Below are 64065 nucleotides of genomic sequence, written 5' to 3' on the forward strand. Positions count from 1 at the left end.
ACACTTACAACACATTTTCTTTTAATCTGATTTTTGCTTTGGTAAGTGAAATCCTCCCATGAAGCCACTTCCAATATGCTGGCCTGGGCTGGAGGTATCAGCTTCAGGCAGAAGAAGGGTGTTCAGTCTTCCTGTCTTTCACTACTATGCTGAAACTGCTCAATAAAAATGCTACTGGCGGCTTTCCTACTCAATGACTGAAACTTCCCAAACAGATTTCACAGTTATTAGATAACTTCTAATCATTACCGCCGTGGGCTGGGCTGAAGCAGCAATATAGAGGCAAATGTCTGGTGCACCTAGCTCGTTCTCTGAACTATCCAGCTGCTTTAGAACATTTCCTCGAAGACAGGCTCCAAGCTTTTCCATGGGCCCTGTTTACCAGCACTCAACGTGGCATTACTCTCCCAAACTCCACTTACAACGCCAAAATGAGACACTGCTCAGATTAAGTTGTCCGGCAATTTATAATATAATTGTCTCTCTTCTTTCTTGAAAGCTTTGCCTAGCAGTGAAGTAGTCAGCAATGTTGACATACCTTACTATCATTGAAGTGCATCTCCATTGCGGTTCAGTAAGGGTAGTTTACACTGTTCAGGCAGACATCATGACACTGATTTACATCTGGTTTGCAATTTGAAGGTTCTCTTTGGAATTTTAAGGGCTGGAGATTCTAAAGCACATGACAGAAGCCCTGGAGAAAATACCAGCCTGATGAGCTGAGATAAGTCAGCCCAATCTGACCAGTGCATAAGATCCCTGTATCTAGTTCCTGTAGTCCGGTTTGTCCTTCTTTAGGAGAGTGGGAATTCATATGGGTCTTTCTCTGCCAGGCTGCCAAATAAGCAGCTCAGAGAATCCATGTAACACACAGCTGGAATATGATACCACCCCCAAAGTAGCATGAATTGATTTTTTGCTGCCCCAAGCGGCGAAGAAAAAAAAAAGAAAAAACCCAATTGAAGTGGAGCAATTGAGCTGGCACCAAAGTGCCGCCGAAGAGGAAGCGAGGCACTGAAGGACCCGTTGCCGAATTCCCGCTGCAGACCCAGACGTGCTGCCCAACAACAGATGAACTGCCGCCCCTTTCTATTGGCTTCCCCAGGCACCTGCTTCCTTTGCTGGTGCCTGGAGCCGGCCCTGCCATGGGGGTTCTTTAATGCCAACAGTTACTCAAGCCTTGGGTTTTATATCTCCGCTGAAAGATGGCACCTCCTGATGCTATGCTGGGTTATTGTCTCACTACTCTTTCATAGGAAAAAGTACCTACTGAATCACCAGCATCTTAGATACTCCTTGGATGTCTCCCACCCAGGGCCGCCGAGAGTGGGTTCGGGCCCCAGTGAAAAAAAATTTTGGGGCCCCCCAGCAAGGGCGGACCAGCTAAACAGGGTCGGGGAAGCCGGGCCTCCTTCCGGACTGCTGGGCTCTGGTAATCTGTACAGCTTCACCCCACCTCTCATCGTGGGGAGGGGAGCGGACACTGGGATCTTGTCCTGTCTGCGCTGGGATCTGTGGCCACCAATGCAGTCCAGACGATCCCCGAGGTAAGCTGCGGGCTAACCCCACACTAGGGGTTTGCTGGGGGCTAACTCCAACACGGCCAGGCCCTGAGCCCGCGTGTGCTGGCCACTGCAAGGTGGGACAAACCCTAGTGGTTGGGACCTGCCAGCTGGTTGATGTGAGGTGGGCGGATAAGGGCAAGGCTGTGCCCTGAGGGCCCCTCCCCCAGCCCAAAGCCAAAGAGGTGCTCAGGGAAACCCTATCGGCCCGGAACCAAAGGGCGGCGGAGCGAGTTCGCAGCCGGAGCGGGACGGGAGGGGACTGCCCACCGGAAGTGCCCGGCGGAGGGTTCTTCTGCTGGATGTGCCAGCCGGCTGGGGGCTGAGGCCGAGGGAGCCGCTGAGGTGCGGGCTCGGCGGGATGGTCCGGAGCCGCTCCAGGTCCCCCCCGCGGAGGGGTGAGTGCCTGGGGAGGGGGCCGGAGACACCGGGGCACCCCCTGCAATGTGGGGGGGGAGGAGGGATGTCTCAGCTGCACCGTCCGCCCTGGGGAGGGACCCGCTGGTCCGCGGCCTACGGCGGGGGTGGGAGGGAAACACGTCTCTGGGGTAGGGGAAGGAGCCCTTGATCTTTGCCCTGGGTGTCAGTGGAAGCTCCTCCCCCTCCCCCCCGAGAGAGAAGGGGGGACTCGTATCCCGGTGGGGGGTGTCACTGGAAGCTCCTCCCCTCCGAGAGAGAAGAGCAGGTGTTCAAATCCTTGCCCAGGGTGTGTGTACATGGGAGATATTACCCGCATCATCCAGAGACCGGATCGCTGTTTGGGGGGGGGAGGAGTATTACACCCACCAAGAAAGGCAGGACTCCTCTGATCTCTGCCCTGGGAGAGAGTCACAGATCGCTCTGCAGCGAGGAGAGGGACCCCGTGAAGCCAGATAACGGGGCAAAGGGGAAACCTACTCGCATATGGGGGGTAACAGGGGAGCTTTGCCTCCTTCCAGTAGAGGGGATTTCTGAGCCCTACCCTGATGCACCACAAAGCAAAGGAAGGGGGCACGGTGTTAAAGGAATGGAAATAAGCCGACCTAGAATCCAATCCACCTGTGGCAGTGGCTCGCCAGGATCTTGTCTGTTAAGAGGGAGGTCCCTATTTCTATTTTAGTAATAGAGCCTCAACTGTTTTTCCTCTCTTTGAAAAGTTCAGCTCAGAATTTTGCAACGAGTACGGTCGTGTGTCCCCCATCTTTCCTTCTCTGCTCTTGTTGCTCTTAGGACAATCCTCTTTACCCCTGAGCAAGTCTTGAGGTTTAGGGGATGGAAGAAATCCCTCCCCCCTTTGTTTAGTTTAGTCGTAGCTGATACTCTCTTATAAACATAGGGGTTTACTGAAACTATAACAAGGATGGTGACAGTTCCAGCTAGCCACCACTAATCAGTACCCCCACTTCTTTCCCCAATCATGGCTTCTTTCAGAACGTAGGCGCTCTCGTTCTGCATCCCGGGAGAGGGAGAGGAGGCGACGGGAGCGTTCGAGGTCCCGGGAGAGGGACAGGAGGAGGAGTCGTTCCCGTTCCCCACACAGGAGGCGATCCAGGTGAGGGGAAAATATCTGAATTCTTTGAAGGCAAAAAGCAGAGCTTCTAGCTGACAGCCCCATTCCCCCACTGTTTCTGTTGGTGTCATTCTTACTGTGATATCAACAGGGTAACGGGATACTAGCTTCCCTTGGTGTGGGAAATGGGGCAGGCTGAAGGGAAGAAAAAACAATTCTAGAGTCCGACATCTTACTATTAGGGGGCTCTCTACTAATATTCAGCATGTGCTGTCCTTTACTTAACTAGGACAAACATGATGAAATTATGCCTTCTTGTATTGATCGTTTGTTTGTTTTGGAGTGCTTTAGCACCTGTGGTCTCTTGTCATGGGTCAGGGCCCCATTGTGCTAGGTGCTGTACAAACTCAGAACAAAAAGATGGTCCCTGCCCTAAAGAGTTTACAGTCTAAGGATAAGATGAGTCAACAGATAGTGTTTCCTTGTGCACTCCCTCTGCCTGTATCTAAGACAATGCCAGCCATTGTAACACCACATAACCATTTTTCTGCTTCCTGGGTGTCGCATGAAAAGCTGTAGGTGGGATTGTAGTTGAGTGTTGTTGCTGGATTGAAATCTGTACTTGTGTGAAATTCTAGGTCCCCAAGACGGCACAGATCCAGCTCTTCTTCCCCGTCCCGGCAGAAGGAAAGGCGAGATGATGAAAAGAAAGAAAACAAAGACACCAAAAGCAAAGAGCATCAGATCACCGGTAACAGACCAGAGTCCTAATCTTGGGAAGCAAAGCTGGCTATTGGGGCTTTGTGTTTATCTTACCTTGATGTATAGAGAACCAGTTAAAATATAGTGGACTTCAATCAAATTGGTAAATGGAGTAGATGCCCGTGAAAGTGAGGGCCTCTGCAACTGCATAAGCCAGGATTACTAAAGGCGGGTGCTAGTCAAATTTTACCTCAATTTTCTTTTCCTATCTGTGAGTGCACCCCAGTCCTGGACCTGTGCAACCCTTTTTAATAATACTTTGGCCTCCTAGGCCCCACTTCATGTGCTCAGTCATAGTTAATGCACAAAAAACATTCTGGAAGAGATATGAAACCTCATGCTTTAGGGCACAATTCAGTCACTAACTAGTAGGAGTTGTGACCTTCTTGTGCAGCAGATCATCTTATGCTGCCTACTGTTGGATTTTTGGCATTTTCCTCTGAAGCATCTGGTGCTGACCACTATCAAAGATAGGATATAGAACTAGATAGACCTTGGGTCTGATTGAATCTGGCAACTCCAGTATTTCTGCAATTGGTTCTTCGGGGGCAGGCATTTGCAGCTTCATGGAGCCCATTAACTGCAAAGGGACTCCATGCAGACCTAAGAGTCAGCCCTTACAGATCTGATCCCAAGATCTAAGGCCTGACAGTGTCTTTAATCTAAGAGGATCTCTAAGCACTTTACAAAGGTTAATGAATTAGGCAGCACGCACACAGGATGAGGTAGTAGTTGTGGTTTGCCTGGTATTGTGCAGCCCATCCAACGTGCCATATTGTGGGTGGGGGGATGACAACAATGACTCTTGTATCTTTCTGTCTTTTCAGAAGAAGATATGGAAGGCAAAACAGAGGAGGAAATTGAGATGATGAAAACGATGGGATTTGCATCCTTTGACACAACAAAAGTGAGTGGACTGTTCCATAGAACTTGAGTAAAATGTCATGGCCTTTTTCTTGATTATATTTACAATTCATTCTTGGGTATAGCCAAGCTATCTTGGTAAGTTTACAAGAGGATGGAGGAAGGTTAGCTGTTTTGCTGTAACATTAAGTTTCTCCATGCTACAGGGCTGTGTCTCAACTTTTGAATTTGTCAGTAAGTAGCAAGAAATAACTCATCGGTGTGTTGAAATGTTGCGTCAGAAGAGTATTGTCGATAGGAACTACAGAAGAGAGCCAGTATTCGTCTTATAATACAGAATTAGCATGGGACTTCAACATACTGGTCATGATTGGCAGCCCTGCCCCCTTGGGCTGTGAGCCCCTGAGCCCTCACAAGACAAGTAAGGTGGGGCCAAGTCAGTGCTGTGCTGGGACAGAGGGAGTGTTGCCCTGGAACTTAAACAGATACCTCAGTGTGGTGCTGTGCTTGTAATGGTACTGGCTTTCAGGGGACATGTTAAACCCTTTGGGTTTCCTAGGGAGCAGGGCTTCTTATATTGGCTTCTATTGTGGAAAAATGCGGCTGTCTTGATTTTATTTTCTCGTTGCTTGCCTCTGCTGCTTTAATCAGCTAGCTCCTGGCTATTAGTTGCAGAGCTTGGATCAGTCCTTTAGCGTGACTCTGTACTTCTCCCTAAGGGTGTGATCCTGCAAACACTTAATACTGATCATAGTGTTTACTACCCTATTGGCGCTAATTGAATCATAATTGTAGTATCTGTCTATACACCACTCACGCTATAGAGTCTGAGCACCTTGTAATCATTATTTGCCCCTCAGAACTCCCCTGGGAGGGAGGGGGTGGTATCATCCCTATCTTACAGATGAGGCACTGTGGCACACAGAGGTTAAGTGACTTGCCCAGGGTCACACAGGAAGCCTGCAGCGGAGCCAGAAACTGAGCCCAGGTCTCCTGAGTCACAGACAAGTGCCCTATCCACTAACCATCCTTCCTATTCCTGATGGATACTAAGGCGCCTTTTACTCAGAGCCCTGGGAGGGCCTGGTTACAATGTATAAAAACATGTTCCAACAGTGTCTCCCATCCATGCTACAGCCTTGGTTAGACAAAGCTGTATCCTGCCACTGTTCTTTATGGAAGCAGATGGGGGAGTTAAAACTGAGCTTTGTGATATGATGTGACCCTAGGCAAGTGATTAGGTCTATAGTTATTGCTTCTGCAAAGGGGGTTTGCTTGGTTAGTTCCATTCATCTGCATTGTAAGACTAACCTGGCAAAGACCTAGAAAGTTGCTACTAACTGGTTCAACTTGCGTGCGGTGTTGTTGTAGGCTTCAGGTCTGTGTAAGTTTGCAAGCGCGTCTCGCTTGGCAACAGAAGTTGGTCCAATAAAAGACAATATCGCACTCACCTTGTCTCTGGTTTCAAGTTGGCTTTCTTAAGAAGGACATACACTCGATTAGATGTGCTGATCCCAGCTGCACAACCTATGCCCTGGGGTTTCTGTGCCTCTTCCTAAACAGTTCTCTGTAAAGCGCACTGAGTTTTGGAGCTCTGTTTCCCATTGTATCTTTCAGGGAAAGAAAGTGGATGGCTCTGTAAATGCCTACGCTATAAACGTGTCACAGAAGAGAAAGTACAGGTTTGTGTTTCTACCACTTGGGCAGACTTGCTTTGATTTGGAGGCTGTAATATTGATGTCTGCATGGGTACGTTGGAGGAGATGTAATTTCTTTTCCAGGACAATCTGATTCAGAGAAGGCTTTGTAGTTCTGGTGAGAAGTGTGGCGGTCTCGAGGTTTATTGACTGAGAGGTCATTCTCAACTGTGTTGAGGAGTGCTTGTTGATTTTACATCTAAGCAGTTGTTATACACTACTCAAAACAGATACGTTTCTATACACTACTCAAAACAGTTATGTTTCTTGCCTCTAGTTTCTGTAAAGCTCCATTGCTAATGGAGAGAGGAGTGACCCAAAGAACAAAGGTGCACTCGCTCCCTGTTTCGATATATGTAACTTTGTACAGCACTCGGATGCTGTGGCAATAAACGCAGTGTAAATACTTGGCTAGAGTGGTACAGAATGTCACTGCACCCCAGGAATCGTCTCCCTCTGCTTCTTGTAACTGCCTAAAAAATGTAGCCAACCTTCTCTTTTGAACACCCTGCATCTCTAAGTTAAACCTAAGCACCTGTGAAACATATTGTATTGATGGCCCTGGGGACTGAAGTCCTTTAGCCATTGAACACGAACAGCCTGGCAACGGCATGGCAAGCTCCCAAACCAATATGCCTCAGCGTGACATAAGCCAAGTTTGCACTAGAATCTTTTGCCAATATAACAGGAGTGTGCTGCCTGTTTTATCGATATTTCTAAACTGGCAAAAGCCCTAGTGCAGATCCAGTTATACAGGCATAAAAGTGCCTTTGTTGGTATAACTTATTGTGCTCACTACATCAGGAAAAGCTGTACTGGCAAAGCGCGGCCCCCTCCCCCCCGCCTTTTGGCCAATATAAACTCAATCTAGACTTGAGGGTTTGCTGGTGTAGACCTGACCATAGTGATTAGCTCCAGTGGTTGGGTGAGTTCTCCATGGCTCATTCAATCATGACTTCTTTGCTGAGACTCCCATCAGACATGCCAGTTAGTGCCAATCCTCTTTGGTATTTCTCGAGAACACCCAGCTCACGTCACACAAGGCACGAACAAGCTGTCATAGAGTGGCAGCAGCGTTCTGTCCCAGCCAACCTGTGCTGGATTTCCACCAGCACTTTAAAAAACACCAATCCTATATGAGTAGGTTGGAGCCGCTAAAGCTCATCACAGGTACAGACAATTAAGTTCTAACTATGCTGATTTCTTTCCTCTCATCACAGGCAGTACATGAACAGAAAAGGCGGATTCAACAGACCGTTGGATTTTATTGCTTGATGTCTAGTCTTGTTACCTGTGAAGAATGCCCTCTGGAGCATGAATGGTTAACATTTTACTGTCTCGCTATGACTTGTGTGTGCTGGGATCTCAGAGACAGGAACTCAGCTTCTCACCGTAAAATGAAATCAGCTTATTTATGAGAGTCCAGAAACACTTGCTTTGCCTCCTAGGAAGAGGGTAAAAATGATGCTTTCTAGAAACGTTGGATTTGAATGTGTTCAGGCCTGTTTTGGTCCCTGTCAGGACTTTCCTGTTAGATGTATTTTTCATTTCTTCTATGAGTTTTTTTTTTAATAACTAAATATTGTCAGTTACAATAAAAAACGGTATATATCTACTCCCACCCCATAATTAAAATATGATGGTGTTGCTCAGGAATAAAGCACCGGAGTGGAGGCTGTTGGAGATATGTCTAGGCAATTATTTGCCCGTCAAACAGAGGGATAAATCACTCTGAAGATAAATCTGGTTTAGGGTTTAAAACAGAAACAGGATTATTTTGAAAGTGTGCTCATGGGAGAATCTCAGGGAGCCATGCTGTCTATAATGTTGAAAGAGAATTGTTTTCCTAATTTAAGATCTCTTCTCCCCTCCCCCCCATCCTTACTTTTCACTTATCCCTTTTCTTACTAGTTAATAATAAAAGTTGTCCAGAACTACCGAGTAGGATAGTATAGCATAGTGTCAAAGGGTTGCAGTGAGTTTACTTACTGTTTTGGCTTGGAAAAATGTACCGTGTTGGAATAGTCTTTAGTTTTCATATTTGTTTACAGATTTCTTACTTAAAATTCTTCTTGAGGCTGATTCTTCTCTGAGCAAAGTTTGGAGGTAAATCTGGGTTATATTAAAGACCCAGAAGTGAAACATTTAATGCCTTCTGCTTTCATTGTTTATTATGCATCTAGATTATTTTTATAAACAACCTTTTCCAAATGCCATGGTTTATTTGCTGTTCCATTTCACACACATACCAGCAGGTGGCAGCACATGCAGTGGCTGATTTCAAGAGGTAGGTTAAAACTTATTCATAGTGTAGACCACATGCCCATTTGACATAAAGTGCCTAATGAACACCTCTGTTCCCATTCACAATCATGTACACCTCTCCCATTCATGATTGCATAACGTCCCTGTGGCAAATACCATTGTTACGTACATGGCAAAGAAACATTTGAAAAGTGCTGCGTGTATTTTAGCTCTTCCTCGTTCAATAAGTAGTTTGTCATTCTTTGAAAAATATTAATCATGTTCTCTATTGTTCTTCATCTCCTCTCTTCAATCTGTCTGTGAGACCAGTGTGCTGTCTCTGAACCACCAGCATCTGATCCTAAACCTCCTGTGGACTGAGGTTTTGGGAACGTCTGATCAGAAGTTTGATAACTCTCACATGATGCAAATAGTTAAAATCTCTTGCATACATGTACCTTTTAACCTCCAAGATGTAGATAGCAAATAGCCTTTGCCTTAGATGACCTGTTTTTTCTTTTTTAATCAAGCTCAGTATTCATGCCTTGGCAATTGAGATCCTTTCCTAAAGCTGCTCCACTACTCCAGCCTTCACATTTTATCACATCTTTTTCTATAGCCTCCATGACCATTGACAAGCAAAACATGATTTTATATTTTCCTTTTCCCCCAACTAATCTGACAGAGGGAACAACCCAGATTAAAGTCACATGTGCAACCCTGCAATGACCTAGAATAGCATTAGGATTTATTCAGCCCACACAAATAAATGTAGGGACCCAACACTAGCAGGATGCTAATACGCCACGCAGGCAGAAAACACTCAGGCCAAGCACAATCTGAACCCTGGCAATGGAGACTGTTGCCATCTGAAATTGGGCAGGCAAAACCCATAAATAAAAGTAGGCCAGAGCCTGTTTAAAACAGTGAATAAAGGTCGTACTGCATATGACAGAAGACTGGGGAAGTTAACAGCCTGCAGTGTAGAACTGCCAATCATTAGATGAGGAGGAAGAAGATTTTCAAAGGCACAAATAAGTTTCAGGTGTTCAGCTAAAGCCTGTAGAAAATCTAAATCTCTAACACAATTTGTGCTGGCTTTTGAAATTTTTTCCCCATTTGGAAGATTCCGTTTTACACAAGGATGATCATATTCCCCCACCCCAAAACACAACCACAGTAGAGATGAAGATGTTCTGTTAAAGCTCATGCCTAATTCTTAATCTCAGGCAGTATTCCAGTTTTCTACTGGTCCTATGACAAACAGAGATTAAAGCAGCCTAGAGTTGAGGGCAGTGTCTTTATTCCAAGGCTTTATCCTACCAAAAGGCTTGATTAGCACAATATAGCAGAAGGCTAGGCAGAGGCCTTTTTTTGCTGACCTCCAATAAATTCCCCCTGGTTGCCTGAGCCATGTCAAGTTAGCAGGATGTGAAATAGAGTATTACTACCTTAAATCCTTAACTGATTGATTGATTGATTAGGGAAGGACTGCTGGAGTTGCTTTAGTCCTAGCCCACACCCCAGTGAGACATGCAGGACAATGATCTCCCAGAGAAGCATCACATGATTCTAATGCACAGAGAAGATAAGTTAGTGCTTGACTAGGAGCATTTGTTTCTGCACTGGTATGGAATCCCTCAGGCAGCAGTCACCTCCCAGGTTTAGCTGAGCGGGTGAAGAATTCATCTTAAAACCAGGACATGTTGTTCCAGGACAACCAGACACTTGCTAATGACTGGTTTTTAATCAATCAATCAATGAAGAGACGGTGGTAACAGGCTGAGATACACAAGGGAAAAGGAAAAAAAAACCTAAGAATAGGTGAGGGGAGAGACGCACAATTAGAAAAGACCATTTTGTGGGGTTAGCAAGAGTCTCAGGGGAAAGCAACTATTTGAAATAGATGAAAAATAGCAAAATGAGTCTGGAGGCAATACAGACACTGAAAAAGACCAAGACACTAAGCTTAAATAGGAGGAAAAGTGGAGGCTTAGCAAGCAGGAAAGAAGGAGAAAAGGCAGGCATAGTGTTTTTGTGCAGATGTGTTTGCTTTAAACAGTATTTAAGTGTGACTTAATGGTAGTTCAGCTGTTTACAGCAACATCCCTGGGGTTTGGGAATAGGAAATTGAGTCTTTGTCTGTTGAAGGTTCCCCCTGCTCTTTGAAAAGAGTAGAGGTAACCTGCCTTTCTCTGGTGCTTCATCTGAATGCTATTTTCTGTGGTTGCTTTTTATGGCTCCATTTACTGATTGCTGCTTTAAAAGTGGATCTGAAATGTAGTTGTCCCTCATTTACATGTGGAGGTTATGGTCAGTGAGGCAAGTGTTAGCCCTCTCGTCTGACTGCTGTAGGCAAGAGAACACCTGCAAGTCACTTCTGATCATGTAAAAGTTGTTTGTGTATTTCCTTTGTACATGAAGCCATGATCTGATAGGACATGGCTTGATTTACAAGAATGGAAACAAAGCATGTACAGCAATCTATGTTTTATTATGTTGTCAGTTAAATGGTTTAACTACTGTTTAGATTTATATGTCAGGGTTCATGCCAGAGGAATCCTTTAGCGCCAAATTGCAAACCCCCAGTAACAGGTGATTTCTTGGGAGGCTGGTCTGACAATATCTGTGTGTGCTAATTGTTTGAATGAATTTACCAAGTTGGAGCCTTCTCCGTGCCTATCATGTCCTGTTCTAGTGTATGCACCTTTACCAGCATAGTTCAGCTTTGCATTCTCACCAATTGTGACAGGAGTGTTTGAAGCAGCCTTTCCCCAGAGTGGGTCTGACTTTGTGCCCATGAGCATGAAGCAGGTAGTATTGGCATATCAGCACAGCACAGGGCAAGGAGAAGCAGCCTAGACAACCAGTTCTAAAAAAACCTGAAGGGCTAGTGCTAGCAATGCACAAGCTGATGGGAGTTCCTGATCTATACCTAGAGAATAACAGAAAGGGAGGGATGCACTAAAGCCTTGCAAAACATCATGCCAAAGCCCTCCCACGGGAGTCCTACGATGCTCTGTTGTAAAAGGATGGCGATAGCTTGTTTTTGTTTGTTTTTTTGGGTGGCCTTTTGTTTTGTCTAATCATCAGTGTTCCACTGCACATGTCTGCAGCTATAGCCCCTACTGCATCCAACCACCTGGGCTGTCCATCTTCCTTCTATACTCCCTATCTCTTATATACTATCGCTACCTTGAATCCCTCTCTGCTCCCCTCAAATCCAGCCCTTTTCACCCCTTTCCTGCATTCCCCCTTTTCTCCCCCCTTGCACCCCTCCCTGCATTCCTCCTTTTCTTCTCTCTTTGCACCCCTTTTTCCCCCTTGGAATTTCCTGGTCCTTGCACCCTCCCTGCATTGTTGGGCTCCAAAGCCTGACACCTGGCCTCAGGGGCCTTGTCCCCGCCTCTTTGGCCTTGCTGCTCGCTGATTGGTTTGTTCCTTTGGAAGCAGCCAGTGGGCGGCTGGACGGACGGTTGAAGCTGCGAAGGGGGAGCCTTACACAATAGAGGGAGGGCCTTTGAGAAGGCGTGACCAATCAGAGGTAAGAAACGGAGGAAGGGGTGGGGCATTGTTGGTTAAGCCTATTGGAGAAGAATAGGTGGGGCGGAACTATGAAAGTTCTAGCCAATCGTAACTTCCGAAGGGGGGAGAGGGGGCGGGGCCGTTAGAGCAGTTGTCCATTTGGACCGCGCAAAGGGCGGTGCTTCCTAAGAATTGGCCGATTAGAAGGTAGCTAAGGGATGGGGCCGGCACCTAGGGCTACTGGGCCAATCAAAGAAAAGAGGTGGGCCTATAATCAGGAGGCGGGCATATGGACAAAAAGACCAATCGTAGGCGAGGATAATAGAAAGAGGCGGGTCTTTATATGAGTCGACCAATGAGAGGCTGGGACTTGTCACCGGGTATCCAGTGAGCGCCGCGCTGGCAGGGGGCAGTGGGTTGGGTTGCGGGGGGGTTGGTTGCCCGGGGTCTGTCAGAGCGGAGCAGGAGGGAGGGGGATAAACATTCGGGCTGTGGAGACCGGCTGTTGCAGCTGCTGCTCCGTGAGGCTCCGCGGCAGGGCGAGCGCAGGGCCCCGGCGGTGGTGTAAGATGGCGGCGGCAGCGACCCGGGTCTGTGTGAACATCCAGATGCTGCTGGAGGCGGCCGAGTACCTGGAGCGGAGAGAGCGAGGTACCGGCCCCCGGAGACGGCAGCCAGCCCGCCCGCCCCCTCCTCTGGGGCCAGGCCTCGGGATCCCGCCTCTTCCTTCGGGATAGCTGCGGGGGGGGGGCTCCCGCTGCGGGAAAGAGCGGGGTACCGACCCCCTCATAGATCCTACCCCCCCCCCCGGGAGAGAGCGGGGTGCTGCCCCCCGGGGCCTAACCCCCCCCCGTAGGAGATACGGGGCACCCCCCCCCGGGGGCCTAACCCCCCCGTAGGAGATACGGGGCACCCCCCCCCCCCGGGGCCTAACCCCCCCGTAGGAGATACGGGGCACCCCCGCCGGGCTGCCCCCATAGGAGAAACCGGGACCTGGTTTCGCTCCCCCCGGGCCCGCTCTCTTGCCCCCGTGCCGCGCCCCGGGAGAGAGGGTCCAGGGACCAGCCCCCAGGAGAAGGGCCTCCCCTGCGGCCGAGCTATCCCCGGCGGGGGGTGCTGACCGAAGACCGCCCCCCCCCCCCCCACGCCGGGGAGCCAGCGGCCTGCGCCGCTGCTTCCCCCACCCGTCGTCGGCAAAAAGCGGAACCGAAAAGAGCCGGGATCCCATCCCGAGCGCGCAGCCCCCTCTCCCGAGCGGTGACCATCGGCGCTGGCTCCCGCGCCCACCCCGAGAACAGCCAGCACCGGCTCCCCCTTCTTTACCCCGGCAGCTGTTCCCCCTGCCCCTCAGAGCCCACCCCAGTCCCCCTCCCCCATCCGCTCTGCTCCCCCAATCGTTCATCTTGGGGTGTGGAAAGATCCTTACTCCCAGGCGCACATTGCAACTCCTGGGGCATAATCCCACCACGCACAAACGCCCTGTCTTTTTGTGTAGATCCTTCCGTGGAGGGGTGTCCCCTCCAAGAAACAAGTGTTCTGGAGATTCCCATGGATGGAATGGGGAGAAAGGGACCCATCTTCCAGATCCCCACTTCAAAATCCATATTGCTTGCCCTCTGTGTGGTTTTCCCCCATGTATGGCGTGGGCTTGTCATCCCCATGCTGGAAACAATGGATTGCCTGGCTCTAGAGGCCTTTATATAAGGCTGTGTGTGTTGTTCATCAGCAGATAACGAATTAATTTTATTGATTTCCACCTTTGGCCTTTCAAATATGTTCTCCTCCCACCCCCAAATACTCCTGGATGTCGGTATGTTTTGGGCTAACTTAGTGATCGATTGAAATCCTGTTTTTTTTTTAGAAGCCGAACATGGCTATGCCTCTATGTTACCCTACAGTAACAAGGACAGAGATGCCTTAAAACGGAGAAGCAAGTCCAAGAAAAATAGCAGTAGTAGCAGGTATTGGCAAATATATGATATTTGCATCTGTGTGTGTGTGTGATCTGACTTATGCAGAAGCCTGTAGTGCAAAATTCTGCCATTTCTAGTATGATTATAGCTGCGTGACAATGTTGGCTATGTGTCTTTTGACTTATACCTCACCATCATACAGTGGTATTTTTAATTAAAGTTGTTTTTATCAGTCATTTTTTTTCTCACTTGACAAAGTCTTTGTGTTAACAACTCTGATTTTTTAAACATTCCATTTAGTAACTTATTTAGGCTTTTTACTTCTATCTTTAACATGGGAAATGAAGGTACTAGTCAGTTTCACTTTTGCTTTCAGTCAACTGTATATTTAGGCTTTTCTGCATTAACACAATGGTTTAATGTTTGGATTGCAAATACTGATGGGGTATGTCCTATTTAGTTTCAGTGCAAACCATTTGAAAAATAAAATGAGGCATGATGTGGTTTATATATAATGCCTTCATCAAATTTGGCCCAAACTTTGGTTTTGGCACTTCAAGAAAACAGAAGTATTTTTTAACACACCCATTCAGATATCTTTTTATGTCAGTGAAATAAAACTTTTCAACTAGAGCATGGACACTCAAAGGTAAAATTTATAATATTTCTTACTGAGATAGGTGTGTATACATTTAGACTATTGTTCTTCATCTGCATGTTTAACTGCAGTAATACATGAACATAGTCAAACGTTTTGACACTAATTACTTTCTAGGAAAACCTCTAAAGAACAGAAACTCTCATTTTTTGCTGTATTTGATTTTTTTTCTCAGAAAACGTGTGGAATTTTGCCATGTGACATGATAGAAGTGTTTTTTCTAAAGCTAATGTGAAAATTGAAGGAGTCTTATCTTGAATTAAAGATAAATGTGCAATGTTATACAAAATTTTAGAAAATTTGAATTTTTCACTTTAAGTGTTTGTGCAGGAATTCTTAACTAAAGCTAAATTATATGACTGAGTGCAGAAAGTGACATGGTTCTAGTTTGACACTTTGTTTAAATCTTGCTTCTAGTGCCACTTTTTATTTGACAGCCTGATTTATTTATTATTCATCTTGAAATCCATCTAGAGATTTGCTACAGATTATTAATCTTTGATTTAATATACATCTTGCTCTTGGGGCAGCTAAAAATGCTAAATCACCCAGTACTGGAGATGTTTTGCTGGGATTTAATCCATCCAAATTCATTTCAGTCCAAGCTGTTGAATTTTAAATTGGATAAGCAACTTCTGCAAGCCTTTTTTTAGTGAAGATTTGTAGGTCCTAAGGACTTGCAGGTTAAAACTGAAGTTCCGGTCTTGTTTTAGGTACTTGCAACTCCCTCCATTTAGTAGTAGTATGTATAAATGCAAACTGCTACCTTTTAGGTAATGCTTGTGCTGTGATGGAGACTCATAAAAGTCAGGAAGTTCACAGTTAAAGCTCTGTCCTTAACTCACCCTGTTTTTACTATGGTTAGTGGCCTAAGCTCAGTACGTGATGTGCACCATATGTGCTGCAATATTTAGGTACAGCATAGCAAAAGGAGGATGGAATTTCAGTGTGAACTTTGGACTTGGGTTTGTGTCCCAACCTCAGTGTTTAGAATCTTTCTTGGGCTGTAGACTGTCATTTCAATACATGTCTAATACGGAAGGTATATTGACCAGTGATAGAGAAAAGTCTAATAGTCCTGATGACTCCTTTGTATCTCTATACTAAGAAGGACATATTCCACAATGCAGATGGAAGGCCTCTCACATTTCAAGAAATTTTAGGGGTTTGATTTATTGAAGTACAGAAAGATGTCTGAAGGATGTTAAAAATGCTTCCCCCCCTCCTTGTTTTTAAACCTTCTGGGCCAAGATTTTGTATGTCATTTTTTTTGTGAGAAGGAGATATTTTTGCAGCTGAGTACCCTAGAAATCCTTTAGAAATGGAGGTTGACAGTACAAGAGCTGATCTACTTCTTAATGTATCTAGTGAAAATTTAATCAGCATTTTTTTCAGCCTGTTTCACAGTATTCTGTAATCACAATTCATTTTAATAGTTAAGATTGTAAAGCTCAACTTTGTAACTGACCTGCAGGAATAGTGTATTGAAAGGTGTGCAGTGTTGCATTGGAGAGTGAGCTCTTTCTTATGTACACATTAAGTGTCCTAAAGATCAAATCATAATGAATGGAGAAATAGTACAATAGAGAGACAGCAGTGTGAGCAAATTCATCTCTAAATATCGTGTGGGTGAACCTGGCCTGTTTTAAGCTGTTCTGTCTAGGGACTAAATATTTCCTGTTTCATTAGGAAATGTGAAATGACTCCTTGTTTTAAACCGTTTGATTCTTTAGTTGGCAGTGTCCCTTTAAACTTTTTAATTAAGACAAAATCTATCTTTTGTTAAAGTAATACCTAATATTACAATAGCTGAAATGTTATTGGGCAGGGGCATAGAGATGGGCAATGACTCTGTTGGACAGCTCTGTCTATAGTCAATTTCAGTCTGTGTACTCTTTTAAGGTCTACCTGACTCTCCCTGACTTCAGTGGAGGGCAGATTAGGTCTTCTATCTCCTGTTTGTGTGAAACTTTCACTGCAGTGGGGAAAAAGGCGTATGTTAAATAGGAACATCTGATTGTAAAACACAGTTTGGCAAGTGGCCCCCAGGGCATGTATAATACCTGAAGCTACTTCTAATTCTCTTTTTTTTAAAGATGGTTAGATTGCACGCTGACAGTTTCCCTTTAACGCTGATTGTGGCGGTGTCTTAGCTTAGCAAGAATAACTTATTTCTGGCCTACATAACAATGGAATGAGTTAATACTGAGTTTATATGGAAAATGGTGCCTCCATTTTCCTGTATCTGTAATGGAACAGGTGTTCATTAAAAGATCAAAGTTCAGAAGTAATCCTAGTTGCATGCTCAAATTCTGCATTTAAATTCTAGAATGTGATCGATATTAACAATAGTATAGTAATAAATAGGTCTGTGTGACCAGTATGATCGTTAGCTGATATTGGACAATAAAATGGTCTGTCTGTTTGTCAGGGAGAGGTGAAGAGAGGCAAGGGTATCTTTTTATATTGAGTTTAAGGTTGGCATTTTATGCTAGGTCTGCAGACCTGTCACTGTGCCATAAGCATGGTTAAGCCTGCATCTTTGGAATGGAAATTCTGCAACACTGCTAGTCACAAAAATGTGGCAGTGACTCCTGTGGCCAATTAGAGACTGTCTCTTTCTTTCCCTTTTGGGTACCATTTAGCTAGTGCAGGTATGGTTACTGTGCCCTTCTCTGTATTAACTTCCCGGAAATGGTCTCTGTTCATTTGGAGTTCTGAACACAGAAATTGATTGCTATCAATGTTGCTTTGAAACTGACAAACAAAACACTGACATCTCTTGAAGTTATTATGCTCAGCCTTTCCACTTCAGATACAAATTATCTGAATACATTCCAAGTACAGGAACCTAATGTTTATCACTAAGAGCTGAGAATCTTGTCTACATGGTAATGTGCAAACTATTCACGTTAGGGTTTATGTTGTAAAAATAGAATTCACTAGCTAATAGAACTATATTTTTGAATACAAAACTTACCATTCGTAAAGTGTTCCTGGACACAGTTGAGTCCAGAGAGGATGTATTCCATTAACAAACTAGTTTTGTAATAGACATCTGTAACTTTTGGAACCAGTATTGAATTGATGTGTCCTATTTATGACACAACAGCCCACTAGTAAACTACAAGTTCATTGTAATGTCTTGGACTCAGGCAGTCATAATTGGGAGGTGAGGAAGGGCTCAAACTTCTTTGTTTCTCTGGTTTTATCCAGAAGAGTCGGGGGGGGGGGAAGAGGGGGGACTGGTAGAACCAAAAATATGTCTGTCCTCTTCTTCAGCCATTTACCAGTGCCCTAGCAGGGGAACTTGTGTCTCCATTACATGTCAGACTAGTGTGCATCCATTTAAATGATCTACTAAGAAATATGGACCTTTCATTCTTAATGGAAATCAAAATATCTTGTGATTTTTTTTTAAATTTGTTTTGAAGCTAAATGTTTGCATTTCAGAACAGATCACTTTAAATAATGCAATCTGAAAGTAAACAAATGGAGCCATGTTAAAATTAATGTCATTAAAAAGGAGAGGGGAGGGGGGAATAACTTACCAAACAGAGATCAAGCTATTTTGAAATATTATGAATGAAGTTTCTATGAGGGATTGCAATCGAGTAAAAATACCAAAAATATAATTTGCAGTGACCTCAAAGTATAAGTTCCTAGCATTGGTTATTTAACAATAAAATCTGCTTAATTTATGTAACAGTACAAAAAACCTTTTTGCTCTCACAAAAAAAAAATATTTTTTAGTGAGCGCAATGTGATTGAATATTCATTATTTCTGAAAATCTTGGCTTAACACTTTGTGATACAGCAATTCGAAGGTCTGGTTTAGGGTTAGGGTGTGGGGGGGCTCAGGGTGGGGTCTGGGAGGGAGTTAGCGTGCAGGAGGGGGCTCAGGGCTGGGGCAGGCAGGAGGTGCAGACAACTTACCTGGGGCAGCTCCTGTTTGGTGCAGGGAGTGTGCAGGTGGCTCTGCGCAGTGTGGCACTGCCCCCATGGCCCCGATTCACGGAACACAGGGGCTGCAACTCTAAAGCCCCTTTTGGAATGAGCCTGGGCCGGAGGACTCAGGAGGAGCAGGGGCAGCCACACAGCCAGCGGCTGGAGAGAAACAGCCGCTTTTCTCCAGCCGGCTTTGAAGGGGAAAGCGCCGCTTCTTTCTGGCCTCTGGCTGTGCGGCTGCCCCTGCTCCTCCAGGGGCCGGAGGACTCAGGGCCACATTCCAAAAGGGGTTTTAGAGCTGCAGGCCAGGGCCCCCTTAGCCCAGGGCCCTACAGCCCCTAAAGCCCCTGCGTTCCGGGTGGCCCTCCCTGCAGGGGGGCAGCTTCCCCACTCGCTGGTTCCCTCCCTCCAGCCGCCCTTTTCCTCCCCTCCCCCCAGCAGTGCTCCTCCTGCTGTACCCCCCAATGGATCATCTTGCATGCACCCCACTTTGGAGACCACTGCTCTAGAAAACACAGTTGGAAAACTGGCTCGGGCACAGGATGGAAGGCTTCAGATATATACATTCCTTTATCATGGTTGTGGTTTTTCCCTCAGGTTTTCTATCACACAGTAATGCTATCCCTGAGTGATAACAGGCATCATTTAAAGCTTTAAAGAGTAGTTGTGGCTGATTTCTGTTATGAGCATGTGTGCATGTATTAGGAGGCCTCATTTCAACATTGTCAACAGTAACTTGAAAACTTTAAATCTCTTTAGTTATTCTGGGTCCTCTTATTTCCCTGCAATAGTTCTTTTTTGTTTTTTCTTATTGTTTCCCTAAAATCTTGCCGGGGGAGAAGGAAAAACTTCTGAATTATTTGCTAACCAATATAATACCAATCTAGACTACAACCTTAAATTTAATATGTCATTCTTCCATTTAAAAATGAAAAGCATTATAGTCTGTCATTAGCTTCTGGAAAAGTTTTCTACAGATATCCTGTGTTCACATACCTGATCTTCAGGATATTATTTCTCTGCAAAGCTGGTGACTTAGTGATTGAATACAGTGTACAAGTCACATGGTTCAGTTGGTATCACTCATTGGTATCCATAGGCCATGGGATCAAATCATTGCTCATTGCTGCACTGTTCAAGGTGCCATCCTTTATGAAAAGCTGGAAGCAGAAGTTAAGAATTCAATAAAAGTTAATGAGGAGTCCAGTGACACCTTAAAGAATTGCAGCTTTATTTGGGCAAAAGCTTTTGTGGGTAGAACATCCCACTTCTTCAGATGCATCTGAATAAAAGTTAAGGCTACTCGACATTAGGTTGTGGTGTCCAGACTGTCTAAGCACTTGTCTGTTAGTGTTTAATTATTGTTGTGTTATGGAACTTACCTCATTATTTTGGGATATCTGATGTTAAAGGTGCTATTTAAAACCACTTTTTATTCTGCAATATCACTCTTAAAGACACAAATCATACAACAGTGTTTTCAGGCAAGAGTTACAAACACCACCTAAGAGTAACAAAATTCAGGCAACTTTTCTCCATTTCTTCAGGGTTTTTTCTTACTTTGCATTTTATAGGAGTTTACATATAAAGTTGGCTTCTCACATGATGTGAATCTCTTGCACAGCAATAGGGAGAGAAATACTTAAAAATCCTCCCCAAATCACCAGTTGGCAATGCACTCAGGGGCATGTCTGAAACTACACTTAATTGATTAGATGTCAAATAGTGTTAAGATGGGGCAATTTGCCTTTCTCTTCCTATGCTAAGATAACCACATTTTTTGTTTGCACCACCATCATGCACTTGGCTTTGCAGCTCTTTCTGGGCTTATATTGCCAGTTTGCTGGCAGAAAACCCATACTGTGGTGCTCCACACTTTTTAACTTTTGTCCTGATTGCTTCCAACCTTTTTGCTGTCCCCATGGGTAGCTAGCAGCTTTCTCTGAAGTGTGTTAGTGGCTTGCAGCTCTTGCAGTGAATGGTTACAAAAACTGTTGCATTGATATTCTTAATCACAGTGCATGTACTTCTGCAGCTGACAACCACTAAATAACTAATTCCTTGTTTATCTTTCAGGTCAACACACAACGAAATGGAAAAGAACAGGTGAGATTGTGGGATTCATTAAGTATTTGCACTAACTTCTATTCCGTTCCCCTGCATGCCCCACTGGGATTGTCCAGATCCTCCTTTCAATGAAGCAGTAATATCAGGGGGACATGCAAGATACATCCGCAGGCAGGACTGATTCTCTGAGCAGTCTCTAAATCTAAGAGTTCAGTTTTATTGAAGTTGTTGGTTTGGTTTTTTGGCGGGAATGGTACCCTTGAGTATCATATAGGCAGGGGTAAGCTAAAATGTCACTTTAAACTGAAAACTGGTGTGGAAATAGATCCTGCTTTCTGACCACAACATCTATCTGCAGTAAGCAAGCATAAACTGGAATGTGGGGGAGAATGGACAGTTCTTTGTGTGCATTACAGCAACTAGAGACTACTGATTCTAGGAATTATGTTTTCATCAATCCCAGATCTTCTGGGCCTCTTACCTGGAATATGTTTTTCATCCTTCAGAGTCTAAGTGCTAATCGGGAACATTTCCTTAACACCCATGTGCAGTTATTCCATAACTGCCTTCAGCAATGTTTCTCGGACCTTTTCTTGAAGCTTCTGGTTCTGGTCACCTTCTGTCAGGGTACATAGGTCTAGATAGACCACTTATCTGATCAACTACTGCACTGTTTGTGTCCTTAGCACTACACAGAATTTAACCTGTTTTTTGTTGGCTGTTTTGACGAGGTTGTGGCATCATTAAGTCTGCCCTTTTACCCCGTATCTTGGTAAATGTACTTTGCAGTCAAGACACAGGAACATGGTTTTTAAGACTATAACACTTGAAAATTGGAGAACTTCATAAGAGGGCTTAAACTTTGTTTTCAGCTCTTTTAGCTCAGTCTGCATACTTCTTGCAGGGAGGAGGGGGGCTGGGAGAAGGGCTATTGTGTATGAACACTTACAGTTGTAAAGTGAGGTATCCTTGTGTTGGTGGTGCTTCTATAAGTAACTTGGTAGTTTGGGAAAAGAAAATGACAAGATGACACTCCCATTAGTGGGAAACCCCAGGCTACAATAGTAGTTATATGGCTTTTTTTATGATCTATTACAAGATGTAAACTGCAGATGTCTCATTAGCTAGCTCTGTCAGAGTTCAGTGTAAGCTTTTGGGTGGTTACTTTCCAGAGTCACAAAATTATCACTTGATAACCTGAGAAACTAAAGAAAAAATGCTTTTAAAAACTACTGAATGCATTGCCTCTCTCCTACTTACTCTGCAGTAGCAGAGTATTGAAATCCTGTTTATATTGTCCAAACAATGAAGTACAGCAAGTGTCATTTATTTTAAGCTATCAAAAAGGTGATTAGGAAAACAACCAGTGTATTTCTGTGCAGTATATTCTCTTTTTAAATAAAATTGTTATTCTGCCATTGTTGTACATGTAGGAATGAAACAAAATATTTTGATATCTAAGACTTTTTAACTGCCAAAAGTTAACCACTTAGATGCCTTATGGAGACTTTAAAGTGGCTCCTCAACATTTCTGTACACAAGGGGTTAATCTCAAGCTGTTAGGACTTTGCAGATGTTCAAAAGTACTAGTTTTGTAGTCAACATTGGTTATCTGTTTGGAACTTGAATAGTGCGGGAACCAGTTTAACTTGATAGTTGGGGCCAAATTCTGGTTAGATACATACCACATCACAACTAAGATGAAAATTAGGCTCGTTGTTAAGCATTATCCTTAATGTAAGGAATCTGATTACCTCCATTACAGTGGACTTGAAAAGTCAATTGTCTCTGACAGCAAACTTTATTAATTGAGGAATTAGGCTTTGCCAATAGGAGAATTTTGTCTAATCTAAAAACTGCAGTTGTATTGTCACTCAGTAAAAATTAGGCTGGAATATGCTTTTAAAAGAAGTTTTAAGCATAAATCTGCTTATGTAAAGTATCAGAGGGGTAGCTTTGTTAGTCTGGTTCTGTAGAAGCAGCAAAGAATCCTGTGGCACCTTATAGAAGCTGGAGCTGGAAAATCAAGGGTCATGCAGAGTGACATGCTAGATTTCTAGGAATCTCACTTGCTGTTGTACAGTGTGTGCAAACTCCCTAATGTTAAGGGTTTGACATCTAACAAGTGATTTTGAAATTAACCTGATGCCCACTACAGTCTCTCACTTAAGTATTGTGGACCATAGTTGTAATACCTCTGTCGGTACTGCTGCCAGTTCTTGTGTAACTCCATTAAGGCAGGTTGGATAAGTCTGTTCTGAAGGTAGGAGATCTTATTTTGGGGTTGCAAACAGTGTTAAGCAGGGATTCATCACTGGGCCCCCTCATTGGATTTACCCTAGGAGTAAAGATTATCCACTCTGTTTGCTTACATAAAATGCTTTCAGAACTACGGTGCAAATGATTGTTTAACCTGTAGTGTGCTTAGAGCAAGATATGCAGATAATTGCAACATCTCAATTTGAACTTCTTATGACAATTAGACATTTCAAAGACAGGTTATGTTGCAACCACTGCCAAATAATGTGACCTAAATGTCAAGATCAACAAAAGCATTTGAATAGTATTGAAACTCACCTGTCTTGAAACTATCCTCACTCCCAATATCCTAATGAAGCCATTTCCTTGAGTATCTAAACAGCTAGCTCTGCATATTGTCATCCACATGCCTGCTGTATGAAAGCAACTGGGCATTTGCCTATGTGCGAGGATCAGACTAAACAGTGTACCATATATATATATATATATATATATATATATATATATAGACTTCCAGCCACTGTCAAAGTGCTAGAGAACTCCTATAGTGGAAGTTGAATACTGTAGCATAGCTTTGATGAGGATGCAGCTTAACTAAATGGATTGTTTATGAATGGAGATGCGTACACCAGAGCAATTGATCTGAAACTGGCTAATGGGAAATAAACAAAGGTAGGCATAGGAAACATTTGTAAAGGTGCATTTAGAGTTTACAGCTGTGTAATATTGACATGCTACATTAGAAGAGCTACAGTTGTCAATGGAATTAAGATGATGGGGTGAAGTTGTTTGAAAATAGTTGGTGCACCCAGGAAGAAGTGTCAGATAAGCCTTCAATTGCAGTTGATGTCACCCTTGACAACACTAGTTTCAAATCTCCTTCTGACCAAATGCATAAGGCATCATTAAGCCTCTGTGGGCTGGAGACTTGGCTCTGGGACCCCACAAAAGGGGAGTGTCCCAGAGATGAGGCTGGAGCCCAAGTCCCAGTGTCCTCACTGCAATTCTACAGCCCTGCAGCCTGGCCCTTTGAGACCTAGTCAGCTGACTAGGGCTCGCTGCAGGTGGCTTATTGCAGTGTAAACATACCCTATGGGTGGGATTTTTCAAAAGCTCTCAGCTTTGGCTTAACTCTGCCTTGGATGTGTGGCGAGACAATAAAGGGCTTGGCTTTTTTTCCCCCCAGAGATGCTGAGTACCCATAACTCCTATGAAAAACAGTGGGACCTGTGGGTGCTTGACACTGCTGAAAACCAGGTCTAAGTCACTGGCCCAAGGTCCTATGCATGCATGACAGAGCTGGACTGTGACTAGAACTTAGATGTCTACTGATTAGAGGAAAAGACTGGAGCCAGGACACTATTCCAACAAAATGAATGTTGTGTGAAATGTCTAGTTTCTCTAAAGCTTTGTGACCAAAACACTCATCAGTCAGTGCTTTTTACCTTAAATGTAAGGTTAATACTTAATGGTCAGGTCTATATTTGAAGTGCTCTTAACACTTTGCTGACTTACAAACCTTGGATTGTAATTCAGAAGACCACGCCTCATAGTGCTGTTTCTTGTTCAGTCTCTTTCTCCTGGCTATTCACAGATTATTTTTAAGACACCTTTGGTTTTAAGAATATACTTTACACTGCCTCCTGCACAACACAGCAAAAGGCTGATCTACACTACCACCAGAGAGCCAATGTAAAACACTTTACAGAATGAAGAGATTTAAATAGTGGTGCCCCCGGGGGGTCCGTACTCGGAGCAGTACTAGTCAACATATTCATAAATGAGCTGGAAAAAGGGGTAAACAATGAGGTGGCAACATTTGCAGATGATCCAAAACTACTCAAGATAGTTAACTCCGAAGCAGACTGCCAGGAGTTACAAAGGGATCTCACAAAACTGAGTGACTGGGCAATAAAAAGGCAGCTGAAATTCAATGTTGATAAATGCAAAGTAATGCATTTTGGACCACAGAATCCCAACTATACATATAAAACGATGAGGTCTAAATTAGCTGTTACCACTCAAGAAAGAGAGCTTGGAGTCATTGTGGAGAGTGCTCTGAAAACATCCACTCAATGTGCAGTAGCAGTCAAAAAAGCTAACAATGTTTGGAATCATTAAGAATGGCATAGATAAGAAGACAGAAGATATCATATTGCCTCTATATAAATCCATGGTATTCCCACATCTTGAATACTGTGTGCAGATATGGTTGCACCAACTCAAAAAAAATATATTGGAAAAAGTTCAGAAAAGGGCAACAAAAATGATTAGGGGTATGGAACAGCTTCCGTATGAGGAGAGATTAATAAGACTGGGACTTTTCATCTTGGAAAAGAGACAGCTAAGGGGGGATATGATTGAGGTCTATAAAATCATGATGGGTGTGGAGAAAGTAAATAAGGAAGTGTTAATTTACTCCTTCTCAAAACACACGAACTAGAGGTCACCAAATGAAATAAATAGGCAGCAGGTTTAAAACAAACACAAGGAAGGATTTCTTCACACAACGCACAGTAAAGCTGTGAAACTCTTTGCCAGAGGATGCTGAGGGTCAAGACTATAACAGGGTTCAAAAAAGAACTAGATAAATTCATGGAGGATAGAGTCCATCAATGGCTATTAGTCAGTATGGGCAGGGATGATGTCCCTAGCCTCTGTTTGCCAGAAGCTGGGAATGGGTGACAGGGGATCTTACTTGATTAACTGTTCTATTTGTTCCCTCTGTTGCATCTGGCATTGGCCACTATTGGAAGACAGGATACGGGACTAGATGGACTTTTTGGTCTGACCCAGCATGAACGTTCTTATGTATTAGTACTCTCTATATAGTAACTAAAAGTGGGGCTCTGTCAGTTTGGTGGACTCTTTTGCACTGTTAAACATTTCAGAATTGAAAGGCTTTTCTAATAAGATGGGAAAGCATAACTATCTTAATCAAATATTAGCTCAACAAATATCTCAAACCTGTCTTTCAAACTGTTGCTTTTCTTAAAACTTATTTCAAAGTACTGCATACTGGGTACAGCAAGTGGATACTGTGAAGACATGTCTTGTAGCTGAGAGTAGTCATTTCTGATATAAAAGACTATTCCCCTTAACATTAAAACCTGTCTTATTCTGTAGGATCATCATTAATGTTTGTCGAATTAATCTGTTCACTGACATAGAATATCAGGGTTGGAAGGGACCTCAGGAGTCATCTAGTCCAACCCCCTGCTCAAAGCAGGACCAATCCCCAAATTCCTAAATGGCCCTCTCAAGGATTGAACTCACAACCCTGGGCTTAACAGGCCAATGCTCAAACCACTGAGCTAAAACCTGGGGACATAAACAACCTGTTGTAGTAAATGGTGCAGAAAGGGAAAGGTCCACAAAAGCAGAATTATAGATTGTCATGAGAAATGTTTGATCAGGTCTAAACTTAGAAGTTTTGCCAGCATACCTACAATTGGGGGGAGAGAGGGAGGGGAATCATACCTCTAATTGACATACCTATGCCAGCAAAAACACTAGTGTAGATTCAGCTTATATTGACAAAAGGACTTTTGCCAATAACTACTGTTATTCAGGGAACTAGGATAAGCTATAGCAGCAAAAGCCCTCTTTTACCAGTGTAAGCTGTGTCAGATCTAGGACGATTTGCCAGGTCTTCCTAACCAGCAGTGGATGTGGCTAGAAATACTCAAGGAAGAGATTGTGTTGAATAAGGTGATGTGTACCTGCTCTACCTCACATGGTAGCACCTGTAGTAGGTGGTCACAGTAATTACTCTACAGAAGGGTAGGGAAACTATATACCGCTTGAGCGCTAATTGGGGGGAAAAAACATTATTGACATGTATTGGGCTTTACATGATGTGCAATGTGATGTTGCTCTTCCTGTTTTCATTTTTAATTATACCACCTTAATGACTGATGTAGTTCTTGCATTTTAATATGCACTGAGATGGTCATGGGTATAACGAGTTGTATGTTGAAATTTTTCTCCAGCTTGTCCCCCTGCTGCTTAACATTCTCAGTGTAATTTACACTTACTTTCTTCCAAGCCATTGTACCTCTGTTTCTGGAATGCTAGTGCTTCATAGTACAGCTCTAAGGGAGAAAATGCATCTGAAATTATGCCAGGATGCACTATTCATCTTCCAAAAATAGAAAGTAATGGAAATCCTTATTCTTCCAACCCCAATTACCAATTGCTGTTGTCACCAATTGAATTATTTACAGTTGTTATATTTGCCATAGCTGCTTGCAGATGAGGTGCTCTTGAATGTTGCCTAATCCTACCTAGTTGCTGTTGACCACAGAATGAATATTTAGCATGATGTATGAACTTTGGATTTTACAGACGTGCTCATCTGCGGTTGTGTCTGGAGAAGCTGAAAGGGCTGGTACCACTTGGGCCTGAATCCAACAGACATACTACACTGAGTTTACTAACAAAAGCTAAATTGCACATAAAGGTGAGTTCATGCTAGTTTAATCATGTAAATGAGCATGCCAAGTATTACTGAATAAAGTGCTGTAAAAACTATTGCTTGACAATAAATTGTGGATAAAATCCTGCTTCAGGACCAGTTCCTTAGTCCTTCTGAAGGTCTGTCTCCTGCAAACAAGAGAAGTAATCTTTAAACACATGACTGAAATGACATAGGGATGAAAGTGACAATGATTGTTCCCCAAAATAATTTCCTGCTGATGCTTTTAGTCGCAATCAGTGAAGATCAGATCTGTCTAGAAGTTTTTAACTTAATTTCTATCTCTCCGGGGGGTCTAAAAAGTGTCTGCTGGGTGGACTGCTTCTTACCACCAGCTGTAGCTGGACTGGTCAGTGCTTAAAGTAGCAGGGTGAAGTTCTATGCTACTGCCAGTGAAGAGATGGGAGAAAAAGTTCCCAAGAGGGTCACTTTTGTGGGTTCAAAAAGCTTCAGCGCTATGGACAGTAGAAACCCTTTGATCTTGACTAAGATGCTAAGATCAGCCTTTATTCTGACCCTATAATGGTAAATATTTAAAGTTGTTGGGTTTTTTAATACTTTTGTTGAGAAACATCAGTCTCCTGATGTTGTGATTTGTCTTGAGGAAAACACTGACACACACTTGAAACATGGAATCAATATGAATTGCATACCTGAAGACCTTGCTGTTTAAAGGAAGAAATATCTTATAGCCAAGAGTTAAGATACAACAATACTAGCTTTACAATAGCATCCTGACAGGAAGAAAAGGCTTTGATTTCTAAGCTAATTGTGATGCTGTAACTTAGATGCTAGTTGGTTAACATTTTTCAGAGATGCTAACATGGTTAAACTGGCTGACAGGCTCAGCTGTGGACTCAGGCTATTATGAATCAAGACTCTGTCCTTGTATACCAATTTTTTCTCATCACAATTATCGGTGGACATCATTTTAATGTTACGTCTCACATATATTACTGTAGCATCCAGAGGCCTGAGTTGGGACCTTCATACTGTTGGGCATTGTACAAATATAAAATCTGTGCCCCAAAGAGTTTCTCAATATTTGTACTGTTCAGTAGGTTTAAAAAAAAAAAGGCAAATATTTAACTTTCAGTTGAATGGTTTTGATATCTTTCCTTTGCAATACCAAATATTTTTAGAGTACATAGTATTGTTAAGTGGAAGATAAAGGGGGTGGCACTGAGGGACTTGGTTGGCGTCAGTCTGATTACAAATAGCTAGCTATCAAATACTTGGAATGTATATTAATAGGATTGAGATGCTGCCAGATAATTGCATAAAAACAATTTTGAGAGGGAAGCATTATTTATACACATCCCCATGTGGCCATTAGATAATTCTAATCCAGCGATAGCTCAATCCTAACCTCTTAACAGTGCCCTGTGAGATCTGGCTCCTGCACCAAAGCCCAACAGAAAAAAAAACTTTCCTTGTTGTGGCCACTCCATGAGAACACCCAAACTTCGTTTCTTTCCCACTGTCCAAGTAAACAGGAAAAGTCTGCTTCTGTAAATTCTAATGAACTCTGTTTACTTCCAATGTACTGTGATGAGAAGGATGGGGTTAAGGGGAGGGGAGAGATGAGTTGTCTTGAGAGTTCAAAGGGTTCCTGCTCTGGATAAGCAAATGTGCATTTGGTATGTGAGGCATTTGGAATAACTTCAACTTTGGTGTTGGTTTTGAAAACAGCTTTAACTGGCAGTCACCCTTATTGGTGACCAAAGTCTTGTTTGGTTGAGATGAGTAGAGATGCTCACAGTGCATATGACAGCACAGGATGATGCTCTGTGTACAGATGGTAACACAAACCTCAAACCTTTAGCAAGTCTGAAACTCTGACAGCACAATTAAGGGTGTAATAAAGCAGATATATTTTCACTTGAGCAATGTGCTTCAATTGTTTTCCTTTTAAAATTTTCTTTGGTTCATAACTACCTCTAATACATATTCTTAAAATGTGTAGAGCATGCTGGCCTAGATTCAAACGCAAGTACCTGTCATCAGACACCTAAAGCCATAGTTAGGTGCCTAAGTGACCTGTATTTCAAAGGTGCTGAGCACCCATGTCTGAAAATTAGGCCACTTGCTTAAGTGTGTGAGCTTGTAAATGTTGGCCTTAGTCCATAATGTCCAGAAGAACTAACAATGCCTTTTAACCCACAGAAGCTTGAAGACTATGATAGAAAAGCAGTACACCAAATAGATCAATTGCAGCGAGAACAACGGCATCTGGAAAGGCAACTGGAGAAGCTGGGCATAGAAAGAATAAGAATGGACAGTATAGGATCTACTGTTTCTTCAGAGCGTTCAGATTCTGACAGAGGTAAGTCACCTCAGTTTGCTAAGAATATTTATACTTGTAGCTGAAACCTTAAAATGCTTTATCAGGTTGTTCCAACACTACTTTCTTTTGCTTACAGAAGAAATTGATGTGGATGTCGAAAGCACAGACTATTTAATGGGAGACCTAGACTGGAGCAGCAGCAGTCCTAGTGATTCGGATGAAAGAGGAAGCATGCAGAGCGTCTGTAGTGATGAGGGCTATTCCAGCTCTGGCATTAAAAGATTAAAGCTGCAGAACAATCACAAGCCTTGTCTCAATCTATAAGAAGCAACTCAGTAGCTGTTCCATCCATTGCAGTTTCCCTGTTGGATCTTATTAGGTAGTATATTGGACCGTCCCACAATTCTCTTGCACGTAAATTTAATGTACCACCAACATTAGCGAAATCAGCTTTGCCTAAGTCCTGAAACAGTGCATAGGGTTGTGGGTTATAAGCTACTCTCTGGAGCACGCATCTGATTGCATCCACTAGCTTCTCTTTCTGTCAGTAAACTCATCTCTGTGAGACTGTACATTCCAACCAAATTTTGAAGTACCCAAGAGTATTTTAGCAGTAATAGAGAGCTAACCCCCCCTTATTTTTTTGCCTTGATGTTATTGTCTAGTATTCTAGACCTACCTTGTCTTTGCTTAGCAACATAATGTATCTAATATCCAGAACTAGTGGCTAAACATAACTTTGTTTTGATCAACAATCTGAAAGGGGAACCCAACTTCCTCATAGTACAGATCTGGAAATGGGTGGACTAAACTTTCAAAAGTAGAGGGTGGAGCATTTTAGCTGTCCTGTCTCTGATACTTGTGAGAATTGTGTAGCAGAATCTCAAACTTGCTTTGGAAATTTACTCCTATTTATTATGGGTATTGCATTTTTAGTAGTGTAGCTGTATTACCACCTGACCCAGTCCTCTTGACCTAACTCATTCAAAGCTCCCATTGACTTAAAGTTCAAAGGGGTGTATATTTGCGGCCTTTACTTTCAAGAGTAACCCCATTGAACTCTGTCTCAGATTAGCAGCCAGCAAATGACAGTGGGAGTTTTGACTAGCGCAGGACAGTGGGACCAATTTTGGGACGTTCTGAGTAGTTCTTGGAAGATTGTAGGCAATCGGCACCTCGCAGGATTGGGCTGCAAGACCTTGGGAACACAGATACGCTGCTCCACCTCTTGCAGATACCTTGGTAGGATGTCTTCAGCCTTGCACATCCCAGTTTCTTTAATACCTAAACCCAAATGGTACTATTTCTCTAGTGCAATTTATTGTGACCTCATTGCATTACAGCTGCATATTACTGTTCTAGGCAAGTTTTCCTAGAAGTTTGTTCTTGCTTCTCATCTCTGGGACAATTCTTTTCTACCTCAGAGAGATGAACAAAGATTATCTCAATCCCTTTAGCACAAAAATAATTATGCCTCATTTGTTTCTATAAGCAATGCTTGGTCCTCCTCAAATCTGTTTTACTACAAATTTTAGCAATAACTGAGTGATGAAGTCAGCTGTGGTAATCTTGGGTGTCAGTGATTGGGCACATTTTACAGGATGTTGCTACTACTACCTTACTACAATTATTCAGTGAAGTGCTATTTGCATTAAAGCACTTCCTCACCAGGTTGAATTATAAGGCACTCTAAAACTGGCTCATAAAAGATTTTGTTGCCAGCTTAAACCTTAATATTTTCCCCCAAAAAATATGGTTTTCAACCTTGCAACATATTCATTTAAGCTAAATAGAGCACATGTAAATGTACATAATACACATGATCTATAAATAGTATTTATTCATTTTATATAAAATTAATGTAATGGAGATACATTCTTATGCCTTTGTGCTTTTATAGATGTTCTGGAAACTTTGTATGTAGAGGTCTGCTAACAGAGAGAGAAATATATATATATAGAGAGAGAGAGACAGATTTCTTCAGTCCTCTTTCCTTGAAACATTTTAAGGTCTTTATATTCAGCCCACTTGGCAAACTCCTCACAATGAATATTCAATATTTGATTCTGGTAATACAACCAGCTGGTACAAGGTGACCAGAGAAGCCCTAATATCCAACAGAGCAATTTCACTATATAAAAGGGCTATGTAGCTTATTTAGTGATGGTCAACAAAAGTGGGCTTTCACACTTGCCTGCAGTCTTTAAAAATGCAGTTCACGAGACTGAACTAGTCAAGCTGCCAAAAGCCACTAAGACACTCTGTAAAGTGCAAATGAGCAAACTATATAAAATTTAGATTTTGTTTTCTTAAAATATCCTCAAGCTATTTTTGGATAATTTGAACGCTTTTGAAAAAAAGAAAAGATGGGAAATGGGGCTAGTGGATTGCTAAAAATCTCCAAAGTATATTCTCTTTGTGTGTGCTATGTTTAAAAAAAAAAAAGGAATTTTTTTTTTAAACAGCTGGAATTTTCAGATGTCCAGCAGATTTGCACTGAACTACAACTTGTATGCCTTTTGCATTTGTAAGCCTGCTTCCTGAGTACAAGCAGAGAATCTTCAGAGAGCTAGCTCAAAACCTGTAAACTAGAAAAAATGTTGAATATCTGCACTTTGAGGTCCTTTGCTCAATATGTTTTTGCTTGAAACCTCTTGCTTTTCCCCCCTTCAAATAAGTGTTGCATAAACTGCCTCACAAAACCAAACCTAGAGTTGCAGATATTGCTACCTTTAAAAAGGTAGCAAAGTAACTTTAGATATTTGGAAAGTGTTGGAGGGGTATATTTGAAATATTAAATTGTGTATTTTGTATGTGTTTTTTTTTTTAATTTAGAAATACTGAGTCTTAAGGCTTCAGCGTAATGTGTTTTTTAATTGTTGTGCCTTTGAGTTAACTACATTCTTTTCTTCCCCCCCCCCCCCCCTTTGGTGAAATATTGAGTGTTTTTGTCCCTATATAAAACAGTAATTATTTGACCTTTGCACTGTTTGGATGTGGTCCTCTCAATTTTGATGGCATAGAAAATGTTGAACTTTGAAAATGATGCACTAATGTCAAAACTGACACAAGGGTATACGTGGTGTCTTTTCCAAAACTCTAGGCAGGTGCAGTAAATTTTGCTACTGTGGGCTCCAAGGCCACTTTTGTATTGGCTAGGACCATCCTTGGCAGCTTCAAATCTCTCTGGTCCTCTTTGCTAGTCAACAAGCCCAAGCCTCAGGCAGCTAAGTCTACTTCCAAGGCTGCTGAAATGGTAGCATTTTTCTCTGTTTTGCCAGCCTTTTCCTCGAATTCACTGATCCACCAGCATTATTACTAAATAAGCTGCAGAAAATAAAAAAAAATTGTAGATTGTTAAGGGAGTGAGGGACTACTCGTATATTCCAAGTTTACGATTGATAGTTGCACAGATGTGTGTGAATATAAAACACACTTTTTCTTGTGAAAAGGGCAGATTAAAAAGTACTGCCATCAGTAACTAAGTTTCAGTGAAAATGATGAAACCAAGCACACGCTCAATTGGAAGAGAAATCAGAAACTCTTGCACTTAGTAATCAGAGCAGAGGAAAAAAATTTTGCAGTAACTTGTGTTAATGATGGTCTGTCTTAAACATCCTAAAGTACTGTTTGTAACTATTGAGCTTGTTTTCCTGAGTGTTGAGCACCCAGAATCTAATTTCTTCTACAAAGCAGAGCTTTCAACTCTTCATGGTGCTGATAGTCACATCTTGTGAATTTCCAGGGTTGTTGCTAATACCAATTTATGATGAAAATTCAAAGAGCACTTTTTTGAGAAGCACTGTAGGTGCCACTAACTTCACAACATCTTATAAGATGATCTGAAACACTTTAGAGCTCTGGACGTTAACAGGCCATGGTCTGCCAATTGCCACACTAGCACTTTGTTCTCTAATAAGGCACTTCTCTCTCCCAGTCCCAAACCCACTACAGCTCTATATCGGCTCTGAAAACAAAAAGAGAGCCCTATATCTGATCTCACTCCAGAGCTATAAATCTGTGCATTAGGCCTACCAACCTAGCTAAGAGAGAGCCTTATGTTATAATGTATGGTGGCTTTCTCCCTTGCTCATTCGAAATGTGTGAACTAAATGAAACAGGCATCTGAAATACTATCTAGCAATACGTTCGAGCTTTGAGTTCTTTTGCCCCTTTTGTAACAAATTTCAGGTTTTGACACTGTAATGTATTGGGAAGAATTCTGCTTTTGCCAGGCTATGTATCTGCTCCCCTGAAAGTGTACATTCTGTTGCTTTTTTTAATTGCTGCTTGGTCTGCAAGTTTGTTTATACTGTCTAGTAGTAGAAACAGGTACCTCAGTCCCAAGCATTACTGAAACATGCGACAGCTGTGTGAATAGCTAGCCGAGTAGACATCTCTGGGGTATGGAAGAAATCACCAAAAAATTTCAGCCCCAAATAGTCATCTAGTATTCAAATGTCTCTATGCTTTAGCCAGCTTTTTAAAAAAAATCTGGGGTGTAATAAACTTGATCCTTCATTTTTATTTATTTGGAAGAAGGTTTTTTGTACCATGTTGTTCAGGTGAAAGGCAGCTCTACCCAGTTGCTGTTTGCTGAATAGCTGTTGTATGACTGCAAAAAAAAAAAATTCCAAGTACCTATATCTTCTAAAGTGCCCAAACCTTAAGTGACGTGGGGTTTTGACCAGTTCTATTTGTTTGTTTTTTCTTCCGAATTGATAAAAGAACCAAACTTGCCTATCTCCCTTTCTCAAGTTGGTGCTCTTAGCAACACTGCTGTTGAACCATCAGTTTTATTTTTGGCAGTCTTCCAAATAGTAAACGGACTAAACAGGGGAGCAAGCAGATGAGAGAATATGAATTCTGTTTCCAGATGTTAAGTTCCTAATGTAAATACCACATCATTATGAATCCTGTGTCAAGACCATATAATGGTGCTTTTTATTACAGTTAGCACATGCATTTTTAGAAACTACATGTTTTAGAAGACCTTGCTGTGTATATGTATACTTCTGTATTGTTCAACTGTTAGATAATAAATTATTTCATTACTAAAGAGAAACACGTCCTCCCTGTGTTCTTCTGGTTTGACTAGAAAATGCCTCGTGGCATGAACAATTCCACTGATTTGTCAGGTACCTTTCAGTAAATGGCAGTCAAAATGTTACGAGCAATCTAGTGATGAAACTCATTATGGCCTCTTGGGCACCCAGAAATTGTCACCTGGAATCACATTATTCACTTTTGAAAATAGTTTCTAGAAAGCAAGAAATTAGTAGGTGGAAAAGGCTTAAAGTTATTCCCTTCCCTTTCCATTTTAATGACAGTAAGGGGAAGAATAACCTTTAAATGTTGCCTGCACTAACTCTTTCGGCTTCCCTTTCAGTAGTTTTTTCCCCCAAGAGCTGCTTCCAGTTTTTTTGTAAGAAACCTCAATTTTGAATACTGAGCATCCTCAGTTGAGATTGCTCAGAATGAAGTGAGAAAAGTGCTTGAGAGGGCCACAAACAACTGCTGAAGGGGAAGGGCTGTCTAGAACTTTCTCCCCTTCTGTTCAGGCCTACACATGCTGTGGCTGTATGCATTAACGTTTTCCAGCCATACAGTGTGAAGGGGGCGTGGCTTCATCTCTGCGATGGGGTCACCATTGTGCATATTGGACAGTTGTGCAGGAGTGTGACTTCATTGGAAAGTCCCGACTAGGTAGCGTCCAACACTGGTGGGTTTGGCACTCTACAAAAGAGCACTCTGGAGCTCAAAAGCTTTTCTCTTGCATCACCAGAAGCTGGTCCAACAAAAGATATTACTTTTCCCACCTTCTCTGACTGTACAAAATAAGATACCACCCTTGCTGCTTAGAATATGCATTGTGAGTTAGACAAGTTTTGATAAGATCCAGTTCATGGACTGGAAACTCTGGTCATCTCAAAGCAATGCAGATCCTTACTTGTTTAGAAACTCAGCTTGGAACCTAATCATAACGCTTATAGTTTAAAAGGTAGTGTCAGGTTTTGTTCCTTCCCTCAAGTCTCCATGCAGTTTTTGTATTTTTTACCGACACAACCAAGGAGAACTAATTGTGCATTTGCCAGCACTGGGACTAAAGTGAACTGAATTTTTTTTCCTTCTCCTGTTAGTCTTGGGTGCTGCATGTCACACTAGCAAATGTGCAATCTCAGACCGAATTGTGAAATCCCTTCCCACCCTAAAACCACACCTGTTTCTCTAGTAGGTTAATCTTGCTTGCAGATTCAGACCTTAGTCAACCTTTAGCAATGACTACACTCCAGAGAAGTATGAATCACGAAAAAGCATGCGGAGAGGAAAGGGTTACTACTGCATGATTAAGAATGGCTTTTAATGGCCCTTCCTCTAAGGGAAGCTATTCCTATTTGTGTAGCACACCAACTGCAGGATGCTTCAGAAACAGGGAGTATGACAACATCCCAGCCTCAAAGAGCTCAGTCTAGAAAACAACAGTTAGAATGCTGTGCCTGATCTAGTCTGTAACGCTATAATCTCGTCATAGCTGAAGCGTGTATTGAGAAGAAATTGGCCAATTAACTCCAGCTAGGTAGAAGATTGCCTGGGGAGGAGTGATACAAATTACTTTTAAAAACTGAATGGTTTTATGCATCTCTTTATCTGCTTGCGTTCGCAGCTTACAAACTCTAGGGCAGGGATGGTGTTTTGTGGGCAAACCTGGCATAATGCAGGCACTAATGGCAGGCAGGCAGTGGGGACCCTGATGTACAAAAGCTTTGTGCAGTCAAAGCACAGATTCATTTTTAGAGGGTTGGCATCATTAACTTTAAGAAATGGAGATAATTGTGAATCAAAAGTAAAGCACAACTTTTCCACTGGATCTTTGTACTGGATCTATGAATGGGACCTTATTTGCCACTCCCTCTTGGACTTTTTCAAACCAGGGTTATGACTGTCAGAAAGACGGCGTAGCCCAGAAATGATCTCGATAGCACTGACATGACACGCACCCTACGGCAACTCTTGAGCAGCTCTTTAGGATGTGGAAGTCCTTGAGAGTAGCCAGCTGCTGCTGTCAATTTCAAAGATGTCCATAGTTTGACATCTGGCTCTATGCAGGGCTGTGCGTTTGTGTCTGGATTACACCGCACCCATCACTCCCAAGTCTGCTGAAAGGCAGAGCTGCTGCATGAGTTTCAGTATTGCAAAAAATACTTTAAAAAAAGTATAAAAGCAGAGAATTGTGAAGTGAGTATGCAAGATGAAGCTTTATTAATGCTACAGCATCTTTTCAAGAATCTATTTCCTCTAGGACGTAACAATATACCAGCAGACCACATTATCAAAGCAGTTGAAGGTCCTTCTGATTTGGCAGGGGCCATCTTTAGTGGGATCTATGTAGTTATATGGCCCCCATCCGCCTGGTATTGGAGAACTACACAATTATTTATTATAACAGCCTGGCAGCACACAGGGAGCCTGTGGTAGAGGTGAGACTTGAACCTATAATAGAATCTCAGAGTTATGAACACCAGTTATGAACTGACTGGTCAACCATACACCTCATTTAGAACTGGAAGTATTGGGGGGATAGCTCAGTGGTTTGAGCATTGGCCTGCAAAACCCAGGGTTGTGAGTTCAATCCTTGAGGGGGCCATTTAGGAATCTGGGGCAAAAATCTGCCTGGGGATTAGTCCTGCATTGAGCAGGGGGTTGGACTAGATGATCTTCTGCGGTCCCTTCCAACCCTGATATTCTGTTGCTACCTGATTATCATAGGGGGGAGGAAATCAGTACAGTACAGTACTGTGTGAAATGTAAACTAAAAAATTAAAGGGAAAGTTTTAAAAAAAATAAGATTTGGCAAAGTAAGGAAACTTTCTATACTTGTTTCATTTAAATTAAGATGGTTAAAAGCTGTATTTTTCTCCTGCCCAGTAAAAGTTTCAAAACTGTATTAAGTCAATGTTCAGTTGTAAACTTTTGAAAGAACCACTCTAACTTTTTGTTCAGAGTTACACATTTCAGAATTATGAACAACCTCCAATCCCAAGGTGTTCATAACTTTTTGAGGATCTACTGTAGGTCTTCTGAGTCCCAGTTCTGGGCCTTATCAACAAAAATTGCCAAGCATTTCAATAACACTTTTCAGTGCTGTGTCCAAATAACTCTGCAAGGCTACTGATTTTACAATGACCAGAGCACTGGCAATATGACCAGGAGAACTGATTTCTGTTATAAAGGCAGATCACAGTAGTTTAGATTTTACTTCCCCCGCCCCCATAATGGCAGTGGGCTCCAAGGATAAATACAGACCACTTATCTCACTGTCAGGTACTACCACAAAGTAGTAGTGTTTAGGTTGCAATCCACGCTAGAAATCTTTTAAATCTGACCCGTTGTTTTTTGTGGAAATACTTGCTCTGATGTTTGGCTTGATCTGATTCCTTTCCCCGTGGTGCAAATCAGAAGAAACTGCTGTGCCGCAGATGTAGTTACATTGGTGTAAAATGAAATTAAGAATCGGGTTCAAGGTGTTTAATAGAAATGTTCATGGATTTGATTCTATTTTCTGTGTGTATTGGTTTGGTACCTAAAATTCCCAACTTTTTCCTTTAACATTTCTTCTCCCTGCAACCTCGGATTGTTTTCAGAGGGCAAGATGTAGCAAAGTGATTGGAATTCCCCTATGATATTGTACATAGCCCCCAGACTGGAAGCTGATTGGCAACTGTTGAACTTTGTCCCCATTCATGACTTGTTTGCTTAGACATATGACAGCAAGTTGGTTGCTCTTGATTATACTTTCACCTACTAATTAAAGGCTGTAGACTTCTGAATGCTGGAGTGGGAATAGACTCATTAGATCAGTGGGTTCATATCCCTGCTACAACAGGACTGGTTCTTACAGTTCATTGTCGAGCTTTAAAAAGCTGCATCCTAGTATTGCTAGCAGCAGCGGGCTGGTGGTCAGAGGTCAATGGAGATGCATGGTCTTCCTCATTGCAGGATCAGGGCCTATGGCCCAGATCCTCAAAGATATTTAGGCACCTAACTCCAGTTGAAATCAATCGGAGTTAGGCCCCTAAATGCCGTTTGAGGATCTGGGCTTAACCTCTAAATGGGTCCTTCATGCATTTAAAACGTCAATTCCGTAAGGACCAATGGAGCTAACAGCTTGCAGTGAAGGTTCCATTGCATTGGCTTTGTCTGTCACAGCGCTCTTCATCCCAGACTGGCTTTGCAGTCCCATTACTGCTGTCAGAAGATGTTTTTCTGTTAACAGAGGCTGCTGGGCCATTTTGTTCTGGAGTGGCTGGTCGCCTGGCCTCAGTCACTTTGATGTCGCACTTTAATGGACAGCTGCAGCAAAAGACGAGTCTCGTGACTGCTACGGGCTGTGTGCTGTCAGGAGCTGTGAGCACATCCATCCTGCCATTGAAAACAATTAGAGCACATGTCACTCACCCAATGCCAGCAGCACAGGCGGAGCGTGAAGGCAAGCTGGGCTGGGGGTGGGGATTAAAGCCCCAAGGGTCAGACAGCAGTGGGGACAGAGCCATCTTGGCTGGAGCCTGTTACAATAAGCCCATTGCACTGTTGGTCATTACGTTTAGTGGTGCCCAAGAGCTCGAATTAGGACCTTGACATGTGGATGGGGATGCTGCAGAGCAAGGGTCTAGTCCCAGCTTGGCTACTGATGTCCTCTGTAACCTTTGGCAAGTCACTTCCCTGCCCTGTGCCTCAGTTTCCCCATGCATAAAATAAGGATAATGCTAGTGCCCTTCTTTGTAAGGCACCTTGAGAGCTGCAGATGAAAAATGCTATATAACAGCTGTGTGTGTCAGGCCCTAGTGAATATAGCCTGTAACCCCTATCACCTGGAGGGCGGGAGGAGGTAGCATCCTCTTTATATAGATGCAGGCATGCACACCACTCCATTCAACGGGGGCGCGAGTGCTGTGAGTTGATGCCAGGTGCCTGCTTCCAAAGCAGACAGCCCACTCATTGAGCCCAGCCACCAGTGTGACGGCACCAGTGCAGACCACGGCAGCTGTACCCGCCTATGTTAGGGCTTTGACCCACTGCAGCTGTGTCCGGCTGGCTGAAAGCTCCAGGGGCAGCAAGGCCGTAGACGTAGCGTGAATCATGTTTATGACAGCAGGCCCAAGCTCACAGCCCCGTTGCGCTAGGCTCTGTGTCCTTGGTTGTTTTCTTTAATCTACAGTAATACCCTCGTGGTCTGGGAGCGCCTGTTTGTGTGCAGTAATTCTAACAGGACCAAATCTGGGTGTCCTGTAGCTATGCCTGGGCGCAGCCAGCTAGGGAGAGAGATACAGGGGCTGTCTGGGTCTCAGTCGCCTTAATAAAGAATCTGCATAGTCATCATTACAACTGAGTCATGGCTCTTTTCTGCCTCCAGGGACCCTGCAAGACCTAATGGTCCTGAATAGCACCAATGCCTCACCGTCCCTGGTTACCCTGGCTTGAAGGGGTATGGAGAGCCAAAACTGGCTAACCACCCTTCCAGCAAGAGAGATCAAAATCACGGTCGGTCTTCTCGGGGCTCAAGGCAGGAGGGGGAGGCTGATCCAGCCTGAAAATCACAAGGCACGTGCACGGAGGAGTCCATAGGGGTAAGGACCGGGAACGCTGAGTTTGCAGTTAGTGAGGCTGAGGACCTGTTCTCGTGTTTGGTTCTCTGAGTCATTCAGCAGCTGGGAAATGTCATCGTTTGGTGTCTCGGAGTGAAGTGGGGTCTGCCCTGATAGAACGTGCTAATGTTAGTGACTCAGGGCTAACGTGCTTGGAGTGAGTGTGATAGGCTCCCTGCCAAGCTCTCCCAAAGAACCAGGCCCTGCTGCTGTGTGGGTTAGCAAAACTTGAGCCCAACTCGGGCTGTCTAGCTGAGAAATGGGGTCTTGACTATATACTGTGGGCAGGAAACCTACCAACCTTCCCAGCTATTGGGCTTCCCACCCTCTCTCCCCAAGACCCTGCCGCAGTCCAGGAAAACTGCACCTGTAATCTCCCTCCGTAGTCCCCTGATGGCACCCACCCAGGATTCCTCAGCCATCACCTCTCTTGGGCAGAGACCCATGTCTCCCTCCTGATCCATGTTTTTCCAAGCTGCACAGTTCCCTGCCTACACGGTGATATCCCTGTGCTTTACTTTCTCTTCAAAGGCTATGAACAGTTGTAAGTACCTGCAGTTACAAGTTACCAAATGGCCCTTTCTAAGCAAGCACATGTATTCTTAAGGTGAAAACATTACAGGAAAAAAAAACATACTAAAACCAATAAAAGATCCTATATGTATGCTAATACGGTCACCGGAGATCATCCTCTAACTCCAGCGCATGTTGGAGTCAATCCTTCAAACCCCACCAAGGGGCTTTTCTCTGGTTACAAGTTCACAGCAGCCTTAGTTCAGAACCAGAACACCCAGGAACAGTTCAGTCTTTCCTTTATAACAGCTTGTCCCTTTGATCTTCAGACTCCGGGAACAGATAATCAGCAGAGAGTAGCCCTCTCTTCAGGGCATAGCTTCAAAAGGCTGGGGTTTTCCATAGCCGACGGGAAGAATCTGCATCCACCTCCCCACTAGAGCGTGCCCAGGCAAAACACTTGATATTATTTGTCGCAAAAGTACATTCTTGCCTGGCACATTGTTCAATACAGTCCTCTGAAGTACATATTACTTCTCAGGGTTCATATCCCATCTCCCTCCTTGAGCGGTTACATACGATCCCAGCCCTCAGTAATACATAAACCATTCATTTAATAATGGACCTCAAAGACATTTAAACTTAATTCAATAGGCTCTCCCATGGCTAGTGCAGGAAATTGCCCTATCTGTCACAGCCATATCACTAAGCATTGCTAAATCTGCCTAGAGATCTGCTTCCTCTTACAGATGGTGTCACTTGGAAGGAAACATACTCCCTTCCCCCCCCCCCCCCCCCGGGAACTGAGGATCAAATCTAACCCTGCACTCCCAGGGCATGCTGGCATAAGGCTCTCCCTTTACTAGAAGGCTCACTGTTTTCTGCTTCCTGCCAGCTGTGTTTTGACAAGCCAGGAACCGCTCCTTTTCCAGCTGTGCAAACAGCCTCTGATGGGCAGCACCCTGTTACCTGGACAAAAATACACCGTGTTATAAAATAAGGTCACGTAAGGGTCTGGGCAAAAGCAGTTAACATAAAAACATTAAAGGCGCCTTGAGTCTGTCACCGTAAACCATTCAAAAGCCGTTCTGCCCCATTACCTGTGTCAGCAAATCTATTTTTTTTCCAGCCTAGGACTATTTAGCCCTAAGATGTATATATGAAATCCCCAGGTGTGTTTGGAATTAACAGCCTGCTCCAAAGCCCACTGAAGTGGGTGGCAAGGCTCAGTCGCCTTTGGCTCAGGCCCTAAATACCTAGCAAACACATTGCTAAGTGTTAACGGACTATCTAGCAGAGCGTCAGCCTTGTTCTCCCTTGGTCTGTATTGCTCCAGAGCGGCGTGGGGCTGGAGGGCACTGAGATTGGTAAGGGACTATGTCACCTGTAGGAAGCTAGTCCCACTTTGTAGCGACAGCAGCTAGAGGCTATCTAAGGCTTCCATGGGCGGGATCAGACTCCCACTGAAGTCACTGGGGGGTTGTGTGGCTGCAGGGGGGGCTTACTGTGCAGTGATCACTGCAGGATTGCCGCCTGGATGGAGCAAGTTTGTATCTCAACCGAGAGGTGTCTGCAGGTGTCACTGCCAAATCCCCAGGGGCGTGATGGCAGCCTCAGCAGAGGCACCATGGACTGAGAGCCACAAAAGCTGTAGTCAAAACCTGGGTTAGGCCTGAACGTCTCTTGATGTGCTGGTGGCCGGTTTCTAAGGGGACTTAGCCTCAGTGTTGCAACACCTACCTTCTAGGTGCCTCCTGGGATCCCCTGCTCTGAGTTAGCACCTGGGCTTTAATGCACGGGGGGAGTTAGGCACCCAAGAATGGGCTTTACAAAAAAGCCAGCATGCTGAACAGTGAGCAGCTTGATAGCTAATGGGAAATGCCAAGGAGAAGGGTGAGGCCTAAACTGATCCCTTCAAAGGGAGTTAGGCACCTCGAGCCATCTGGGATTGGAAGCTGTGAGCCCAGTCCTGGACTTAGGACTGACCTGGTTTAGATGCTGCTGCTACTGTCTTCATCCAATAGTTAGCATCCTCATCCAGGTTGTGAGAGACCTGGGTTCAAATGTCTCCACTGCTTGATGTAGAGAAGGGATTTGAACCCACCTTTCCCCATATCCTAGGAGGCAGTACCTAACCACTGGGGCTATAAGATATTCACAGGTGCCAAGCCCAGAAGGAACCACTGGGATCATCTAGTTTGACCCCCTGTATAACACTGCCCCAGAACAATTCCTAGAGCAGAAAACAGCCAACCTTCTGGGTCAGGCTCTCTCCTGCTGAAGCTGTTCCACTTTCTGTAACATTAAAGAGCCAAAGAGGGTGAGAAGGACTCTATAAACTGGTGGTTAGGGTGCTCCCCTAGGGGTGGAAGACCTGGGTTGAGGTCACTGCTTCAGGGGAGAGCTCAATCCAAAACATCCCCAAGGAACAACTGAGATGGCTGGCTCAGAACCATGCGATCGGCATCTCTGTCTTTAAATGGGCCTAATGGAGCCTGACAACAAGTCCAGGGGGAGGGCATACACACACCAGCCCAGTGGGGCCTTGCTAATAAAGGGCTTGTGCCCGTATGAGCAATGCACTCCAAGGACGTGAAGTAGGAGGCCACCTGATCTCTTTGTTCTCCAACACCTTCAGTTGGCACCTTGCAGGGGAGGGGCCCAGGCCATCAGTTGCCAGGAGACAGGGTGTCAGCCATTCTCTGTGCAGACACCATCGCACTGGCCCTCTAAGGCTGCAACAATCACACCCCCGCCTTATCCCACCACCTAGATACTTAAGAGCTGCATCTCCTCCGTATGTTTTTAGTTCCAACTTCGTTGCTTAGTAAACATGACACCTAAACAGGAGGGCCGCTAATTGTTCTTTTGCCAACATCTTCTGTAAGAGCCACAGGATACCCACACTGATCCCAGACTCAGCAGTTTGGCAGGGCGAAAAACCTGCCCAGCCTGCCAAGCCAGTAAGAAGGAGCAACTAGAGAGAAATTGCTGGGACAGGAGGAAATATATTTCTTTGTGACAGCTGCCTCCAGCTCTACTCTCTAAGGATGGTGTCTCTGGATATTTAGTGCACTCAGACTAAGCCTATTAAAGTGGCCAGTGATTTTTTTTTCTTTTTCAGAATCCTGGGGGTTGGTTTATTTTTGGATACCTTGCGACACCTGATAAAGGCCTGATTTTTAGGGCATGCAGAGCTTCTGCCTCTCTGAAAATAAGGTCCCTTTGCCGTGTTTCAAAGAGGGCACCCAAAGTCCCTAGCTTTCATATCAGGGCTGCGCTGGGCAACAAAAATAATCTACTCACAGCACTTGCAGGCTGGGACCTTGCTGCTGTGTTTAAATGCATGAAAACAGCTGGGATGAGGGGGAGGGACTTTCCTCTGATGAAACAGGAAGTAAGGGAGGGGAGCCAGGTTCCAGCCCATAATACTCTGGGTCACCCAGGTAAGCCTATCATGGCCACTTAGTTACACAAGTTGCTTCTGGGAAATCTCAGTAGTGGAGGTGGCAGCTCTGGGATGGGAGCTGCCTGGGTGTGTGTCCCCCCACGTGAGCTGCCTTGGTCTTGGTATTTAGAGGACCCCGGTGTGGTTTGGCCGGAGCTTTTCCTGGCATTCCAGATGCACAAAGGCATTTTCCTCCTGGCTATGCCCCTCTCCTCCCTATGCATGCTTTCCAAACACGCTGACCCCCCGATTGTGGTCGCCCTCCTCTAGGAGGGGCAAAGTCAGGGTCTGTGACCCTGTGGATGCAGTAAGAGGTATCCCGTTATCATCTCTCCCTTGCTGCCAGGGGCGGCTCCAGGCACCAGCACGCCAAGCGCGTACCTGGGGGAGGGGAAGCCACAGGGGGCGCTCTGCCGGTCGCCGCAAGGGCGGCAGGCAGGTTGCCTTTGGCGGCTTGCCTGTGGCAGATCCGCTGGTCCCGCGGCTTTGGTGGACCTCCCACAGGCGTGCCGCCGAATCCGCGGGACCGGGGACCTCCCGCAGGCAAGCCGCCGAAGGCAGCCTGCCTGCCGTGCTTGGGGCGGCAAAATACCTAGAACTGCCCCTGCTTACTGCTCTACCACAGCGGCGGCTGCTTCCTGCTGACTGTAAGTAACCGAAGGCATGTCCAACTTTATGAATTGCTGTTTCATTCATGGTTGAACCTGTTTTTTTATTCTTCAGTTTAATGCCCTTGTGTAGTGCCACAGGCTGGCTGAGGTCAGCCTTGCTGCCTTTAGCATGCGGCATGTCCCCTGCGTTCTCTGTGACCCGGTCGCTGCGTGTGGTAAACGTTCTTTGAGACCCTACGCTGATGCCTAAGGAAGGCAGTGTGTGATGGGGAGGCCTAGTGCCTATGGGCACAGGACTGGGAGTCAGGCCTGGGGCCTATTCCCAGCTCTGCCACTGACCTGCTGTGCAATTTGGGGCAAGTCATTTTCCCTGCTCAGTGCCTCAGTTTCCCCCTCACCTGTTGTTGTCTTGTGTACTTAGATTGAAAGCTCTCTGGGGTGGGCACTCTCCCAGGGCTGGCCTTAAGGAAAATGGCATGCTGGGTGAACTTGTATTTTGGTGCCCCTGGCCACTGCCTCCCCACTCACCACCCCCCATGCTCTGCTGTCTTCCCCGGGATCCCCCCAATGTCCCCACTGCCTCCTCTAGCCTCCCACCTATCCCCCTGCTACCTCCACCAACCCACTGCCCTGAGCTCTCTTCTATGGCCTCACACCCTAGACACAACCCGCTTCCTGCACTGCATCCTGGGCAGTCACCCACATCACCCACCCATAAGGCCGGCCCTGCACTGTCCTTACTATGCTAAGAGTCTGAGCCTGTGTCCTTCCCTTGAAGTTGAGGGAGCAGGCATAAGTTTTGACGTAGCCAGCTGTTGATACATCGAATAACATCTCCATGAAGAGATACCACTAATGAGGGAAGTGCTGTTGGAATTTGGGGGTGCGGGGGGGAAGGATGTGGTGGGAGCGAAGGGGATTCTTAAGGGGATGTGTGGGACTCTAGGACTGGATTGCTCTGAGCATGAGGATGAACCAGGAGAGTGGGCAAGGCAAGGCAAAGTCTGTGGGATCTCTTCTGGGGTATCATTGCATCCCTCTCCCACAAAAAGCACTGGCTCAGACACTATGGTCATTGTACAGGAGAGACAATGCTGGTGGGATTGTTGGAACTTCCACCTAAACTTGATAGCTCGTGGGACATATGGATCTTCCCTCTACCCAGTAAAAGTCCAGTTCTTTCCAGACTTACATTGGTGCTTTCAGTGAATGGAAGTTCCTAAAAACAGTTGCCATCTGATGGTTCTTGGGTGAACTATATGAAACCAAGGAATGATCTCACCTAATCAGCAAATTTGACTGGTGATTCAAGACCTCTTTGCTGCCTGTTGAGAGAACCTATTTTCCCCCCCACCCCTGCAATCTAGTCAACATCACTGTTGCACCACTAGTGGTCATGGCACCTGGAGCACCTTGGCCCAAGAGCTCCTAGAAGTCCCGAGGGCATAAAGAGTCCCTTAAAAGCCAGCAGCTCGGCAGGACAGGTTCAGTGTTGCTCTTGCTCAGTGAAGTATAACATCTTTCCTTGGTTCTCTCAAGGTCTGTTGGGTGGTGGGCTGGATTGCAGGTGGACATGGTAAAGTGAAATGGAGCTGCCTGAACAATGGTGAAAAGCTCTTTGTGAAAACCCTGGGGAGTTTTAAAATGCTCTTATCTGGCATTCCCATCAGGCTTTTGAGTTTTCCCCTTGTGTTTTCCTCCTCCTTTTCTTGCCTCTGAAAGGAGAGCAGGAATCCCAAACTCACCAGAAACTGAACGAAAACTTGTTCCAGTGGGAAAATGGCACTCTGCCCTAGAACTGACGTGTTCCTCTGGGCACGGCCCTGCCTGGTGCTAGGGGGAAGATGTGCGTCGTGTGAGGGATTGTCTTTGTTCTGTGTTTGTACAGCACCTAGCGCAGTGGGGTCCTGGTCCGTGCCTGGGGCTCCGGTGCGCTATCCAAATAACTAACGATGATAAGTAACAAAGGAACAAATAGCTGGATGTTAAGACAACATAGCAGCTTCTCATTCAGCTCTCTCTTTAGCATCAGGGCTATCGTCTCCTCCTCTTTAAGAAATAAACAAACTTCAATACCATTTAACAAATCCATAGTGCAAAGGAACGCACAATGGAAAAAACAATCCCAATTCCGTATGTATAATGTTGGGATCTAAATGACCTGTTCCCTCTCAAGACAGAGATCTTGGAGTCACTGTGGCTAGTTCTCTGAAAAACTGCAGCTCGTTGCACAGCAGTGGTCAAAAAGGCTAACAATGTTAGGAACTATTAGGAAAGGGATAGAAAAGAAGACAGAAAATAGCATAATGCCACTATATAAATCCGGGGTGTGTTCGCATCATCGCCTATCCCTGAATGCAGTGTCCAGTTCTGGTCACCCCATCTCAGAAAGGATACAGTGGAACTGGGAAAAGGTCAGAGAAGGGCAACAACGATGATCAAGGGTACGGAACAGCTTTCAGATAAGGAGAGGCTAAAAAGAGGAGGCCTAGCAAAGAGATGAAGAGAGAAATGTTGTTTACCTTTTCCCACAATACAAAAGCCAAGAGTCACCCAATGAAATGAATAGGCAGCAGGTTTAATACAAACAAGAGGAAGTGCTTTTGCACACAACACACATAATTAACCTGCGGAACTCACTGCCAGGGGATGTTGTGATGACCAAAAGTATAACTAGGTTCATAAAAGAACTGGGTCAATTCATGGATAGGTCCATCAATGGCTATTAGCCAAGATGGTCAGGGACGCAACCCCATGCTCTCTGCGACCCTAAACCTCAGATTGTCAGAAGCCAGGAGGGGAAGACTGGGTGAATCACGCCAACTGCCCTGTTCTGGACATTCCCCCAGAAGCTCTGGCACTGGCCACTGTCAGATACAGGATACTAGGCTAGATAGACCATTGTTCTGATGCAGTTTGTCCATTCTTATGTTCATTTGTGCAAATGTCATGCTCCTTCTGACAGGAAAGTGTGCATGGGGAGAGGGCATTGGAACATTCAACACACACAGCTTTGTGATTTAAGCCATTCCTGTATGATTAGAACAGGGAACTGCAAGTTACTAAGTTTAATTCAGGAATCACTGAGTGAAGCTCTGGCCTGCATTGTGCAGGAGGCCAGAACAAAGGAGCCAAATGAGTCTTTCTGGGCTTTAAATGGTGAATCTTTGATCTCAAGTATAGAATCATAGAAGATTAGGGTTGGAAGAGACCTCAGGAGGTCATCTAGTCCAACCCCCTGCTCAAAGCAGGACCAACACCCACTAAAGCATCCCAGCCAGGGCTTTGTCAAGCTGGGCCTTACAAACCTCTAAGGATGGTGATTCCACCACCTCTCTGGGGAACCCATTCCTGTGCTTCACCACCCTCCTAGTGAAACAGTGTTTCCTGATATCCAACCTAGACCTCCCCCACTGCAACTTGAGACCGTTGCTCCTTGTTCTGTCATCTGCCACCACTGAGAAGAGCCGAGCTCCATCCTCTTTGGAACCCTCCTTCAAGTAGTTGAAGGCTGCTATCAAATCCCTCCTAGCTCCCCTCACTCTTTTCTTCTGTAGACTAAATAACCCCAGTTCCCTTGGCCTCTCCTCGTAAATCAGTAGTTAGAGAGCTGGTTGGATTTTTTTTTTTTTGACAAAACAGTTTGGCCTTTCGCATGTTGATTCATTGAATTCCACCATTCCTGTCATATTTCAATATTTGTGTATGTGGCCGATATTATATTTTGTATCGGTTTGCCGTTATCCAAACAAAGCATTTCAATGCTTCTGAATCAAAATTTCTCAGCATTTTCATTCTGTGGGACTCTTTGACTTTTCATTCCCGTTCAGAACAAAAACGCATCTCGAAATGTCGGAATGGCCTGTAGAACAGAAATTCAGTTTTCCGACCATCTCTAGTTAGACATGAGCCGCGGGCCAGTGACCTTCTTGTTCGTCTGTTTGTACAGCATCTGGCACAAGGAAGCTCTGGTTCCCGACTGGCGTTCCAATGTGCTACTGTGAAATACCCATAATTAATAAGAACCAAATTCCCCTCCCCTGAGCTGGTTGCTGGTAAAGGTTCAAATCTGGCTCCAAACATTGGCTCAAGTCTCTCTCTGTTATTTACCAACAAACCTAGCAGAGTGCTTTGTCTCTGAGTCATCCCTCTAGTGCACACCATCTCCTGGCATCTAATCTGCAAGCAGATCAGCTCTCGCAACCCGATCTCTCAATAAATCACACTTCCCTGTGCTGACAGGGGCTTCCCTCTGGTTGTTTTCGCCACAAGGAGCTAGATTTGAACGCATGCCCACTTCTCTTTCAAGCTGGCAGGCAACCCGTTTTCCACTGGGACTGTGAGTGGGTGGGGGAACGCCAGAGCTTGGCAAGCGCAGAAGGAAATGGTGCCAATTGCTGCTCGGTTATTTGTACACAGATTTTAAAAAAAAACAAAAAACCCTGAATGTTTACGGGCTGCTTCGGGAGCACATGCTGTGATGAACATTCAGATCTGTGAGACCCAGGCTTGCTGGCTCGGTGTTTCCAAGCCCACATTGGGCCAGCCATGCTGGTTTGTAAACCTGGGCTTACAATTGCTGGATCCGGGTCTCACAGCTGACTGCACTACGACTTGGGTCTGCAGCTTGAGCTGCGTCCACACTGCAAAACGATAGGGTGTGGACCTGAGCCCCAATGGGACTAGGGTTCTAACTCACCTGCTTTGCAGGCTCCTAGGACCTGGGTCCCGAGTGCTTGCTGACCTGAGTCAGACTGGTTTGTGTGTGAACGGAAGCGGGTCTCGGGCTCCAATCTGAATCAGAGCCCAGGCTTAGTGTGCAGTGCACACAGACCCAAGAGCTCTCAAAATCTCCAGGGCTGACCCTGAAGTCATGACTCAGGCAAGAATCCCATTGAAGCCAGTGGAATTCTTGTCTTGTCTATACTGCAATCCGGGAGGGTGTTTGCAGCTCGGGAGACAGACCCGGTACCTGCGCTAGCTTTACCTGGGCTAGCATGGGTAAGGTGGGCTTCAGAGTCTGCAAGGAGAGCAATGCAAGTAATTGCTTCCAGGTGGGCTCCTACGGCCCATGCTGAAACCGATTCTGCCACGTCTACCACCATGCTAGTGCACACCCCCGCCCCAGGTTGCAGTCACACCTCAGACTGCAGTGTAGACATGCCCAAGTATTAACTTCCTCTCCGAAAATAACATTTTCCACGTGCAGGTACTGGCTTCCCACTGGAAACCGGTCAGCAAGGAAAATCAGCCTGTTCCACATTTAATGTCTCAAATGTGCCTGCAGGAAAAGCGTTTTCCTAACTGGAAAATCTCAAACGGGATTTTTTTTTTCAGGAAAAATCCTCCCGTTACAGCCCCGTTTTTTAATTTCCTCCTTAAAAAACCCACTTTCACTGTGCTGCTTAGACTGGACTAGCTCCTTGCTAAGGGATGTGGACAAATTGGAGAGAGTCCAGCGGAGGGCAACAAAAATGATTAGGGGGCTGGGGCACATGACTTATGAGGAGAGGCTGAGGGCATTGGGGTTATTTAGTCTGCAGAAGAGAAGAGTGAGGTGGGATTTGATAGCAGCCTTCAACTACCTGAAGGTGGGTTCCAAAGAGGATGGAGCTCGGCTGTTCTCAGTGGTAGCAGATGACAGAATAAGTAGCAAAGGTCTCAAGTTGCAGTGGGGAAGGTCTAGGTTGGATATTAGGAAACACTATTTCACTAGGAGGGTGGTGAAGCACTGGGATGGGTTACCTATGGAGGTGGTGGAATCTCCATCCTTAGAGTTTTTAAGGTCAGGCTTGACAAAGCCCTGGCTGGGATGATTTAGTGGGTGTTGGTCCGGCTTTGAGCAGGGGGTTGGACTAGATGACTGAGGTCTCTTCCAACCCTGATATTCTGTGAGTCTATGATTCCACTGGGTCCACCAGTTGAGGAGTTGACCCAGTGAATTATGTTAGGGATTAAATAAATATTCCTAGCCGTTCCCTGTCCCCCAGTTTCTGACTAGTTGTCTGCCTGTCCTGAGGCTGTGAGCTCCCTGGGGCAGGGGTCATCCCTTCTCCAATATCTGGAAAGCAGCTAGCACATCATTGGTAACTAGTGGAGCTGGGTGTCAAAAGGAATTCTAGTTTGCAGAGGACTTTCTTGTTTGTTTTTTCAGTCCGAGTGAGTTTTCAGGCCACACTTGGAAAACCCCAGATGCTGAAATTCTCTGAAAGGGAATGGAGCCCCGGGGCAGTCTTCAGTGGAAGGCAGCAGGCAGAGTTAGGCTGGAAGCAACTCAGCCACATGGACAGAGCAGCACACAGAGTTTCATAAAGCTCAACTTCACCTGCATTCGGCTGCATTCTTTGGTAGGCTCACGGTGGGATTGCCTTGGATCTGTGGAACCTGGAAGCCCTGGGGGTAGGTTGGCTGGTGGGTGAGCTCCAAAAGCCCCTGCCTGTGTTCCACCGGAACGTCAGAAACATCAAACAGTCGCTACACAATGTTTCCTCTGAACCAAACAATGTTTCCTCTGAACTTTTCCATCCAGCTCTAGTAGCTCCCATATGCTGCTCATCATCTTTTGTACCCACTTCTCTTCCAAAGCACTGGTGACAGCCAGAGAGTACTATCAAAACAGCGTCTCCAAGACACTGAGAAGGACAAAAACATCTGTTTCAACCCGCATTTCTCTCTGTTCCAACTGGGAGTGGGGCGATGGGGAAATGTGGATTGAACAGAATGAGTTTTTGATCTGGTTGCTACATGGGAGCATGTGCCTATGGTGATCCATAGGTGCTATGTGATCCATAGGGGACATGCAGCTTGCCTTCTGGTCACATGATGCCACTTCTTCTTGTCACGTGATGGCCAGTCTGGCATTTTGTTTTTCCGCTGGTGAAAATAGACACAGGCTGCCTCTCTCTTTTCTATTTTTAATGCCAGCCCAGTACATGCTCCCAAAACATAATTGCTGACTTAGAAAACTACATAAGAACAGCCATACTGGGTCAGACCAAAGGTCCATCGAGCCCAGTATCCTGTCTGCCGACAGTGGCCAGTGCCAGGTGCCCCAGAGGGAACGAACAGAACAGGGAATCATCAAGTGATCCATCCCCTGTCGCTCATTCCCTGCTTCAGGCAAACAGAGGCTAGGGATACCATCCCTGCCCATCTTGGCTAATAGCCATTGATGGACCTATCCTCCAGCAACAATAGAAAATATCCCCTGCATTTTAACACGGGAAAGGGATTATGAACGCACCAAAGCTTGGGACAGCTTTTCTGAGTAGTTACCTGTACACACCAGAAGGAAAATATTAACTCCTCATTGAAACCAGCCCCTTTCACTGCAGAATGGGAAATTCTTAGTTCCCAGGAAAAACAGACTTGGAGCAGGTGTGGAGACAAGGTATTTAGGAGCAAATTCTCCTCAGCTAGTGTAAATCAATTCATGCCGATAGAGCTATGCTGAGCTACACCAGCTGAGGATCTGGCCCACTGGCGTTACCCTGGTATAAGTGAGGACAGTAACCTGCCTATTAAAAAAGCAGGTGGGATACAGGTGCACAGTGATACTGAGAGCAGAGCTTCATGAATGGCTTCCTCACATGCTCTGTCCCTGCTCAGAGCAGGGCTAACTTGCATAATCCACGGTGTCTAGGAGCCTTTACTAGGCTCAGCATTAAGCACCCACATGTATTGACAGCTTTCCTAGGGCATGCCCCATGACACCCCGTGTGTTGGCAGTCATGGAAAGCTGTGGAGTGGAACTCCGTACAGGAGTGTAATGAGTGGCTTCCACTCCTGCAGCTGGCACTCATGAACTTTCTGATGCTCGTGTTGATGCAGCACTGGCATGAGCAGTGCTGGGAACTGGTTGAGGGTAGCTGTTGAAGGGGGTAATTTGCTGTCTTCTGCTTCTCGATGGGAGATTCGTATTTCTCCTTAACCTGGAATAAATCCTCCAGACTGGAAGCACATGCCTTGCTCTCTTGCAAAACCACAATAACCACGCCAAGCGTCCACGAGCCCATGTGGCACGTCACTTGCTCTTTAGCTGGCTACTTGAATTGTCTTGCCGCGCTGCCTCTAGCAGGTCAGGCAAACTTCTGGGGCCTGGAGTCTCCTGTTGCTTATTGTGGTTCTACACTGGTTGAGCTCCACCGAAAGAAATTGGAGTCACTCCTGCTTTATCTTGGAGCTTTGGGCCCCAGGTACTTACAACTGGGATTTTCAAATGGTCTTAAGGGGATTAGGTGCCCAAATCCAATTGAAAGTCAATGAGAGCTGGGTGCCTAACTCCCTTAGCTCTCTCGAGAATCCCAACCCAATGCGGAATGCCTGCCCTACAACTCGCCTCGGGATAATCTCCCCAGAGCTGGAGTTAGAAGCTACGCTCTCAAAGCTCTGTACATGCATCTCGCATTCGCTCTGGCTTGCGATGTTCTTTCGCCCACATAAGTGGACACTTGAGTCCAACTCTGCCCAGTGGTTTCTGCTCTTACACCTGGAATGTGGCTTGGGGGCCAAACGCTTCAGTGGATCAAGTACTTAAATATCAAATGACCCAACTTGCGTGTGCGCCTGCACCACTTGTGGTCCCAGATTTGGGGGGTTGCACCTGCTGAGGGCTGTATAGACAAATCTGCCAGTGTAAACAGAAAAGCAGAGCTGAGGCCCCTTGAATAACACAGCCCTGTGCATAATACTCACTTCCAAGGTCAGGAAACATAGCATAAGGAGGAACCTTTAAATGGACTTAAAAACAGACTTAGGGAGTGGAGCCAGGAAGCAGAGGGTGGAGACAGGTAGCACGTAAAATGCCGCAAGACACGACTGGGAAGGCTTGAGCCGGCTGTGTATATAAATGACCTTTAGAAGAGGGTATAATTTCTAAAGTGGCCAAAACCGGCTGGCACCGCTGGAGGCCAGGGTGTGGTCACTGAATGCAAACAAAGCTAGGCTGCACAAAGTGACAGAGTAGGGGTAGAGTGGTGATCGGGTGTTTGTATCCATAGCCCATTTGGGCACTTGTGCAGCCTCTGGTGTATTTAGAGACGTGGCCAACTAGTAGCACCGGGGATCGCTAAACGGGGGAATGTATGTCTCAGAAAGTCTTGACTCTGCAGAATGAGCTCTCCCACAGTCCTCGTCCCAAAACCAGGGGCATTGTCCAGACAAACCATCATTGTCAGGAGCTGGCTCTTGTGTGTATGCTGCGCTTTCTGGGGTAGAACTGGAATTGTTCCCCTGTGGGTCATGGGCCCTCCATTGCTAACAGCTGCAGTCAGGTTTCTTTCGGCACCAATGATAGTTGAAGCTAGACAAAATCGGATAGGAAATAAAGCATAATTTTTTTAACAGCGAGGGTAGCTAACCAGTGGAACTACTTACCAAAGGTTGTGGTGGATTCTCCCTCACAGGCAATTTTTAAATCAAAACTGAATGTTTTTCTGCAAGATCTGCCCTAGCTAAAACAAGGATTGTTTGGGGGAAGTTGTATGGCCTGTGTTATGCAAGAGGTCAGACGAGAATAGATTATCACACTGGTCCCTTCTGGCCTGTGAATCTGTACACCTATAGGGCACTGTGTTTACGGTGTGGGAGGCAGACTGTCCATTAGAGTGTCTCCAAGTGCTTTATGACTGAGCTAACCTTCGCCTTCTGTTTGGAAAATCATTATTTAATTGCTTGACCATCGCACCTAGGAGCCCCAGTCACGGCCCATCACCCTATCGCATTAGGTGCTGTACAAACACAGAACAAAAAGACGATCGTGCCCCACCGAGCTGACAATCTTGGTGTCAGACAAGAGACAACAGATGGATCCAGAGAGTGTAAGGAAACAGACAGTATTGTCTAAAAAGGCGGACACAAGGTGGGGGCAGAGTGACAGGGTGATGGCGGCAATGGCGTGGTACGTCCACAATTTTGATCGCAGGGTCGGTTGGGTTTGGGGTGGGTTTCCTTAGGCGGGGATCAGCGAGGTGGGAAGGGAAGGAGGGAGGGAGGCAGCAGCAGGTGTGGAGTGAAGCTGAGGTGAAGAGACGGAGCGGGCTGGAGGGAGGAGGAAGGCTGGGAGCAAACAGCCGACTGACACAGGGCTGAGAAAGCTAGAGAACATTCTACACGCTCTGTGTAGACCCATATCCCCGCTCTACGCTGGAAGAGACCTTCGCAGTCGCCAGGATGGGGTACTACACCCTGTCTGCGCTGGTGGCCGTGGCGAGAGCAGGCGGGGGGCACGGTGCGTCAGCAACGTAACCCAGATGTGCCTCACGCTCTCTCTGCATGTGAGGCCATGTGCCAAGCAAGATGGTGGTTCAGTCTCCATGGCCTATTCTGCTTTCTGCAGCTGGGGCAGTGACATGGGACTGAACTAAGACCACAGACTTGCCTCAGAGTGTGGTTGCCAGAAATTGGGGGGGTGTCCAAGAGTCTTTGCCTCCTCGCTGTTTAAATGGGGGGGCTGTGCCCCCCACTTGTGAGAACTTGAACTTGGCGGGTGCAACGAGGTGGGAGGAGGGGGGGCCAAGGGCACTGGGTGGTGTAATGAGATGATGGGGGCAGCTGGGTCAAATTTGAGTGCCTGGCGTAGTAACCTGGCACACAGCTTCACAACACCACTCCAATTTGACCAGTTTGGGATCCTTCCCCCTACCCCACACTTTTGCCGTCCTTCCAATGTCCCTGCTTGAGGGGCACTAACCATATATGGCACCGCAAGATTTTTTAAAAACAAACATTAATGGCTTTTGATACAGATAACGACACCACAACTCCTGCTAACCAAACTGGTTCCTGCCGGTGGTACTTTAACTACCGTCCACAGGGTGTGGTCTGTTGGGCTGAGTTACCTTGGACAAACTCAGAATGAAACTTAAGCTTACCCACTCAGGTTTCTTTTTTAAGCGCCAGACTGAGGCCAGGAGTCTGGCCTCCGGCTTATCGCAAGGTATTCTCCCCACAGCTGTCTGGTATGTGACAGACGTGCCTACAGAGAGGAATGAAATATTGGCTAATCAGCAGTGAATCAGCTGCTGCCTGTTATCATATAAGCCGTAGTCTCCCCTGGTTACAGGAAAACACAAGGGGAAACGTGGTATAAAGCACGTCACCTTGATTGCCCTTAACGGAGAAGGAAAACAAATCTTGCGTTCTCTTAGAGATCCTTGTGTTTGTGTGCCCCTATGTATGTTATTTTTCTACATATGTGTATAATGTATATATAAAAATGGTCTTCAATTTTTTGATCTGTTTTAGAAAATAGATTTTCAGCATTTTCATTTCCTAGATCTTGAAACAGGCCCTGTTTCATTTTTTGTAACGCTCAGCAAAACTTTTTTCTGAAGTGGACGCTACCTGCAGACCAACAAGCCCAGTTTTGGGTAAAACAAAACCAGAACGTTTTGCTCACTTCTACCACAATTTCACAAAAGCTCCAACTTCAAATCTACGGCTCTCCTATGTACTTTTTTTGAGGAGAACTTTGTCAAAAAATGAAAATGACCTCTGGCTTTACTTACAGTGCTCTTGGAAATCAAGATGCAGCATGGGGTTGAATTGTCAGAAAAAGCCTGTGACAATGTCCTGTGTTGCATGCACCTAATTCTTAATCTTGCTGTGAGTTTAAGAAAAATAGAGAAGTTTCTCATCTAAATGGAAAGCCTATAAAGACTTTGCAACTATCCCCTGCGTAAGGAAAATATGTCAGTTTCTCTGTTCTTGGGTGAATATTTCAGTCTTACCCCAGGACATGGAAATTGTCATAATGAGATCCAATTCATCAGCCAGATCCACCCAACTGAAAGCAATGAGTTTATGCAACCATTGAACCGTGCCTTCTTCCAACTAGAATTCTATATTTTGGGACCTGAAAGAGCATCTTCTAAAGGTATCCTTCATGGCAATCTTGCCTCTCTCTCAGGCTGCTGCTGCAGAGAATGAGCAACTGACTTCAAGCTGATGCAGAACAATCAGATTCCTCTCTAGCAAAACTAGGGAAATCTCCCCAGTTACATCAGAACAGTGGGCAGATACGTGCATGTAACTAGCTCACCCGTGTCTCATTTCCTGCCCCAAAGACTGGTAGCTATTTGCAATGAGTTCATACTGATGATAAAACCCACCCAGATGACTGATGGGCCCCCTAATACCCTTGATCCTGTTGTTTTCAAGTCACAAGATGATGTCCCAGAGCTCTGCAGTTGATAGGATTCACAGTATTTCTTGTCACTCTGTTAATATTTGAAAAATATATGTCATCCTACAAACAAGCCAACGCTCCCTCTTGCTTCAGAGGGGGAAACTGAGGCACGGGAGGTGACTTGCCCATGGGACAAAACTGGGAATAGGACCCAGGCCTCCTGCTGCCCATTTCAGTGCCCTGTTCACTGGACCAAAGTGCTTTGGCTATTTTGAGTGGGTGTCTCAGGCAGTTACTGTAGAATATTAGAGCATTTTGGAGACCCACTGGCCGGAGGATACACCTGTAGCCAGGAATGCATGTATAGATAATATCATCGACTGCCGTCCATCTGTCCATTCCAGCTAAATAACCTACAGGGAAACCTCCCTGCGGCTAATGATAAAGCAGATTGCCATCAGGCTCCATATCCCAGCAAAAAAATTGTCCACTAGCACTGGGATCTTCCATTAAGCCTCAACCCAACATTCCAAAAATGTATCCAAGAAACGAAACCCTTCTGGAAATGAAGGATGGGCTTCTAAGGTTATTGACGCTCTGGTCATTGCAGGACTATTACCTATAGGTATCGAGTGCTTTGTCCAGTTTCATGTTGAGTAGTTTTAGGGGTTGGGGTTTGGGTAACTTCACATTGCTGCAGCTGCTTCTCTCTGCCATTCGCCAGCCAGTGCTTGCAAACATCTGAGATACAGGAAATCTCTTTGTGCGTGCCAGGTACTGCATTCCACCGAGTGTGATCTCCACCCCTTGTTATCTCCTGGGTCACTGCCCTTCCATCTTTTACCTCTGGCTGCGTGGGACAGTAAATCAGTTTCACTTGCTGGTCCCTTTTCTCTGCAGTGGGTGAGTACTGATGTTGGAAAGTGACGCCTGCGGTTGCTCCGGGAATGGACAGGCAGTCTCAAAGTCCAGAGGTGGGGCATTTGGTTCAGAGAGCAGAGTGCCTGCTTACTACTCCTCTGATTGTGTTCCTTTCTTGCCAACACACTGACAGTAAAGCTGGGGTTATTTTCCTCCTTTCCAGCTGGTTTTTGCTGAGGACAATAAAAAATGAAACTGGCCTAAAGCAAACTTCCCTACCCGCTTTGGATCTAAGCACCCCAAATCTTAGTATACATGGGGAGAAGGAGTGAGAAATGCTTAGTGTCTGGATCAACAGGTGAACCATGTAGCAAGGGGTCAGGCTGCCAGGTGCTGACAACTCATGAAGGAGAAACGCCTGATCCTCCAGATTTACACAAGTTCAGGAAGAGAAACTCCATTAAAGTCAGGGGCAAGAGGCAATTAAACTTGGAGTGAGCTGGATGATTTGAGGGGCTGTGTAACTGTGGGATGAAAACAAGCAAAGGAAAATGTGGGGTGCAGGGAGATCTGGTCCTAACATTCCGCGATGGAAGCACTTCCACGTACGGTCCCCTTCTTGAGACTGTAGCACAGCAAGACGGCAAAGAGGAGAACAGTTGATGATCCGCCACCGCCTGTGTCCTCCTGGAATCCAAGCCAGTTCAAGCAACTGAATAGAGAGGGCCAAATTCTTAGCTGGGGTCAGTAGTGGGCCTGATCCTCAACTGGTTCAAATGGCAGCAGCAACACTAACTTGTTTGACAATTAGCATAGGCCAGAACCTCAACTGGTCCAATCTGGCATAGCTCCACTGAAGGCTTTTGGAGATCAGAGTCCTGGGGGTCAGGGAAGACACATCACTGCTTCTAAGGGAGAAAACATCTTAGATGGCTGGTAGACCATAGTATATTCTGCCAAATCTCTATATAAATACCCCTACCTGCAGGGAGAGCAGGTCATTTGGAAGGGCCCTTCTTCTGCAGAAGAGAAGAGTGAGGGCGGATTTGATAGCAGCCTTCAACTAGTTGAAGAGGGGGATCCAAAGAGGATGGAGCTTGGCTGTTCTCAGTGGTGGCAGATGACAGAACAAAGAGCAATGGTCTCAAGTTGCAGTGGGGGAGATCTAGGTTGGATATTAGGAAAAAGTATTTCACTAGGAGAGTGGTGAAGCACTGGAATGGGTTCCCTAGGGAGGTGGTGGAATCTCTATCCTTAGAGGTTTTTAAGGTCAGGCTTAACAAAGCCCTGGCTGGGATGATTTAGTTAGGGTAGGTCCTGCTTTTAGCAGGGGGTTGGACTAGATGACTTCCTGAGGTCTCTTCCAACCCTGATATTCTATGATTCTATGATTCCTCCCCCTGTTTGGAATAGTAGCTGGAGATGCACCAAGAAGGAAAGTCACATGTTTATACCGGTATTATGCTTCCTGCCCCCTCCCCCATCTGTTCTGGGTAAGGCATGCAGTTCGACTACGTGGATTCTCCACACAGCAGACTTCTAAACCCATGAGATCAGGAGCTTCCTGTCCAAAGATGTCATGCGGTGACTGTGAAAGGGGGAATGGATAGAGGCAGTTCTTCTTGAGAAACTGGATTTGTGTCACAATGATGTTGCAATGCCTGTTTGTGCAGCCCTTGGAAGGTGTGGTGCGTGTGACTGAGCTATTTGGTGTCATCTTGGGTTATAAGAGCAGCCACTGACATTCCTCCATGTCTGGTCAGTAACTATCCCTAGTGATTGCTGTGGTTCATCGGTGGAGCTGCCATATAGGTTGGAAGGATGGGTAAGGAGCTGGACTGGAGATCCAGGTTAAATTCCAAGCTCTGCCGCAGACTCTTGATGTGGCCTTGGGCAAGTAGTGTCCCCTTTCTGCCTCAGTTCTCCAGCTGTAAAATGGGTATAATACATACACCGCTAGTGTTCTGATGTTAAAATATTGAGCTGCTCAGCTATTACAGGGATGTGGGCCTGCTAAGTACCTAGGGAAGTACTGTGCTCTTGTTTGGGATAAGCTATGTTTTCGACACCGTATATTTGCCATGCAGGACAGTTGTACTTCTCTAAATTCCAAGTTCTCATGTGTCTGTGTCTAAATCATAAAGAAATCAAATCTTCAGGAATGATTTAACATCTTTAGTCACAGACTCATCTCCTTAAAAGATCCAATCAATTACCAGAAAATGTATACCCATTACACGTATTTCTGGTTTGGTGGCACTAGCTTTGTAGTTATTGTCTTGGTTTAAAAGTTTGTACAGGTCCAGACACAGTGTGGCAAAGTATAAGGGTGAGGGCAGCTAACCCTGGGAACAGCTTAACAAGGGATATGGTGGGTTCTCCACCATTTGGAGTCTTTACATAAATCTTGGGGGTCTTTCTGTTCAACTACAAGCTAATAAGGTCAATGCAGGAATCACCCTGCGTGAAACTCTGTGGCCTGTATTATGTAGGAGGTCAGAATATGGATTGCCAGACAGGATCGGACCCAAGGTCCATCTTGTCCCGAGTCATATCCCTGACTCAGTGGCTGGCACCAGATATTTCAGTGCAAGACTCCGACTGTGCATAAACATAGGATAATCTCTATCTCACAGTAGGTCTCATCCATATCTCAGATAGGCAGAAGTTGATTTAAGCCCTGAAGTCTGAGATTTAATATCCTTTCAAAATGTGTTAGCACTAACTGTTATATAACTTTGAATATTCATATTATCCTTCTAAGGGTCCAATCTTTTTTTAATCTTGCTGAATTCTTGGCCTTGTCTATTTCCTGTGGCAATGAGTTCCACAGTCTAATGACACATTGTGTGAGAAAGTTGCCATTTATCAGTCTCAAATTTGCGACCTCCTTAATTTCATTAGCAGTCCACTTGTTTTCGCGTTATGAGAAAGGGAGAGGAGAAGCTCCCTTAGGTGACTACGGATTAGATTCTCCCAGTAATTCCTTCTCACCTTGATCCATAAAACAAAGATGTTTTCTCATCTCTTCTACATCCCCAGCCCTATCTAGACTCCTTTTTATAATGCCCCCAAGAGTCAATTGTACCTATCCCTCCATTTTGAAGTGTACTGGGTCCTGGATTAGCATGGGTGGGAAACGATTTTCCCATCCTTGTGCTAACTGTTGAGATTTTTTGTAAAAAATCTGTTCTGCGTTAGGAAAAAACCGATCTTTTGAAATTTTTGAGACAGATGTACCAGAATAGCACATAGCCAGTTAGAGCATTTGCCTGGGATGAGGGAGATACATGGACTCAAACTTGGGTACCCCATGTCCCCAGTGAGTGCCCTAATCCCCAGTCTAGTGGCTATTGTGGGGTAGGTGTCTTTCTGCGGTTTTGACCAGAAATCTCATTCTGAGAACCCTTCCCAGCAAAGGTTTAACTGAAACCAACCCTTTCCTCTGGAATATTTCTATTTTGATGCATTGACAATTCTGATGGAAAAACTGTTTCATTAAAAATCCCAGTTGATTCTAGTCCGCATCCTGCAGTCTGATCCATACGGGTGGACCCCGGTGCCGACGCACCATTCCATTGCTTCCATTTAATAGAACTCAACATGAGCAAAAGGACCTGCCTGCACAGAGTCCCATGAGAGTCCGCAGGTCTCGACTCATGCCAGTTGTTGCCTGGGAGTGAAACTGAATAGCAGCACACTCTTCTTGCTGTTCCCTTCGTTTTTCCTCCGCTCCACAGACAGGCTGTGCCTTTCTGTCTCTAACGCACATGACAGCCCTGGGGTGTGTTAGAACAACCATCTTCGTCCTCTTACTACGTACTGGGCTAGTTGCTAAACCAAACTGCCGGTGAGCTTGTTGCGATCCAGCTGCCACTGAAATCTGTGGGAGCGCGGCCATTTCATACAGGGCATGAGACCCCTGTATGAACTCGCTCGGCTATTTTTGGTCCAGGTCTGTGTCAATATTTGCAGGGAGAGGGAGGCCAGGGCAGCTGGCTTAGGTACACACTGGTTTGGAGTGACATTCCATCTATTTTTTGCACGCTACTGAGGAAGGAGCTGTAATGAGTAGCCGGGCCACCTAATGACTCATAAAGGTGTTTCCTCCCATTAGGATAATGACATATAAGTAGGGTTATGGTTTCCTCGTTTTATTTTTAAACCTGTACCTAGGCCCTCCCCACTAGATCAGCCCACTGACGATGGAGTGCTTTCTTTGCAGCCAGAAACAGATGGTGCCCTTGGATTGGCTAGTTCAGCATTAAGGGATGGAGGTGTTTGCTGAGGGATGAGGAATGTGGGTGGTACTGCTGGGGGGGGGTGTGGAATAACTTGCTGCGCTATACACAGTGTCTGACCTGTTGCTGAGCAAAGAGATCCAGCATCTAATCCCTTTTCAGCTGCTGTATGACCTTGGGCAAGTTGCTTAAACCTCTGTGCCGTCTCAGCCTGTTAAAACGGGGGTTGGTGAATAGCTAATGTCAAAGGGCTCGGCGATCGCTGGCATCTTTCATAAACGCGCCCTGCTGTTGTATACAGAAGCTTGAGTTTCCATTAACTTATTTCAAATCTATCTTTGTACGGATTCTCTTTAGAGACCGAAGGGAGGTGGTGCACAGCAACAGGTAGCCCGGACAGAGTTGGTTCAAAAAGCAAGCAGTCCTTTACATATCTTGTCAACCTGGGTATACCAATTGCAGGACCTGGGTTTCACAGCCATGCTAAGGCATCCATGGTGCACTACACAGTCCACGCTGCAAAATGACAGGGCTTGGACCAGAGTCTCAGCATCTGACCACCTCCTAGCAAGGTTCTAGGACCTGGGTCTTGAGTGCTTGCTGAACCGAGTCAGACTGACTAGTGTGTGGACGGAAGTGGGTCTTGCACTCAAACCTGAGTCAGAGCCTTGGCTTAGTGTGGGGTGTAGACACAGGGCTGCCCAGAGGATTCAGGGGGCCTGGGGCAAAGCGGGGAGCTGTGGCACTTGTACTCACCCGGCGGCGGTCCGGGTCTTCGGCGGCATTTCAGCGGCGGGGGGCCCTTCAGTCGTGCCGCGTCTTTGGCAGCACTGAAGGGCCTCCTGCCGCCGAAATGCTGCCGAAGACCCAGAGTGCTGCCAGGTCAGGGCTTGCAGAGCCTCTGCGGGGCCCGGGGCCTGAGGCAAATTGCCCCACTTGCCCCCGCCCCAGGCGGCCCTGTGTAGACATACTGTGGGGGGGGGAGGGGGTATTTCCCTTCCCCTCCTTTGTGTGCATGTCAGTATTTCCTTGTCTTCAGCTTTTAAAATGCCTCCTCTTAATGATGCAAGTTAAATGCCAGACCAGGTGACTGATAGCATTTCCTTGCTTTGGAGGGGACACACCTTGCTTTGAAGGGGAAGTGGTAGTCACCTGATGGTGTCTATTGCCTACGACATTACTCATCCCTCCTGACAGTCAGGACCACCTTCTACAAGAAACCCAATTAGCGTTTGGGCAAGACAGCCGCTGGATGAGGTAGTGTCTTGTTTGATTCACTTGCAGCACAGCGAGAGGGGAGAGACCTTAGCCTTAGCGTCTGGGATCATCCAGAGAGAACAGGTCATGCGTATGCACAAAGAGAGGAATACTCACCCCACAGTTCATGACAGCTTTGTGTACACACCCGACTGGATGGCATTAATCATCCGTCTGTCATGCATACACACGGCATCAACAGGATTTGAACGCAGATCCGAGTAGGCCTCAGGCTGCTTAGCATGTGAGATGGGGGTGGGCCTGCTCAGTATTTGGTTGGGTCACTGAGGGAGAGGCTGAGTGTTTCTGGAAATGGTGTAAATCAGAGCTGGGCAAACTATGACCCACGGGCCACATCCAGCCCACAGGACCATCCTGCCTGGCCCTTGAGCTCCCGGCCAGGGAGGCTTGCCCCCAGACCGTCCCTTGGAGCCATGCTGCCGCACGAGCATCACTCTGGACGGTGGGGCTGTGAGCTCCTGCCGAGCAGAGTGGCAGCATGTCTAGCTCCGGCCTGGCAGCGCGGCTGCCAGACATGCTGCTCTGAGCGGCATGGTAAGGGGGCCAGGTCGGGTTGGATAAGGGGCGGTGGATCCCGGGGGGCAGTCAGGG

General features: G+C 45.4%; 2 protein-coding genes across 5 annotated transcripts; both read left to right on the forward strand.

The window, feature by feature from the left end:
- Window positions 1-1742: 1742 nt before the first annotated feature.
- On the forward strand, window positions 1743-8588 carry SNRNP27 (small nuclear ribonucleoprotein U4/U6.U5 subunit 27). 2 transcript variants are annotated; one of them, XM_039523473.1, is made up of 6 exons: window positions 1751-1960; window positions 2973-3093; window positions 3690-3802; window positions 4641-4720; window positions 6295-6359; window positions 7595-8588. In XM_039523473.1, exons 1-6 carry the CDS (start codon window positions 1924-1926, stop codon window positions 7647-7649), a joined length of 471 nt encoding a protein of 156 aa, XP_039379407.1. In that variant the 5' UTR covers window positions 1751-1923; the 3' UTR covers window positions 7650-8588. The 2 variants fall into 2 exon arrangements, with proteins under 2 accessions (XP_039379406.1, XP_039379407.1); XM_039523472.1 differs by lacking the exon at window positions 6295-6359 and having other exon boundaries at window positions 1743-1960.
- A 3493-nt stretch (window positions 8589-12081) lies between these two features.
- MXD1 (MAX dimerization protein 1) lies at window positions 12082-34817 on the forward strand. 3 transcript variants are annotated; one of them, XM_039523470.1, is made up of 6 exons: window positions 12082-12162; window positions 14005-14104; window positions 20739-20768; window positions 27336-27450; window positions 29632-29791; window positions 29889-34817. In XM_039523470.1, exons 2-6 carry the CDS (start codon window positions 14028-14030, stop codon window positions 30074-30076), a joined length of 570 nt encoding a protein of 189 aa, XP_039379404.1. In that variant the 5' UTR covers window positions 12082-12162; window positions 14005-14027; the 3' UTR covers window positions 30077-34817. The 3 variants fall into 3 exon arrangements, with proteins under 3 accessions (XP_039379404.1, XP_039379405.1, XP_039379402.1); XM_039523471.1 differs by lacking the exon at window positions 12082-12162 and adding an exon at window positions 12355-12405; XM_039523468.1 differs by lacking the exon at window positions 12082-12162 and adding an exon at window positions 12594-12794.
- Window positions 34818-64065: the final 29248 nt, after the last annotated feature.

Source organism: Mauremys reevesii, linkage group 2 (genome assembly GCF_016161935.1).
Source record: "Mauremys reevesii isolate NIE-2019 linkage group 2, ASM1616193v1, whole genome shotgun sequence".
Taxonomy (NCBI): Eukaryota; Metazoa; Chordata; order Testudines; family Geoemydidae; genus Mauremys; species Mauremys reevesii.

Excerpts from the sequence above, each read along its gene's own strand:
- SNRNP27 (XM_039523472.1), top strand. The coding sequence starts at position 1,924 with ATGGTCCGGAGCCGCTCCAGGTCCCCCCCGCGGAGGG. Across the intron at positions 1,961-2,972 it reads CAGGTCCCCCCCGCGGAGGG|AACGTAGGCGCTCTCGTTCT; the intron begins GTGAGTGCCTGG and ends GGCTTCTTTCAG. Across the intron at positions 3,094-3,689 it reads CCACACAGGAGGCGATCCAG|GTCCCCAAGACGGCACAGAT; the intron begins GTGAGGGGAAAA and ends GTGAAATTCTAG.
- MXD1 (XM_039523468.1), top strand. The coding sequence starts at position 12,713 with ATGGCGGCGGCAGCGACCCGGGTCTGTGTGAACATCCAGATGCTGCTG. Across the intron at positions 14,105-20,738 it reads AAAAATAGCAGTAGTAGCAG|GTCAACACACAACGAAATGG; the intron begins GTATTGGCAAAT and ends TTTATCTTTCAG. Across the intron at positions 27,451-29,631 it reads AAGCTAAATTGCACATAAAG|AAGCTTGAAGACTATGATAG; the intron begins GTGAGTTCATGC and ends TTTAACCCACAG.